Source organism: Chrysemys picta, chromosome 25 (assembly GCF_011386835.1).
Source record: "Chrysemys picta bellii isolate R12L10 chromosome 25, ASM1138683v2, whole genome shotgun sequence".
Lineage (NCBI taxonomy): Eukaryota > Metazoa > Chordata > Testudines > Emydidae > Chrysemys > Chrysemys picta.
In genome coordinates, this window is record NC_088815.1 from 5602764 (window position 1) to 5672687 (window position 69924).

The window sequence follows — 69924 nt, forward strand, 5'->3', positions numbered from 1 at the left end:
CCCGGGCCCCTCCAGCACATCCCGGGTGACGGGGCCACTGAGCGCACCGGCAGGGGCTGACCCGCCCCAGTCCGGTCCTGAGCCCCTCCAGCGCGTCCCGGGCGACGGGGCCACTGAGCGCACCGGCAGGGGCTGACCCACCCCAGTCCGGCCCCCGGCCCCTCCAGCGCATCCCGGGCGACGGGGCCACTGAGCGCACCCGCAGGGGCTGACCCGCCCCAGTCCGGGCCCTGGGCCCCTCCAGCGCATCCCGGGCAACAGGGCCACTGAGCGCACCAGCAGGGGCTGACCCGCCCCAGTCTGGCCCCGGGCCCCTCCAGCGCATCCTGGGTGACGGGGCCACTGAGCGCACCGGCAGGGGCTGACCCACCCAGTGCAGGGGGGGGAGGGCGATGGATGACTGTGATACGGGCAGGCTTGAGTAAAAAGGGACCCCCAGTGCACCCCACATGGACTGTGCCCCCGCCCTGCTAGGGACACACGGGCAGCCTTGCCCGGCGGGGCAGGGAGTCAGATCATTTCTCATGCCAGGCCCCAAACCCAATGCTCCCCCCTCTCCCCTGAGCTCAGCCCTACCAGTGGGTGAGAGGCTGGTGCCCAACACCCCAGCGCCAGGTCTCTGGTGCTCCCCCCCACAGCCCACATCAGGCCATCCTGAGGGGTGGAGGGTGGGCAGTGAGCCCCCATTGGCTGGCACCGCCGCCATAAGCAAAGGGGCCAGGGATGCGCAGAGGGGCCAGGCCGGGCGGAGTCACCGATTGTCCCTGTTTCGCCCACAGCCCAATGTGAAGAGAGTTCGGTCACAGCTTCCCTGGCGCGGCAGCTAACTGCTCCTGGGAGCGGGGGCTGCAGACAGGCGGGGGGGGGGACGACGGGTGATCCCAGAGAGCCGGGTGGGTCAATTTCAGAACCACCCCCCCCCCCCCCCCCACACACACACACATCAGGTTCCTTCTCCTCCCCCGGGCGCGGGGTTAACTCAGCAGCCCTCGGCCTAGCAATCGGGGCTGCTGCAGCTGGAAAAGGCTGGGCCAGACCTTAGGGCCTGGGTCACTCTCTAGTTGCAGTTGTTTTGACCAGTCTCGGGGCTTGGGGCTTCCAGCCCACCCCTCAGGAGGAGCGTGAATGGGTGCTCCTGGGTGTGTGCGTACATGGCTGTGGGTGTGAGTACACGGCTATGGGAGGGGGCACGTGTGTGGGGGACGTGGGCTCTTATATTTATGGCTGGGAGTGCAGGTGGGTGTGTACTCCCGTGTGTGCAAATGTAAGCGTGCACACGGGTGAGTGTGAACACAGGGAGGTATACGTATGAGTGAGTGCACGTGGGGAGTAGGCACACGGCGGGGGGCAGGTGTGACCCTGTGGTGGGGGGGAATGCAGGTGTGTGCAGTGGATGTCACTCCAGTAGTCTCGTCCCCTGCACACGTCCCTCCCCCACATGCTGCCCCAGACAGAGGAAGGCCCCTCCCCTCCTGCCACCCGCAGCCCTGCCGGGACTCAGAGCCACCAGACAGAGCCAGGCGTCAGGGCACCTGGGGCACAAGGCTTTCACTGGCTGCTAGTGTGGCTTGTCTCCCTCCCTTCCCCCGACTCTCCCAGCCCCACTCCTCTGCCCCGGGTCCCCTTTACAAGCTCCCCCTCCTGTAGGACTGGATGCGCCAGCCCCCAGCATGGCTGCCCAGATGTCAGTCCTGTTGCACTGACCCGCCCCCCTAGCCAGGCCAAGCTTGCTGGTCATCAGAGCTAGTAGGGGGAGCCTGGCGCTGCGGGGCACTGGCAGAGCTGGGGCGGGGGGAGACCCCAGGCCTAGGAGTGCAGATCAGGCCAGGGGCACCAGCAGAGCTGTGTGGCGAACGCTTGCAGAACACCAGCCTGACTAATCCCTCGTTCTCCCGAGTGCCACATTCATCCCACTATTTTTCTGTGCAGTCCTGGCTGCCTTTGGGGTTAAAACTCAGCCCTGGGGGTAGGGGGATGCACATGCAGGTCAGAATTGGGGGGTTGAGGCCTGGCCCGTCTTTGCTCCTCTTGCGCTGTTTCTCACCTGCAGGAATGCGGCCGGGGCCCCAGCTGCCCGAAAGGCCGGTGGCTGCTTCGCGCCAGCCCCGTGCCCAGCACTGGGGAGAAAACGCCAGCACAGCCTCCAAACCTCCCGCACGGCACGAACTCGCCCGGGGCAGAGATTCTGTTGGGGACTCTAAGAAATGGGGCGAAGGGGGGAGTCTAGGACATGTTCTAAACTGGGGTAATTTGCACCCCTCAGGCCAGTCTGCCCCCTCCCCACCCAGCCTCCGCTGGTCCCCATACGCTGCTCTGGGGGCCCAGAGGGGCCGTTATGGTGCAAGGCTCTGGAGGTGAATTCCCTAGCACGAGCCCAGCACAGAGCTGCCCTAAGCAGCCACACACTGCCTGCTTCACTAGCCCCAGCGCACATGGTGTCAGAGATTCTGCACTGCCCACCCTTCTGGGGAGAGGACAGGCTGGGGTGCTAGCTGGTTCATGTCCCTGCTTGGCTACACACTCGCTGGGGGACCTTTGCCTAACTCCCACTAAAATCAGCCTGAGACAGTCTCTTGGTGCCTCAGTTTCCCCTCCGTAACATGGGGATAAGAGCCCTGCCCTGCCTCCCAGGGGGGTTAGGATAAATACGTTAGCGATCGTGAGGGGCTCAGATACTGCGGGGAGGGGAGCCAGAAATAGGAGCACAGATCGCCAGAGATTTCGAGCAGCCCGGGGTGGCTCTGACTTAGCCGGGGGGCAGGTTCAGTCTCCAGTATCCGGAGGGCAACAGAAGTGGCATAAAGTTCCTGTGCCCCCTTGCCCTGGAAGCACAGCCCATAATGGAGCTGGCAAAGGAGGGGTGCCCCAGTCGCTTCCATCCACCTGAGGGGGGCATGATAGTGTGTGGGTGGGAGGGAGGGGCAAGGGTGGCTGCCCTGCTGGTGAACTCGTACTGTGCTCACAGGCCTGCAGTTGTGAGCTCGAGAGGAAGGGGGAAATCAGGCCTCTGGCACGACACATCACTATGCAAAGCATCATAAATCACCCCTTGTGCTGGGCTCTAAAACCACCCGCTCTGGGACCCCCCGAGGTGTAAAAAAGCCCCAGATGGGCACCTGGTGAGAAGTCTTGTAAAATTTTACATCTTAAATCTTTATTCTTCTTTTCCCTCCTTCCAGCGTGACGCGAGGGATCTGTCTGTAGATATCGGGAGTAAAGAAAGGGGGTGCCCCAAATACAGGGGGAGTCTTGCGGAAAGAGAAAACAGGACGGATGCCGGCGATCGGGGACAGTGCACGTCTCCTAGCCACGCTTGCCTGACCCCTTTCAGAGAGCAGGGGCTGCATGTCGGGGCCATTCCTTCCCAGCAGGGAGATCAAACGCCACTCGGTCCCCTCCATCCCTGCCCTCCCGGTCCTCACTGGTGTTAGATCTAAGAGAAGAGAGCCCTGCTTCTCCATTCTGATGCTACTGAACTGGGTAAGGCAGAAGGAGGATGTGGGGGGGTGTATCATGCAGTGATCAGATCCCAGATCGGAAAAGGCATGGGGCTCTGCAGGGATAATTAACCTCCCCAAATCTGTGGCCAGGCCAGGACTCCAAGACATCTCATTGCTAGTGTCAGAACTGCTGCATGATGGGAAAAGAACTAAGAGAACTCCCGAGCTGTTTGCAGTGGGATGGGAGGACAGAACCCACAGCAAGCTCCAGAGACGGATCGAAAGTGACCTCAGCACTCGGAGCAGGAGTCGGGAAGGTGGAGCCGGTCTTTTCCCCACTGCACGGGGACTCCATTAGCTGGGATCCACCCAGCATGTCCCGTCTGTAGTGTCTGGCTGGGAGGCGGAGGGTGGGCCGAGCCGGGAGCCCCGTGCCTGGAAACACAATGTACATTTGAGGACTGGCCACATCCCATCAGCTCGCCAATCTCAGTGTGGGCTGGAGCTGAGGCCACCCAAGTTTGTTACACCTCCATGGGGGCATCATGGCCTGATCCCTCCTCCGGGTCAGAGTCAGGGGTGGCGGCTGGGGCTCAGTTGCGTTGGCTGGCCAGCTCCTGGGAGATGAACTTCCGCAGGCGCTCGAGGTACTGGCTGTACAGTTCAATGTCATTGTGACCCGCCCCCTCCACCCACAAGGGCTCCACGGCCTTGGGGCAGCGCTCGTACAGCGCCAGGCCGTGCGAGAAGTCGATGACCTCGTCTTCGGTGCCGTGGATGATGAGGACGGGCGAAGTGATCTTGGACACCTTCTCGATGCTGCAGGGAGGAGAGAAGCAAACAACCCCCTGAGCAAACACTACCCTGCATCAAGCACCTCCTGCCACAAGGGGCGCCCCAGAACAGGCTGCAGCCCAGACCCCACCACTGAAATGCAGCCACCTCTGGGGTGGAGGAGGGGAAGCAACCAACTAGCTCACAGCCCGGTGCACAATCTGTTGGGGGTGGAGGACCTGAGGAATTACAATAAGGACTCGCAGCAAACCTCCGTCCTGCCCCCACAATTCTCAGCTAGACTGCAACCCCTCACAACAGGGGCTGGGTATCCTCTAACACCCCACAGACCAGTGTTACCCACAACAATGGAGTGCCAGGAGACCGGGGGCAGGGGCTCCACATGGACTGGCCATCAGGGTACGTCTTCACTGCCAAAGAGGCGTATTCTGAACTCAGGTTGAAACAGCACATGGTAGCTCAATATCCAGCGTAGGCTCCATCTGCATCTGCTCAGGCCAGTCCAAAGCCAAGCTGCCACGCCCTCACTCCTGTTTTCACCCGGTTCGCTAACCTGAGTTCAGAACGCACCTCTTCTGCAGCGAAGACGAACCCCAGGGACTCTGGCTCCGCCGTGCTCCGACTACACGTAAAAACAGGGGGCTTCTCCAAGCCAGCCCCGTCCACGGCCAGAAGAGACTGGTGTGGTCATCTGCTCCGACCTCCTGCACGCACGGGCCAGAGAATTTCCTCCAGTGCTTCTTGCAACGAGCTCAGAACTCAGGGAGCCTGAGCGCATCCTTTAGAAAGCGCCGACTGATCGCCAGTTAGAGATTCCAAGTGGTGGAGGATCCACCATGTCTCTTGGCGTAGTGCCCTAGGGATTTTCCTGTCGGTACATCCCTGTTCCTGGAGGGTTTTAAGAACAGGTTGGACAAAAACCTGTCTAGGTTTACTTAGTCCTGGCTCAGCGCTGGGGGCTGGACTAGACAACCTCCCCGGGTCCCTTCCAGCCCGACACTTCCATGATTCTGTGATCGACGTTGCCTGTAACTGACCGTATGTGTACACGGCTACTGAACACCCATGGCTGGCCTGGGTCAGCTGACTCGGGCTCGCAGGGCCAGCAATTTGCTGTAGATATTCCGGCTCCCAGCTGGAGCTCTGGGCCCCTCTCCCCTTTGCGGGGATTCAGAGCTCAGACTCCAGCCCGAACATCTACTCTGCAATTTTACAGACCCACAGCCTGAATCGGCGGACCAGGGCCAGTGTTTTCCTGCACTGTAGACGTACCCTAGAGGTCAGCAGGGCAAACCAGAGCCAGGTTGTCACTGTGATTACACGGGGCGCCGACCGGAACATAACAACCCATTCTGCTGATGCTGCGCAAAGCAGGAAAAACCTCCCGCGCCCACTTGGGCAACTAATGTCTGCAAGGCGGGTCGAGGGCCCCAGGCTGAGATGCCAATGCAAGCGGGGTGCTGTGGGTACAAAGCGGCGCTGTGCAGGCACCCCGGGATCTCACTGTTTTGGGAGACACGTGTCCACTTCTAGAGGAGAATCTACCTTCGGTCCCCAGGCTGGCTCTGGGGCCCCGCAGGCGTGGCAGCAGCACGAGAATGAGGGATTAAATCGGTGCCTCCCTGCCCCCTTCCAGGGGTGGCTGGATTTCCAGAGCTGCGGCTGGCAGCCAGAGGGGCACCAATTTTCAGACCCAGGCACTTTACCAGTTTGTCTGCATCCTGCCATCTGGCACCGACAGACATCCATGCACCCCGCGGAGACGGGGGATAATCAGATGTCCTTCCAAGGCAGCCACACAGAAAGCAGTCCCAAGGCTCACCTTTTACCCACAATCCCTTGTGCTGCCCCCCACCCCTCCACGGGCCGGGTGCAGTTGGAGCCCATGTGGACCCTGGGCCATTGTCCCCTGGCAGCCTGAGCTGAGCTCTCTCCCCAGCTGGGGGCGGGGGGACACTCACTTGGGGAAGGCGTCGAAGCAGTACGTCTTCTTAGTGTCGGGGAAGGCAACCCTCATGCCCGAGGTGAGGGGCGAGTGAAGCACCACGGCGGCGCACTCGTAGCGGGAGGCCAGGTCCACGGTGGGCACCGTGCCGATGCTCTGCCCGTACAGGATGATGTTCTCCGGGCTGATCCCGTACCTGGGCAGGAAGGGAATCCGGGGGGTTAATTCCCAGGTGCTGTCCAGCTGGGGGAGACGTTCTCCCTGCAGCCCCGAAGGGAGATCCCAACACAACAGGCTGATGGCGAACAAGGAACTGTCCCGCCCGGGCCAGGAGAAGGTCCGATAGGCCCGGCTCCTATGACTCCCTGAAATTGAGGGTCCCTGGGCAGAGGACACTAGGTGGTGGGATTCCCCCCAGCCCATCGGGGACCCCAGTACAGAGCAGAGCCCGAGCTGGCCGTCTCCCTGCAGGCCACCTGGGCAGAAGGCAGGTTAACCACCCCCAACCACAGAGACCGAGTGACCCCCCCACGCTCACATCGCCTTGTACCCCGGACTCCTGCGTCCCAGCCTGTTTCCATCCTTCCCAAGGAGGTGTTGCTGGGGGTCTCGGGGCTCCCCCCAAGAGCCGCAGCAGGGAGCTGAACCCTGCACAGCAGCGAAAACGCCGACTCAGGCTCGTGGCACTGATTTGCCTCCTGGCGGGGGGGAAAAGGGGCCAGCTCCCAACACACAGGGCCTGATCCCACTCCTCCTGGCCGCTGCCACGGAGCTCAGGGCACGAAGGGCAGGGCCCCCTTCTTCTAGCCTCTCCCTCCAGTGCTATCAAAGGAAACAAACACCCATCAGCGGGCCAACCTACACACACACACCGCACAGGTTGCCATGGTGACTGGCTTATCCCCTCTGGGTTTCGGGCCCCGCCCCTTTCACAGGTGGCTGGCTCCCCCCTCCACCCCCCAGATTCAATCGGACCAGCCTGAGGTGCCCCTTCCTCGGTCCTGGGCACGCTAAGATCCTCAGGGCTGGGCTGCCCTGGGCCCTGGCTCACTCCCAACAGTGGACATGACTGAGTCCCGTACACACCCTTTGCCCGTGCAGGCCTGTGGGGCTGATGTAGGGCAGGGAAAGCTGGGGGAGACGGAGGGGATGGCTGCTCCAGCTGGGGGCATGGGCCCAGGGAGCTGCTGAGGGCAGGGAGGGTGGGGGGAAGTGTTGGGGGCCGGAGCAGAGGCATCAGCAAGGCAGGGAGGGCCCTGGGCAGGAGGGCGGCCCAGCCAGGAGCCAGCAGAGGGACTGCAGGGTGCAGGAGAGGCAGGGGCCATTGATGGCTGGGACGAGCCATCAGGTCTGGGGTCTCCGTGTCTCACTGTCTCCCACCCAGGATCAATTTAAGCAAGGCATCAAGCAGGCCCGGGCCGGGGGCCGGCCCTGCAGGTGGAACTGCCCAGCACAGCCTCCCCGCTAGCCAACACCAGGCTGCCCAGCCCTCGCCCCCAGCAGACGGCTGCAGCAACCCGCCAGCCCCCTGGCCTGCTCCAAGCCGCGGGGATTCTCTGGATTACGAGCCCTGTAGGGCGAGGAGCGGTTACCTGCCTGGCTGTGACCTACTTCCGCACAGTGCCGAGGGCGGAGGCAGGGCCGCGCGCGGGACCCAGGCAGACGCTGAGCACTTAGCAACGTCAGCGGCTCCAGTGTACATTTCCCCGGGGCGTTCGGTGCTGGGGAAAGATGCCACGTTGGCAGCCGTGGGGATAGAGGCTTTTGTTTACCCACAGCCTGGGCAACAACCGGCCAAACTACCTCCCCCCACATCCCCTGCTCCAGAAGGACACACCTCTCCGGTTGGATCGCGGAGGCCCAGTCAGCACGGGGGGCTTGGTCTTTCCCCCCAGTCTGGAGCCTTCCCTCTGGGTGAAATACAACAGAATTGCCAGTTGGTTTTCTCGGCGTCAGTGCTCCCTGCCCTGGAGAGGGATACTGGTACCGAGGGACTGGCCAGCGAGCCCCCACTCAGGGCTGGAAGCCTTGACTGGGCCACAGACCAACCTACTAAAGTGTCATGTGCCAGGTTTCCGGTCATTTCTGCCCTGGGGCTGAGCTCGAACCCGGAGAGGGAAGCTGGCTCCTCGTGCCCAGCCCCACTCTGTGGCTTCTCTCTTTTAACAGAGCCCAGCCCATGTCCTGCCTTTACCCAAACCGGAAGGCTCCCCACGGCGCCGGGCGATGAGTCACCCCAGAGCAGAGCTGCTGGGCGGGCTGGGACTGTCTAGCGCCACCATATAAATCGCGGCCTCCGGCCTCTCCCTCCTGCTTCCCCCTCTGCAGAGACGCCGGTCCCTGCCTGTGAGTGCCCGGACGACGGGGCCGGCGGCTGTGACACCCCAGGCGCAGTGCAGGCTGCTCTCCGAACAGGCACTAGGCAGCCAGGAGGGACAGGCGGCCTCCTCCAAAGACCACAGGAGGAACCCGCCTCCCCGCTCAGTAGCAGGAGTGTGGCCGAGTGGTAGCGCAGCAGATTGGGACTCAGAAGAGCTGGGTTCTGTTCCTAGTGCTGCCACTGAAAGGCCATAGGCAAGTCCCTACCCCGTGCCTCAGTTTCCCTGCCTGCCCGTTGCCTAGCTAGGCTGTGAGCGCTTTGGGGCTGGGACTATCTCACTCTGTGTCTGTGCAGCACCTGGGACAATGGGCCCAGGTTTAGCTGGGCTTTAATACAACTAGTAATAAAGGGAACCTGTGTGGGGGGAGGGGAGTGTGGCATCCTCTAATGACGTGCAGAAAAGGTCTGAAGCTTTATTTGTTTCCTTGTGTGGTTTGTCGCATTGGGAACTCAGGCGTCCTGGTCCCAGTTAGACGCTGAGCAACAGCAGAGTCGACAGGGTTAGACACGGGCAGACCATGCCCAGGGGAGTTCTGGTCAAGGGACTTCCACACAGGCTGTTTATACCACTTCCCTTATCGCCTTATTTCCTGTAGGAGAAACGCTTCCTGGAAAGAAGATTCAGCGATCCTGCCCATCCAGTTCAAAGCTCCCGCTGCACATCTCAGAGTCACCCCAGGAGTCCTCCAGCTAAACCAGACCTGCCACCCCTGCCAGACACAAACCAAACCTTCCAGGCCCTCTTCCTACCGTATCAAAAAGGGCACAAACCTCCCCACTGCCCCATGCTGGGCACCTTCCAGAGCACCCTCTGAGACTCCCAGCCTCGCACCCGCCAGCCCCCCACATCTAATCCACACAGCCCCCCCTTGGTGCCAATGGGTGCGTGGCAGGAGAAAGCATCCGGACCCGTCCCTTCACACCGAGTCAGCAGGGCTCATGTATCAAGGTTGGTTCTCCAGGATGCTTCCTTCTGCCACCTGTCCCCCAGCATCCCGCCCACCTGCCCCTGCTCCCCACGCGCTCCCATGGCGAGCTGCCAGCCTGCACTGGGAGTGGGGCGGGAACGCCCTCCAGAGCCTGCTCATTAAACCGCCTGCAGGAGGCGCTGGGGAGACACAGGAGGTGCCTTGCCCTCCACCAGCTGAGCGCCACTCACACTGTCCTTCCAGCCACGGCCCAGCCGCAGCCCTGGTTGCTTGGGGGGGTGAGCTTTCCCCATGCCTGATGCTACCCCTGTCCCTGACCACACCCTGCCCAGGAAGGAGGAGGTCAGCCTCTGGGGCCCGGGCAGCCCTTGTCCTCCTCGCTGAGGCCAGTTAAAGCCACCATCTCCACTGGCCCTGCCCCCTGGGAGCTGAGCTGGGACCCACCAGCCCTGGACCACGGTCACACTGGCCACCCCAAGGGGAAGGCTCCGTCCCTACGGTTCCCCCGGAGCCTGCCCGCCCCCACTGCCCCATGCATTAGCTCAGCCCTGCCCCCACCCCACCAGCGGTCTCCCCTGCGAGCCCCTTCCGAGCGGCTGTCTCGCCCAGCGAGGTTTCCTGTTTTCCACAGCGCAGGCCACGGGGCTTTCCTGGCCCTCCCCGCCCCCATGGCACTCTCTGCAGTGACCTCGAGCTGGGCTGTCCGTATCTCATCGGGAGTGACGGGTTCCCAGCCACCTGAAATGCTGAGCCACCAAATTGCTGCCTTCTATGCCAGCTGGGCCTCCTCAGGGCGGGCGGCTGCCCTGGCGAGCAGCAGCCGTGGCTGGTTGATGTCCTGGATGTCCCCATGGCCACAGCTGCCATCTCGGCCAACACACCGGGGGCCAAACCGGGGACTTCCAGAGCTAAACGCGTGCCAGGGCTGCTACCGCTTGACCGAAGCTCCCGGCTGGGGCTGTAACAGACTCCGATCTAGAGCTGGGAGAGAAATGGAGTTTGGGGGTTGCTGGCTAGCTGTAAAACACCGGGAAAAAATCGTTGCGGGTCGCCCCAAACCCAAACCGGTCAGATGTTTTCAGCAACTCGCAAAGGCGAAAAAATCAGTCAAGACTTTTTGATTTTGAGCTTCGTCATCCTCCAGCCCCTCCCCCACCCCCGGTTTTTTGTTTTGTAAGTACAATTAAAACTCTTTCTCAATCGTAAAATGAAAAGATTCGGTTTCAAAAACGGCATCATAAACCATTGCTGCGTGTTCGGATTTTGGAGGGGGATTTAGACTTTTTTTTCTGACCAAAACAATTTGCCAAACTCAAGGTGATTTGCAAAATGTTTTGGTCAATCCGAAAATGCCTCTTTTGCTGAAAAAAGTTTTAGTGGAAACATTTCCCCGGCTCTCCTTGTTCCATCTGTGGCTTGGGCATGGAGAGGGCGCGTCACACACGCACTCCCAGGTGTCACTGCTTGAGCATCCAACCCCCCCGTAGCCTGGGTCGGGGGACACTGGGATGAGGAGAGCTCTCCTCACCCTGCATTGTCTGGCCACCACCTCAGACACTGGCTTTTCACGCTGGCTAACCTAGAGACCTGAGGGACGGGGCTCCTTGCTGGTGGAGGGGCAGAGCCAGGCGGCGGCCGCATGCTACAGCCAGCGTTGCTTTGCCAGATCCCCCGACAGTTTCATGTTGCAGGGTGGGAGGATGGAGCTTGGTGGGACTCCATAGAAACATGAGATCTCCCAGCAACACTGGACAGTTCATCCCAGCCGAGCGCTCCAGAGCTGGGAGTCAGGAGTCCCTGGGCGCCTCCCTTCACCTGGAACATGGCTCCCCATGCACATTCATCCACCCAAGCCTGGGTCCTCCCCGTTGAACAGATGGGGAAACCGAGGCACCACAAGCTGGAAGTGACATGATCCATTGAGTCGGTGGCAGAGACAGAAAGAGAACCCAGGAGTCTTAGCTCTCTGAGGTTTAAGCCACAAGGCTGTCTCTCCTCTGTAGATAGCTGAGAAATCTGCCCATCCCCCTCAAAATACTCCCCCGTTTTTAGCCCAACTCTCAGGCTTTGAAACTTGAACCTTTTTCCAGGCTCACAAAGGTGTGGTGGGTTCCCTCCTATCACCCCCATTATTTCGGTGACACGTCTGTGCTCCCTGGCTCCCTGCAGAGGGGCTCTGCGACCGCAGGGAAAGCTGCCCTCCGATACAGTGCACACGGCTGGAAACCCCAGAAATCTCACCCGACAGCTGCCCCAAAGGAGCGATCTGTCCCACCAGGTGACAGTCGTCCAGATCATAAATAACCCCTGGCCCTGCTCTAGCACGTGACCTTCCATCTGACGCGCAATAAGCAAAACCCCTCATCACATCTCCTACGAGGCAGGTCGGTATCGTTCTCCCTGTTTTACATAGGGGGAAACTGAGGCATGGAGGGGATACATGCCCAAAGTCACAGAGTGGGACTCTGTTCTCCAAAGGCCTATCCACTGGGCCATGGTGCCTCTCTCAACCCTAACCTGCAGCCCTCCCCCTCCCACGTGCTTCTGGCCCTGAGCTCCGCCCATGCCCCTCAAACCGGACCCACAGCTCCCATGCTATGCCAGCCCTGGGATCCCTCCCAGCTCTGCCAATGCCCCCCAGTCCTGACCTGCAGCCCCCTGCTATCTTGGCTGTGGGGGTCCTTCCTGTCCACAGCTCTGCTGATGCCCTCAATCCCAACCCATAGCCCCTGTTATGCCAGGCCTGGGGTCCCCAGGCACTGACTGCCTGAGCAGGACTCCGGGAAGGCCAGATCTTCCTGTATCCATTTCCCTTTACTCCCCCTCCCCAGCAGCCTTGGGCCTGTGGGCCACTGGGGAGGCTAGCCGGCCCCAGGAGGCGCTCACCTCGTTCTCAGGGCCTGCCAGGCCGCGTCGATGTCGGCGTAGAGATTCTTCTCCGAGGGCTTCCCCGTGCTCACGCCGTAGCCCGAGTAGTCGTAGGAGAAGATGTTGCAATTGATGCGGGTGCCCAGGCCGATGTAGAAGCTGCTCATCTGGCCCAGGTCCACAGCGTTGCCATGGGAGAAGAGCACTGTGAACCTGCCGGGGCAGAGCTGTGGGTTAATACACAGGGAGGGGCAGCCAGAGGCCCTGGGACATTGCTGGGCACCGCAGCCTCCCGCCAACTGTCCTGCCCCCCACAGGGACCCAGCACAGGGCTGGGGAGCCGCTTGGAGCACCTTGCTAGCCAAGGGCAGGGGGAGCCACAGGAGGGGGGATGGGGGAGGGGAGTTTTGGGGGGGGAAGAGGATGCAGGGGAGATCAGAGGGCATGGAGGAGCCGTGGGGGGGGGGCAAAGGAGCCCAGGGTGCAGGGGAGGCCCGGTGCCAATGTCATTCCAGAGGAGAACAGGATGGGAGGAGGCGGGAGATGGAAAGGTAACTCCAGCAGAACCGAACCCAACGCCCAGCTCCCCATCACCAGCCCCCTCCCCAACCCCCAGCTCAACACTGCCCCCCCCACTCAGCCTAACTGACATTCTCCTAGCCCCCCCCCCCCGCATGCTCCTAGTGGGAGGGGCAAGAGGCCAGAGGCTGCCCATGTCAGACGGCGCAGACCCAGTGAGGGCAGGGGGCTGGGCCCAGAGAGAGCAATGACCTTCCATTGAAATGAACAGCGACGTCTCACAAGCGGACGCTGCCCCCTTCCCCGCTCCGTTGTTACTGCCCCACGGGCAAGACACACCTGGTGTGGGCTCTGAAGGAAGACCTGCAGGCAGTGGTGCTCAGTGACTAGGTGGCCCTCTCCCCTTTGAGTTCACACTGGGCTGAAGCCATGGGGTGGGCTAAGAAGCACCACATTAGAGGGAGGGGAGTGGGTGACTCTTCCCACTGGTCGTTTGCAGTGTGGTTGTAGCCGTGTGGGTCCCGGGATACCAGAGAGACAAGGTGGGGGAGGAGGAAACAGCTTTTACTGGAACACTCCCACATCAGCGTCAACTTCCTGGACACCAGGATCAGCTTCCAGAATGGAACCCTACAGACAACCATATACAAGACACCCCAGGATCTCCCCACCTACCTTCACAGATCCAGTAACCACCCCAAACACGCCAAGAAATCTGTTCTCTACAGCCAGGCACTCAGACACCACAGAATATGCCTGAAGGGGAAACTCCGGGATACACACCTTAACACATTTAAACCCGCCTTCACCAAACTAGGATACACCACCAGAGAAGTAGATCGTATCATGGAATGGACCACCCAAAAACCCCAAGAGAACCTGCTTCAGGCCAGAAATAAAACCCCCTCCAACTGCACACCTCTAGTTTTTGCCTACCATCCCACACTGGAATCCATACGGGGTGTCATCAAACAACTATAACCCATACTCAATGGGGACCCCATCCTGAAAGAAATAATTCCTGAACCCTCATTTCTGACCTTCAACCCTTAACCTCTCCAAGCTGATCATCAGACGCAAGCTCCCCACAGACCAGGACACACCAGCGCAAAGCGGCCCCAGACCCTGCCAGAACAACAGATGCAAAATCTGCAGAGAGTTCTCCACCACTACAACGATCAACACCCCCACCCCAACGCACTTTTCCAGATCCACAGGTCCTACACATGCCTGTCACAGCACGTGGTGTACCTCATCCAGCGCTCGAAATGCCACAATAACAGCTGTGTGGGTGAAACCAGACAATCACTAAGCTCTCGAATGAACTCACACAGGGAAATGATAAAAGCCAAACACGCCCGATAACTCCGTGGGTGGACACTTTTCACAAAGCGATCACTCTATACCTGACCTGTCAGTCCTCGTCCTCAAAGGAAACCTGCACAATGCTTTCAAAAGACGAGCCTGGGAGCTTAAATTCATAACTTTGCTAGACACTAAAAATCACAAAGTGCAGAGACACTGGATTTATGGCTATTACAACAATCTGTAACCCACTAACCGCCTCTTTTTGTCTTATGACTGCGGAGGTGTTAACGGCCAACTCTGCTTTGAATGGCCCCTTACTTACAATATATGCTAATCAAACTGTTCCACCTTGCATTTTACTCGGAGGACCTTTCCCATACCTGAAGTTGGTCCAATAAGAAGCATTACCTTGCCCACCTTGTCTCTCTTTCCACTGGGGCAGAGCTAACCTCAGTTCCGTGCTTAGGAGCGTTGTGCTGCGGGGTGTGGGGGCCTTTCAGTGCCTTCGTAAGATGGGGGGCACTCCTCCCCCTTCGGCATGTTGTGAGCATCAAAGTTCGAATGCTGCTCAGAGCAAGGACGGGGGACGTGACTCGGCCTTACTCTGAGGGGAGAGCAGATCTTCAAAATGCACCAGGAAAAATCAGTTCCGAAGTAGTCCACAGCCCAGGGGAAGGGAGGAGCAGGGAGCCACAAGCTCCTTGGATCCCAGCAGCCAGAGAGAAGATCAGAGACCGAGCACCTGGCAGCCAGATGGGGCCGGCGTCTATGACGCCACCAAAATTGACAAGGCAGAGAGGCTTGGCCGGCGGCATCTGCAGCCGGACCAGGTGCTAACACACTTCGTCGGCTTAGAGGCAAAGAAATCCCCTGCAATCCCGGCCTGTCCTGGGTGCGCTAAACCCAGGAGCCTGCAAAGAAAGGTGGGGGCAGGTCTGTGCTTAGATCAGCTCTTTATGGCACTCCTGGTTCGGCTGGCACGTTTGGAGGCAGAAATCCTGCTCCCGGGCAGCCAGTTCCTCTTTGCTAACCCCGGTCCCCCCTCACCCTGCCTGCTCCACCGCCAGGTCCCAGCGCTGCCTGCAGGAGCACAGCCCCACAGGGCAGACGGGTGGCACCGGGGTCCCAGCGGACACCTCCCAAAGTCCGGGGCTTGTGGGCCTGGATGCGAGGTGGAACGAACCCTGACCAGAGCGGGTGTCTCCGACAGACGGCGGTGTGACCTCACGCCGGCCACGGAGAGTCTGAGCCGCCCATCGGTGCCAACCGTGCCGGGGATGGGACGGGAAGGGGGCCGGGCGGCAGGTGGCCTGGCTGGGAGTGCGGCCCCCAGGGCAGCATCCAACCCCAGACCTCTCCCACGGCTTCAAACCGTCAGAAATGGACGACGCGAAAACCTCCCACTTCTGCTTTGCTCACTTCTTCAATTCTTGTTCCCCTCCCCCTCCCCCCGCTGCTGTCTTGGTATGGTCCAGCTGCTCTGGCTGACCCTTGGTATGATCTGTCTGGTCTGTCTGACCATTGGTACAATCTGGCTGACCCCTGTACAGTCTGGCTGGTCCAGCTGAATCTCGGTAATGTCTGGCTGACCCTTGATATGGTACAGCTAACCCTTGTTACAGTCTGGATGGGGGACACTTGGTGTGATCTGGCTGAACCTTGATACGGTCTGGCTGGGTGACCCTTGGTGTGATCTGGTCTGGTTGACCCTTGGTACGGTCCAACTGACCCTTGGTACAGTCTGGCTGGGTGACCCTTGGTGTGATCTGGTCTGGTTGACTCTTGGTACGGTCTAGCTGACCCTTGGTACGGTCTGGCTGGGTGACCCTTGGTGTGATCTGGTCTGGTTGACTCTTGGTACAGTCCAGCTGACCCTTGGTACGGTCTGGCTGGGTGACCCTTGGTGTGATCTGGTCTGGTTGACCCTTGGTACAGTCCAGCTGACCCTTGGTACAGTCTGGCTGGGTGACCCTTGGTGTGATCTGGTCTGGTTGACTCTTGGTACAGTCCAGCTGACCCTTGGTACGGTCTGGCTGGGTGACCCTTGGTACGGTCTGGCTGGGTGATCCTTGGGGTGATCTGGTCTGGTTGACCCTTGGTACGGGGTCTGGCTGGGTGACCCTTGGTACGGTCTGGTCTGGGTGACCCTTGGTATGGTCTGGCTGGGTGACCCTTGGTACGGTCTGGCTGGGTGACCCTTGGTGTGATCTGGTCTGGTTGACTCTTGGTACAGTCCAGCTGACCCTTGGTACGGTCTTGCTGGGTGACCCTTGGTGTGATCTGGTCTGGTTGACCCTTGGTACAGTCCAGCTGACCCTTGGTACAGTCTGGCTGGGTGACCCTTGGTGTGATCTGGTCTGGTTGACTCTTGGTAAAGTCCAGCTGACCCTTGGTACGGTCTGGCTGGGTGACCCTTGGTACGGTCTGGCTGGGTGACCCTTGGTGTGATCTGGTCTGGGTGACCCTTGGTACGGTCTGGCTGGGTGACCCTTGGTACGGTCTGGCTGGGTGACCCTTGGATTCCAGGCTCTCTCACCCATGCCCCCTGCCCTGGTCCAGGCCTCACTCCCTATCACCTGGGTTGGTTCCCCACCCACCCCACGCCGGCAGCTTAGGCCGGCCCAGCCGAATTCAATGGTGCTCCAGGTGCCTCGGCCACGATGCCTCCTGCTCCTCTCAACGACAGCTGTGGGCAGCGTCCTCCGCTGGGCAGCCGGGAGAGCCCTTGACTTTCCCACAGCCAAAGTCAGGAGCTCCAGCTCGCCGCCCCGGCCCTGCAGACCCTGGCCAATCAGGCCAACGCCGATACACATCACCCCACATACACTGCACTTATCGCTGCCCTCTGCCCTCCTCACCTGCACTCTGGACCGAGCCCTGAGTTCAACTCCCAGCTTTGCCACTAGGCCTGACAGGAGTCCTTGGGCAAGTCACTTTCCCCTCTCTGTGCCTCAGTTTCCCCATCTGTAAAATGGGAAGAATGACACTGACCTCCTTTGTAAAGCGCTTTGAGATCTCCCGATGGAAAGTGCTATGTACAAACTAGAGATTATTAACCAATCTGCCCCAAAGTTTATTCATTCCTCTGGAGCAGCCATCCCAAAAATTATTCCACTGCTATACCCAATTTACCCTGGCCAGAGGCCCATGATGGGTAAACTTGGGCCTACACCAGTTTAAGTTTAAGGTCTGACTGCTGTTACGATTCATGAGTTGTACTACAGGAGCTCTATCAGGGCTCTGTCATACTAGGCACTGCGCAGACACATAGTAAGAGACAGCCCCTGTGCCAAAAAACTTGCAATCTAAACAGAGCGGCAGACAAACCATGGGAGGGGCAGGGACTTGCCCAAGGTCATCCACTGATCAGTGGCAGAGCCAGGAACACCCGGGTCCCCTGAGGCCCAATATAACGCTCTACCCACTAGGCAATGTTGCTTCAGCGGGTGTTTTATACTACTTGAAAACACAGTTCTCACTTCTCGCTTCAGAAGGGCCTAAGATCATGCACGTGAAAGCCACAAGCTGCTAATGCACAGACAAACTATGTGAGGTTATTTTGGGGCGTGAGGGAATGTGTGTGTGTGTGGCGGGGCGGGGGGAGGGTGTGACTGGCCCCTTCTGAGCCGTGCTGCAGTAAGACACAAGGACCAAGATTCAGGGGGGAACGGGGGAGGACGGGACACAGCATTTAAAGTCAGGTCCTAAAGCCTAAATGGGAAGCTCAGCTGTTTTTAGAAATCTTGGTCATGGTAGCAAAGGGCTTTTAATCTACACACACAGTAACTGGGCGGATTTAAGTCAATCGGTTTCTAAATCAATTTAGATCAAACAGCCCTATGGTGTGGACACTCTTAAATCATGTTCAGGAGGGCCTCCTCTTGGGAAAAGCTTCATTTGGTTTGTTACCAAAATCCGAATCTAGTTTAGCTAAAATCACTGTAGTTTCTGTGTGCAGAGCGGGCCTAGGGCGCCGGAATTTACAGGTGGAGGGATACCAAAAAATAAGTCCCATTCAAATGTCTACATCTATTTCTAGCATACAGTAGAACCTCAGAGTTACGAACAGACCAGTCAACCACACACCTCATTTGGAACTGGAAGTACGCGATCAGGCAGCCGCAGAGATCAAAAAAAAAAAAAGCAAATGCAGTACAGTACTGTGTTAAACGCAAACTACTAAAAAAATAAAGGGAACGCAGCATTTTTCTTCTGCATAGTAAAGTTTCAAAGCTGTATTAAGTCAATGTTCAGTTGTAAACTTTTGAAAGAACAACTGGAACGTTTTGCTCAATTACAAACATTTCAGAGTTCCGAACAACCTCTCTTCCTGAGGTGTTTGGAACTCTGAGGTTCTACTGTAGTTTCTCCTGTGACACGTGGTATACACAGGTTGCATGATAGTTGGGAACAGAGTGTAGGCTTTATTAGCACTCATCTGGATACTCTATATACCTTACTTGTGTAACGAGCTTTCCAAACTCAGGCTGAGAAAACCTTTCTAGTATCATCCGGCATTCTCTGCTGGCCCTGCTATACACTTACAATTTAGATCGACTTAGTCACGTCACTTGGGGGGGGGTGAAAAGTTCAGACCCGAGTGCCGTAGTTAAGCCAACCTAACCCCCAGCATAGATGAGGCTAGGGCAACTGAAGAAGTTACTCCCGTTGAGCTGTAACTGTAGTTCTTCAGGATGTGCGTCCGTAGGGGTGCTCCACTTCAGATGTGCATGCGCTTCTCGGGCCCTTGATCGGAGATTTTCCGATAGCAATGCCCGTTCGGCCCACGCATGCACCCTTAAACGCCTCCTACTGGACACCGAGGCTATATAGGGGTACGCCGGCAAACCGCCCTCCGTGTCTTTTCCACTCAAATGTCTACGCAGAGAACCGTCTGAAGCAGAGGGGAAGGAGAACAAGTAGGGGAGAACCCACAGGGACACACATCTCGAAGAACTGTAGTCACTGCACAAGGTGAGTAATCTCTTCTTCAAGTAGTATCCCTATGGGTGCTCCTCTTCGAGGGACTTCTGAGCAATTTCCCCACAGGCAGGAGGGAGCTTCAGAACTGAAAATAGTATTTCTGTACCCTGAGCCGCATCAGAACTGATGGCCTGTATCAAGGTGTAGTGCTTCGAAAATGTATTTACTGAAGCCCACGTGGTAGCCCTACATAACTCAGATATCGGATGTTCTTAAGCAATGCTGTGGATGGTTCTTGTGATTTGGTAGAATGTCCTATCACCCTTTGAGGATGATAAATGCTTGCGATCTCATAACAAGTGACAATACATCCAGCTATCCACTTCGACAATCTCCGAGCAGCAATCGCAGATCCCTTGGATATGTCCGCGGAGATGAACAGCCTGGGTGACCTTTGAAATCACTTGGTCCCATCCAAGTAGAAGGCCAGTGCTCTTCAAACATCCAGGGTATGAAAACAGAACTCCTACAGAGGTCTATGGCTCTAGGAAAACCAATGACATATGAATAGATTGGTTGAGGTGGAACTCTGAGAGAACCTTAGGTAAGAATTTAGGGCGTGGGCGTAAAGAAACCTTATTCTTGTAAAGAGGAGATCCGCCATCAAGGTGCCAATCTCCTCAACTCTACGGGCATTGTGATGGCTCCTAAAAAGGCTATCTTCATAGATAAATGGAGTAGAGAACAGGTTGCCATAAGTTCAAATGTTTCATAAAGTAACTGAGTACCAGACTGAGGTCCCGGGTTGGGGTCGGGTCTCTAGTCTGGGGATAGAGATTCCCCAAACCCATAAAAAATCTAGATACAAGATGAGCCAATATGGAAAATCCCTCTATATTTGGATGAAAGGCTGATATTGCAGCCAAATGGACCTTAACGGAGTTAACTGATAACCTCAATTTCTTCAAATCCCGCAGATAATCCAGGATTGCCTCCTGTCGGGGATCAGCAGCCACTACCACCAGGACTCGGAGAACACCCTTGGAGCCGAGGAGAGACCCAGGAGGACGCTAGGGCTCTGTCTCAGGCCAAGGTGCTAGAGAAGGAACTGAGGGCGGTTCACCCGCTTGTCCCTATAAGGCCTCGTTGTTTGGCAGGAGGAGGCACAGGGTGCACGCGTGACCCAAACGGACACTGCTAGCGGAAAAGTCTCCCACCAAGGAGGCACTTGAAGCAGAACAGTCACAGGGACTCTACTTGAAGAAGAATTTTTCCATCAACCTAGCTCTTGCCGCTCGGAGAGTTGGGTTAACTTCCATTGCTATAGGAAACATCTACACTACAATGCTACAGTGGCGCGGTGGCATAGACATGGCCTTAGTCTCATGCTGTTAACGCTGTCAAAGCCCTTCACAAACGCCCTTTCATTAAGTTTCATTACAAGCAGGAACTGTACACCGATTGGGACCTTTTCACCCTCCACTAAGAGGCACCTACCTCTGCAGTGGGAACACGGCAGCTGTTTAACCCTGCACTGGCACGCTATGTAATCGTTTAGGACAGGAAGCGTGGAATCCCCTGCAGGGAGGATTTGCCTCAGAAGAAGGTAACCACCTAAGCAAGGATTCAACCAGGACCAGGAGCCAGGCCTAACATGGACAGAAAGACCCACTTCCACCCATACAGCGTGAGGCAGCACTGCCTCCGAGGGCGGAGTGCCCCCCGCTGAGTCACTGACCTCTGGAGGTCTCCGATCCAAAGAGCGACCCAGTTTGAGAGACCCAATGCCCAAGGTGGCCCAGGCAACAGGCATCACACCACATGTCAGCCGTCAGGAACAAAGGCAGTGACACAGGAATCCCGAAGGCAGCTGCGAAGCTCCCGGCTGTGCAGAGAGCTTACGCAGCAGCTGCTGGTTCCCAAACTCAGCCATGCCCCTGCAAGCCCTAACCGCAGGCAGGATGAACAGCGGTCTCTAGGGCTGGGCACATACAACATGAGGCGGTCTCGGTGCTGCTCCCTTCCCCAGCTGTCACTGCCGGGTGCCGCCTCAAATGTTTAGAGGTTTAGGAGTGGGCCAGACAAGTCCCACTCCAGCCGACAGGGGGCAGCATGGAGCCTTGGATAAGATTGGCACAATTTTAGCCCCACGCAGCCTAGCAAAATGTACCAGCCCAGGCACAAAATCAACTGCACTCGGCACACCGGTGCCTCTAGATGCTCCACACATAATAAACACGCTCCAGAGAAAGGCGCTCAGATACCACGGTGATGGGTAAGGAATCAGAACCTAAATAGCACAGAATCATGGGGGGCAGATGGGGAACGAGTGATGATATTTCACTTGCCCATGACAAATAGTTGCTAGCCTGGGCACGTGGAAGGTAAGTTAAGTAGCTGAGACGCCCTCCATCTCGGGATTATTCTGCCCTGCAAGGCGAGTTGACAGCAAAGATCTAGGTCTCTACGTGTTAAGATGTTATTCACAGGGAACAAAGATATAATAATGGGCTCTTCAATCTACGATCCACTGGCTGGAAGTTGAAGCTAGACAAATTCAGACTGGAAATAAGGCGCACATTTTTAATGGTGGGCGTAATTAACAATTGGAACAATTTACCAAGAGTCATGGTGGATTCTCCATCACTGACTGTTTTCAAACCAAGATTGGAGGTTTTTTTTACAAGATCTGCTCTAGGAATTATTTTGGGGCAGTTCGTTATGCACGAGGTCAGACTAGATGATCCACAGTGGTCCCAACTGGCCTTGAATCTATGATCCCAAATCAAATAGAAGGGGCGAAGTAGGAAATATAAAAAATCATATTTGTGACTTTAAATCTCTTCTGTCTTTGTTTTTTTGTTTTTTATCCTATTTAGAAATAAAATCTCTAACATTTTAGACCCAAATTTGCCAAAGCAGCCCCTGATTCTGTTGGCTTCTATTATCACAACTTCAGACACCTAGGGAAGCCTAGTGATCAACCACTGGAGCAAGCTACCAGGTGGAAATCACTTCTAGATGTCTTCAAATCTAGACCCAATGCCCTTCTGCAAGATGCTTTAACGCAGGGGTTTTCAACTTTTTTTCAGTTGCAGGCCCCTAAAGTATTTCGAATGGAAGTGCAGACCCCCATCGTCTGCGGATCTCCAGGGGCCCGCGGACCCCAGGTTGAAAACCACTGCTTTAGCCAAACGCAAGTGATTTGGCTCAATACAGGGATAACTGGGTGCAATTCTCTGGCCTGGGATACACATGAGGTCAGACAAGATGTTCTAATGGTCCCTTCTGGCTTTAAACTCTATGAATCTAAATCCCGGCTCGATTGAAGTCAATGGCAAAACTCCCACTGGCTTCTGCAGGGCCAGGACATCAGCCCATGGGTGTCATTTTCAGAGATGGTGAGCAGCCGCGGAGCCCAATGACACCAGCTGGGGTCCTGGGTGCCCAGCACTCCCCAGCCGTCTCAGGCTGGGCTCCTGGAGATGGAAACCACCAGGTGGCCTGAGTCATGAGTTCTCATCCTGAGGGTCACATTATCGCTGCCTGCCCCATATTGCTAGGTGGGAGGGGAATCCTGGCTTCGTGGGGGCGGGACCCCGAGACAGAACAGGTTGGGAAGCACTGGCTGAAAGAAACATAGAGTGTGCGGTCAGCGGCACTGGAGAGCAACGGCCCCTCTGCGCAGTACAGCCATAGCCCGCCCCAGCCATGGGCCTGGACTGACTTGGGAAGGGACAGCACTGGGATCACAGCCCGGTCAGTCCTTGGCCTCACTGCTGCATGGTCGGCAAGGGGATCCAATGGTGGCTCTTCCATTGTGGACACCAACCTACCACTGGGCTGAGACCCACCCCCGCATATCCAGCGGATGGAGAGGTACTGAACAGACGCCTGCCCTGAGGAGAAGGCATCCCCAGCCCTTCGCCAGGGCTAGGGAAAGGCTGTGCGCTGTCTGTGGGGGGTGGGTGGACCTGGGGAGGGAAGGGAAGGGAAGGTTAATTGACACTGACATTCTATGGGGCTCATTGGTCTCCTTATATGCTCCCCGCTGCCAGCAGAGAGGATCTTCTCAATGCCCATCGCACCACAGCTCTGATCCCAGCACCTCCGAGGGACCCTGCTTTGGTTTCTCAAGGCCCGATCTGGGCACACCGAAGGCAGTGGGAAGGAGTGGGGCACCATGGAAGGGAGGGAGACATGACTGCTGGATTGGGGACACGTACTTTTGGGAGGAACCTTGAAACCTGAGCAGCCCATGGGCTGATGCCCTCTGTGGCAGCAGGGTGAGAACGGGGAGGAAGACACACCAGGGCAGATGCCTGAGCGTGTGGGGTCTCGCAAATCATGGCATGAGGGGCACAGAGGTCCGGGGGGAGGGGATGCGATTCCACTGGGACTCCTAGCTCAGGAGAGTGGCTGGGGTTCCAAGTGAGAGTCAGGGCCTAGAAACCCCGGACTCAGCTAACGAGACTAATGAGCCCAGCCCGCTAAGTGGGGCAGGGGAGTGGGGCTGAAGATCGGTTGGGGGCAGGGACAGAGAAAGGACCCAGCGCGTGTCCACAGTTCATAAATAAAGCTACCGCTCGCTCCGCCCCTCCCTGCCCCCAGCTCTGCCACCTGAACCAAGGTGCCAGCAAGCCGGAGCCCAGGCCCCTACACTCAGGTGAGGGAATACCGGCCAATCAGAGGTGGGCAACAAGGCCTCGCCTGGCAACCCATCCTTGGGAGCCTGGAATCGGCCCCCAGGGCCCCCATATGAGCTGTGAATGTCTCCGAAGAAGGGGCAGGGCCCCCACAGGCAGCCTGGACACCCGCAGCGCAGCACAACTCACCCATACGCCTGATGCAGCCTCGCCATTATTATTCAATAACCCTCTGCCCTGCGCCAGCAGCATCCATTGGCGGATCTCACAGCACTTCACAACTATCAGCTAATTAAGTGGCACAATCCCCACCCCAGGTATAGTGCCATTTCCCTCATTCTACAGATGGGGGAAACTGAGTCACAGAGCAGGGGAAGCAACTTGCTCACGGCCAGCAGCAGGGCTGGGGACGGAAGCCAGGAGTCCGGGTCAGCGGCAGGGCTGGGAAAGGAACCCAGGAGTCCAGTCGCAGGGCTGGAAACGGAAAACAGGATCCGTGCCCCAAGCTCTGTGCCTTTTCCCACCTCCCTCTCCTTCGATCTTTTTGTTTAATTCCATCCCCAATTCAAGCTATGAGCAAAACAGGTTTTGACAGCCAATCCCCAGTGAGCATTGGCCGGGGCGTCTCCAGATCTCTGTGACTGGGCATGTCGCTTGGGAAGGTGCCAGATTTGGCACCGGGCCGCTGCAGGTCAGGAAGTGGCGCCATGGTGGAGCTGCACTGGCACAGAATGGCACGCTGTCTACAAGGTGTCGCGGACAGAGGATCTGCGGGACGGGATCAGACGCTTGGTCCAACTGAGTCGGGAACCCTACCCCCAGCAGCAACCAACACCTGCGGTCGTGCCCTGCTCTGCAAAGAGGGCTCAGCTCCCAGCCCTGTCGGTAGCTTGCCACTCACCTGGCGCCAGGCACACACCGGATATACATGCAGCCGACCCGGTTCCCCCGGCCACTCTTGGTTGGAAACACCTCGATGGTGTCCAGCTCCCGCTGGGCATACTGGAAATCCGCCCGGTCCGTCAAATGCAGCTTCCATCGCCCCGCGGTGCCTCCTCTCAGGGAGCTGGTGCTGCCCACGGGCTCCGGCTCGGGGACGACGGCGTAAGTTGGCTCCGGGGGGAGGAAGGCCAGCTTGGCGGCTATCCGGCTGGGGCAAGGCGGGCAGCAGAAGAGGCAGCACAACTCACTCACCGACAGTCCGTTCATGGCGGCGGCGGCAGCACCGAGCGCGGAGTTCAGTTTATTTTTCAATTTAACAAACAAAATCAAAAGGTTTTTTTTTTAAAAATCAGCAGATCTGGCCTGGTAACAACCCGTCTCCTCAGCCTCCCCTCGCCACGGCGGCCGTCAGAACCAACGGGCCAGGCATCTCCTGCGCACCGCAGCGCCGGTCGAGGTAGGGTCAGCCACCCTCTTTCCGTCCACACCTGTCGGCAACGCCCTAGGACTGAAGGGGGTGGATAAGGGGTTCATGAGAAACGACATGCAGTGCAACATGGCAAAACCAGCATCCCAGCCCACGCTCTGAAAGCTACACAGCACACAACCGCACAATACACACCCCTCCCCAGAAAACACACAAAACACAACCGCACGATACACACCCTCCCCAGAAAACACACAAAACACAGCCGCACAATACACACCCCTCCCCAAAAAACACACAAAACACAACCAAACAATACACACCACTCCCCAGAAATCACACACAACACACCCTCTTCACTGAAAACACATAACACCCATCACCTCACCAAAAACACGTTTTACACCTACCCAATACAACCCGCTTGCTGGAAAATACACAATAGACACACACAAAATATACCACCCTCACTCCAAATCCCACAAAACACAACACATAATACACACTCACACAACAGCCTCCTCCCAAAAATCACATATTACACAGCCTTCCCCATAAAATACACACAGTACGCCCACACAACACATATTGGTCACCAAAACCCACATACCCTCACCGAAAACCACAAAAAAACACCCCCACGCAGTCCTCTGCTCATACATAATTCACCCACCCAACATACACCCGCCACCAAAACCCACACACAGCACAGCCACACAACACACCGAAAACCACACATACACTCATACTGACAACAACCACGTGCAGCCCATACCACTCACCTACCGAAGCCACACTCTGACCAACGCACGCTGATCACCAACACACACGGCACACCTCCTGCGCCTCAAACCCCACACACAACACAATACACAATGCCCACCATGGCCCTGATCCTGCAATCTGGTTGACAGATTCCCTGTCCCCACCCGCAAAGCTCAGAGGACGGGACATGGGGCTAGCATGTTGCGGGTGCTACCATCATCCCCACAGTAGTGTGGCACCACATCCACTCCAGAAATTACACAACGCCACACGCTCACAGCCAGGAGACAGAACTTAACACACACGCCAAAGTGGTTTCTGCAAGTTTGGGCAGAGCCTCCGGACTGAGGAATGTTAAACTAGCCCAGACCCTGAGGAATTCTACTCCAGCTGCTTCCGCAGGCGGGGAAAGAAGAGGAAAGGGTGGAGGGAAAGAGGCCCGTGAAATATAAGGCTTATATGGATTGGGCCTCTGATGTGACTTCCCCCTGCCTCCCAACACAAGCTGATGGGGGGCAGGAGGGAGACGGAAAATCATCTATTCAGCCCCTCCTCCCATGGCCCCCCCAAATAGGTCCCAGGATCAGCGGTTCACTTCCTTCCATTTCACTCTTCCCTCCTGCTGGGATATTTTTGCTTTGTGCAGCTCAGATCCTCCCCTCCCATTATATAAATGGTACTTTAGAGACATACAACATAGAGAAACACACCTGTCCACACTAGACATACGTGTCTGCCACACAGACATGACAGACGCACCATATACATGTGCCATTAGACACATGTGCTGCCGCATGACCCGTCCGCACGATACACACGCATTGCTTTATCAGACACGTGTATACAAACGCACCACGTATGACAGGCACACACTGTAGAGATGCACACACAAACACTAACGTATGCTTGTTTTTCACGGAAACATGCACGAGACAAAACCAGAATACATGATCACACCCCCGATCACCTGTATTACAGGCACACACACATGCGTACTATAGACACACGCAGGATAGAAACACACACGTTTACAGTACAGGCTCACGCCCACACCGGCTACACTACAGACATGCAGAATAGAAAAACTACACACACCCGTCTACACTACAGACACACATTTTTCTATACTACGGCTTGACGACACCCTGGCTGGGATGATTTAGTTGGGGTTGGTCCTGCTTTGAGCAGGGGGTGGGACTAGATGACCTCCTGAGGTCCCTTCCAACCTTGATAATCTATGATTCTATAGACAGTCACACACCTGTCTGTACTAGACTCGTGCAGCGTAAGACACACACTTATCTGCACCAGACACACACACTTCTCTATACTGCAGCCTGACACAGCACCATTACAGAGCTACACAACGCATGTAAGTATCTATGCTATGGACACACACTTATCTCCGTTCCCAGACGCACATGCACCCGGCATGATAACAGTATTTTAGGGGCAGAAGAAGGGAGCAGCCACCGGGGGAAACGACTGCTTAAAAGAAAACAAAACCAGCCCCCCTCTGCAAGGGTCTAACTCCAAACTTGAGGGGGGCAGCATTTGGATTTACACAAGTTGGCCCTTGCAGAAGCCAATGCCGGGAAAGGGACCTCCCCCCACCCCCACTGACCAATGCACCCCACACACAGCACGCGAGAAACCTGGGATATTCACCCCCACATTCTGCAGGCGCCTCGGGCTCTGCTGAGCAGGGCGAGTCCGGAGCTGGAGATATTGAAGGAGCCGAGGGAGGCAGACACCAGCAGCCGGGGGGGCAGAGGGAAAGAAGGGGGGAAATCAGTTGCTAATGGGACTGGGGGGGGGGAGAGGTGATCGCAGCTGGGGGAGGCGGTACGGGGGAGATTGAATCAGCTCCCAGATGGGCTGGGGGCTGCAGCGGGACAGGCTGGGGGCTGCAGGGGGATCGACAGCGGGACGGGCTGGGGGCTGCAGGGGATCGGGCTGGGGGCTGCAGGGGGATCGGCAGCGGGACGGGCTGGGGGCTGCAGGGGATCGGCAGCGGATCGGGCTGGGGGCTGCAGGGGATCGGGCTGGGGGCTGCAGGGGACCGGCAGCGGGACGGGCTGGGGGCTCCTAGGCAGGGCACCTCGGTCCTTTATCCGCTGCAATCTCCGGAGCGGGATCCGAGCCGGTACCGGGCCCCACTGCGACCCGGGCCGCTGCTGCCCGCTCCGAACCGGTACCGCGCTGAACAGCTGGAGCCGGGCGCGGCCTCCCGCATCCCCCCCGGGGGCCCCTCCAGGCTGGGCCCGGCGCGCCGCGCTGCTCCCGGTCGCTCCAGGCTCCTCGGCCGGTGCAGCCCGTGTCTCCTCCCCTCGCTCGGAGCGGCCAGGGGCGGATGTGACAGCAGCGCAGCCCGCACTGGAAGTGACGCCTCCTCCTGAGTCCTGTTCCCTGCAAAGCCCCCGGGGAAGGAGGAGCGGGAGCCTGGTGCAAAGGGAAGGGGGCTGCATGCTCCGCGGGCTGCAATGTGTGCACCGGGGGTGCAGGCTTCATCGCTCCGTGCATGTCGGATGCATAATTCATAAACTGCAGCAATCCCCCCCCCCCCGGGGTTGCATGGCGATGTCCATGCTTAATTGGATGAACTATTCACCCCACCCTTTGCAAGCCCGAGCTTGCTTCATTTGCGGCAGCGAACTCCCTGTGCCTGCTTCGTGCTTGGATTCCCCCGCCCAGTGACTCGGGAAGCTGTGCAAAATGGGGCGGCGAGGTCGTCACACTTCACATGCTATCTGTAGTGGCACGCTCCCCACTTCCTTATTTGCAGGGTGCGCACGAGCTTGGGGCTTCTTGCACAGGAACATGGGTGACAGAGGCTGGAGTTTCCGTCAAGCGGCATTAAAAACTCCTCGGATTAGCAAGAAGAGGCCACTCCACCGTTCAGGTGAGGTGACCTGGCCCATTCCGAGCACTCCAGCTGTATCCCCTGTGCCATGGCTGGCATGATCCAGCCACGGGTCCCTGCTGAACCAGGGATAAAACGACAACCCTGAGCAACTTCCCTGAGTTTTTCATCGGTGGATCTCAAAGCGCTTTACAGAATGGGAAACTGAGGCACCTGGGTGAGTGTCGGAGCCAGAGCTAGAATCCAGGTGGCAGTGTAGACAGGAGTCTGGGTTCTCTTCCTGGTTCTGCTGTGCGATCTTGGACTTCTCTTCTCTGCCTCCCCTGTATGTCGTGTATATTTCAGGGGTGAGCTCTTCGGGACAGGTACTGTCTCTTATTACCTGGATGTACAGCACCCTGCACAACCGGGCCTCTAAGCGCTACCTTAACACCAATAACAGCTCTCCCGGTCCAGTGTCCCATCTCATAACACGCCTGATCAATAACAGGTTCTACCTCTGGTGCTTAACTGGCCCCCGCGTTACCCTAATATTGGAGCACCTCACAGTCTTTAACATACGCCAGGCAGGGCAACAATCCCTGTTGAACCGATGGGGGGAGCTGAGACGCAGGGACACAACGTGACGTGTCCAAGGGCCGTGCAAAGAATCCGCGACCGAGCAGCAGTTTGACCCCTGATCTCCCACCTCCTAGGCTAGCGCCCTGCCCAGCCTTTGCCTCTCACGCAGGAGTGATCCACTTGTACTAAACGTGTCAACCTATTTTGGCGTTTTAATTGGCATGTTCCAACGAGGCTCTGCTGTGGCACAGCTCCAGTGGTCTTAGCATGATCCACGCGGGTGCCACATGGATGGCACAGCGGCAGCGGATGGCAAAGGTCCCATTATTTTAGCAGGGATGTTGGGTACTCTCAGCTCTGCACCTGGACGGCTGTTTTCAGAGCCGGGAATAACATAAAGCTCCCAAAGAGGAAGCCTCATTTGTAAAAGTAACAGAGCAGTATGGCTCCTGTCCATACACGAATCCCTCTGACCCAAGTGGAGTGGTGCTTTCAACCCAGGCTAGCTGGCCCCAGGGCCGGCTCCAGCATTTCTGCCGCCCCAAGCAACAACAACAACAACAACAAAAAGCCGCAATCGCGATCGGTGCGGCAACTGGAAAAAAAAAAAAAAGCCGCGATCGGCGGCAGCAGTTCAGCGGCAGGTCCTTCGCTCCTAGAGGGCGTGAGGGACCTGCCGCCCCTCTCCCTTGGCCGCCCCAAGCACCTGCTTGTTAAGCTGGTGCCTGGAGCCGGCCCTGGCTGGCCCAGTGGAGGGGATAGGCTAACATGTGGGTGCTGCTTTCACTAGAGCTGGTAACCCCACCCCATTGTGCAGTGAGGATGCAGGGTAAACCACCTGAGTGTGATAGTCCTCCAAGCACCTTCCCACAATTCCCCGTGTGCCCGAAAGACCAAGTTCTCCCTCAGTTCACTAGGAAAGAGTCATAGAGCAGCTCAGGCTATTGCCAGGGGATATAGCCCCACAAGTCCTAGCAGCACACACAGGCAAGTGGCCAGTACCAGCTGCTTCAGCGCGAGGTGCAAGAAACCCCTCAGTGGACATATATGGAATAATCTGCCCATGGGGGACATTACTTCCTGACCACTGCGGCCAACTAAGGCTCTGAAGCATGAAGGTGTATTTCTTATAATCTCCCATTGAATGGGATGGTGGCTGCTCTATTTTTTTTTTTAATGTTTTTTGTTCCTGAAACCCTGTTTTTCATCAAAGAAATTTCACCCACCTCTAGTCCACACCCATCCTGTTGGACCAGCCCACCAAGCCCCCTTCTGTCCTCCTGGCTCTTCACCCACTACCCTCCTGGCCCCAATCTGACTGCTCCTCAGCCTTAATCCTGACCTGATTCAACCCACCTCCCCACTGCTGGCCTGCTGAGGGAGCTGTCAGGGAGGGTGTCATGTCAGGAGGTGGGGCAGTGCCCCAACCCCCTTTTCCCAGCATAGCCCTCCCTAGTGGAAGCCCCAGGGAACAACCTCCCTCCGGGGTGGCATCCACCTGGAAATTAACCAGCCTCCCAGATGCTGCTGAGTGCTTGCAAAGGGCTTTGATGCTCCCAGATGAAAGGAGAGCTACAGGCCTGCAGAACTGGTTACTGTCCTTCTTCTCTAGGGCTGGCCCAGGCTTGCAAACCCCACACACCTGCTGGTCCCAGCTCAGTGACGTGTCTATACCCCTCTCTATTCACTCAGAGCCTCAACCTCGTTTATAAGCCTGAGTCTGATTTACCTCCGGTGACTAATTCAGTCTGGGTATAAAATGCACGTCAGTCTGCTCACAGGCCCCCTCCCTCCCCCGGCTGCCCCCCTGCCAGCTGCCCCCGTTACTAGCTGTGAGGGGCCACAAATCACGCCCGGAGCCAGCCCCATGACCAGTTGGGGTCAAATGACCGCACAGACTGGGCCGAAGAGCTCCTCTTCCCCATTAAGGTGGTGACAATAAGGGCGACGCCTGGCACTAGACAGCCAGTCTAAGCGAGGCAGATGTGTCACATCAGACGGGACCCATAGCCCCAGCTGACCCAGGGGGGATTAACTGGCCTGGCAACCCAGTCTGGAAACCGGCTCGCCTAGATGGAGCATGGAGCCAGCCAGACTTTGACAATAGGTTGGGATCTCCTGGCCTGGGGAAACACCCTCCGCAAACAGCAGAGGAGCCTTGGATCAATACAAACAAGGTGTCACCTTTCCATGGAGTCTCTCAGCCAAAGTGCTTGGTAAACATTTGTTAATGGAGTCTCACAACGTCCCCTGGGGAAGGTGAGTTGCATTGGGCTGGCTGGGACTTTACGAAACAGAGACGCTCCCTGATCTGTGTGGTTATTAAAGATCCCATGATGCTTTGCAGCAGGGTAGCAGTTGGTCCAAGGCTCAGATTTTGCAGTGTGTTGTCCACCGGCTGCCTCCTGGCAGGCACGCTCCGCCCTAGAGGGGGTGCATGGCGGTGGTGGGGGACGGGTGGTGTTACTCAGCGTGGCCACAGTCTTAAGGGCCTGAGCACCTTTTGCTCCCTGCTGTGAGCAGCACCGTACAGGATCGGGCCCGTGGAGCGAGCCGGTTCCGTCACATTCCTTCACTTCCCCCCAGGGCAGAGAGGCCAACTTTGGAGCACGGCAGAGGCACCTCAGCGTGGTGCACCTCACAGGCACCTCAGCGAGCTCTCCCCCACCTCCACCCAAGCCAGATGGGAGGCTGGGAATTCCTATCAGAGGCTGGGGGGTGAAGACAGGCTGAGAACCGGCCTCTGGTTCCCCCTTACTTGGCTGGCAGAGCACGCCCCCTCCTGGCAGAGCCGTGACTTAGAGTGGAGGGTAGGGCCATGCTAGTCAAAGCAGGTTCTGCCCCTTCTCCAGCCACGGTGCTACAAGGGCTTGCACCCCCTTACTGCTGCAAACTGTACCAAGCAGGGTCGGTGGAGAGAGGGGATAGGTAGGTCCCATCTTCCCCTCACGTATTGTTCCCCCGTGGCACAGCCCTTGCCGACACCCCAGCTGGCATCTCCCAGACATGTTCCTGGTCAGGCCCAGTGGTTGGCTGCCAGGAGAGCAGAAGGCAGAGCCCTCAGCGGAGGAGAACCTTGCACCGGCAAAGGGTGTGAGCAGGCGGTGAGTACGACACAGCAGGCCGGGGGGGGGGGGCTTCTGAGTCTAGTCTCTCTGCAGGCTGGGATCCCTCGCCTGCCCCGGAACAAGGACACAGCCCCGTCCCACAGGAGGAAGGAGCCCGAAGCTGTAAAACACCACCTGTGCTGACGGGGTTCGGGGAATGACGACGGCCCTTGGCCCTTCTCCAGCACCGTCCTTCCACGGCTCTCAGAGCGTTGCACCAACAGGAATGAATCAGCCCCAGGGCTGGGTCATAGCGATAGCCCCATTCAACACGGGGCCACCCAAGCCCGGGGGATGTGACTTATGTGAGGTAACCCCATGAGTCAATAGCAGAGCCAGGAACAGAACCCAGGAGTCCTGATGCCCGTGGCTTAAAGTGGTCCAAAAAAAGTCGGGGGGGGGGGGGGGGAGAGAGGAATCTTTGTCTACGGCAAGAGAAGTGACATTGCATCTGCCTGCCCCCCATCAGTTCTGCGCCCCCTGCACCTGCTGGGATTCCTCGCCCCCCCAGCCCTTCCCAGGTGGGTGCTGCAGGGAGAGGAGCCACCCAGTCCCCATTGCTCCCAGGAAGGGAGCGGGGAGCTGACTCACCCTGCGCTGATGGGCTCTTTAGCTCCCTCCTCTCCTGTGAGAACGGTGGGGGCTTGCGATCATACTGCCTGCCTCTGATTGGCTGCTCTACCCCAGGGGGTGGGGCATTGGGAAGGCAGCCAATCAGAGGGGGTTTTCCCGCAGGCCCAGCTGACATGTGCACCCCTCAGTGACCCAGCTCCAGTTGTAGAAACGTTATTTCCCATGGTCCTTGTGAGCTGGTGCCCTTGAAACCCTGCCAATGCCCCCGTCCTGTACATGAGCCACACAACTGCCCGCCCTGCGGTAACCAAAGCACCCTAACACACCCAGCCGAGGCTGCAGGGCCCCCTCAGCCGTTGGGCTCCGAAGGAAGAGCTGACACGTCTAAGTGCCATTAGTTGCGGTTATTGGGCTTCTCTGACCTAAGCTATTTATCTGGGCCAGGCTTTTCCAAGAGGAGGCCCTAAGTGATGCCTGTGGGAGCCACCAGCTCACTCAAAAACCTAGCCCCAAAGGTGGGTGCTGACCCCTTGGAAAGCTGGCCCTGGGCTCTGCCACAAAGACGAGACACCCAGCCTGTGTCAGATGACCCAGTCCTAATCCCTCTGCCAAGCTCCCGGCATCACAGATGGCAGGAGATCCCTTCCAGCTGGAGCTCAAGGGAAAGGTGACTTCCCCCGCCCCCCAGCTCTGATCCCATCCCCACAGGGGCTGGCTGGACCTGCCGCAAAGGAGTGAGGAATTGGCCTGGAGATCACATTGAGCCCAATCTATCTCAAGGCACTTTCTGGGCTAAGAATGAGCACAATAATAATAATGCCTAACATATATAGCGCTTTTAAGCCATAGATCTCAAAGCATTTTACCAAGGAAGTCAGTGTCGGATGGGGAAACGGAGGCAGAGCGGGGAAATTATTTGCCCACAGTCACCCAGGAGGCCAGGGGCAGAGCCAGGAATAAAACCCACTTTCCTCAGTCCCAGGTCAGGGCTTTATCCACTAGGCGACACTGTTTTGCAGTCCAGCTCCCAAGGCCAGTGCAGGATCATTCCCTGCAGTGTATCACCCCGGGGCATTTTTTAGTCTAGTTCGATTCGAAAGACTCAAGTCCTGGGGCTCCCACCACGTCCTCTGGGCCGACTCCACCCCCTCCCAGTCTGCACCAGGAGGAAATTTTTCCTGCTATCTCACCTACCTTTTCCTTTCATCCCATCATCTCTAATTATACGCCCTCCGAACACCCTAAAATCATTCCTCCCTCACATCCATCAGCACCTGGTTAGCCATCCCCCTTCAACCACACTGATTGAAACACGCTTTTGTCCTTTGTAGATGGTATCTAGCCAGGCTCCGAAAAATGGGTTAGGGTTACACCCCGGGGCTATCCAAGGAGGGGCAGCTCATTACCTGGATTTCTGCAGCCAGGAAAAGAAAAACAGGCTCCGAGACCTTCTAACTGATCACTCCCACTGCTGCTTTGGAGCAACAGTGTTAGGGTCTAGGAGAAAATCCCGGGCCCCAAACGGCTGGTGAATCTAGCAGAGAGGCAGAGCAAGGACTGATGGCTGGATCCTGAAGTCAGACGCATTCAGATTAGAAATCAGGCCCACGTTTGTCACCGTGAGGAACAAACTCCCAAGATTCTCCATGTCTTGCTCTCTTCAAGTCCCCGATCGGGAGAGACGCTTTGGCCAAACACAAGTTATTGGGCTCAAGGCAGGGCTAACTGGGTGACATGTAGACGGTCAGACTAGAAATACCTAGCACTTTTCACCCATAGATCTCAAAGCTCTTCACAGAGGAGTGTCATTATTCCCATTTTACAGATGGGGAAACTGAGGCACAGAGCGGCTAAGTGACTTGCCCAAGGTCACCCCACATGCCATTGGCAGAGCCAGGTATAGGATCAAAGCCTCAAGCCAGTGCACTAGCCCTTAGGTCACACTGCCTCTCCTTTGGCCTTACAATATCTATGACTGACACCTCTTCCCTTGTCTCCAGGTAAATTCATTTCCATTTCTCAGGAGCAGAAAACCAACCCCCTTCTAACCGTGCGTCTCCAGCTGAGACTCCTGCACCTGTGCCGGGTAAGCCTCTTGAAGGATTCGCAATCTCCACCCCCCTTGAGTCCTTCGCTCTTAGAATGAGCTTCTCTCCAGGCGAGGGCAGAATGAGAATTAACCCTGACAGGGGATTAGAGTCCGGGGAGGAGTAAAAATAAACAAGGGGGCTGGGGACAAAGAGAGGAGAGCGAGGGAGACAGGGAAACTGGCAGACAGGACTCCTGGGTTCCATTCCCAGCACTGGGAGGTAGTGGCTCGAGCAGGGAACCTGGGACTTGCTGTGAGCACGGGGCTCCTCATGTCTCCTTCCTGTGCATCAGTTTCCCCAACTTTAAAGACAGGGGGATGACAAGTGAGCTGCCTTTGTAGAGCCTCCGCTGAAATAAACCAGACAGCTGCCGAGGATTAATATATACTCACTGTGCATGGCTCTCAGTCATAGGCCCCAAATGCACCCCCACCCCCAGCCATCCTTGTCCCTTTCCACCATCGGTAGCTGAGGCATCAGCGTATCTTCAGCCCTGGGAGAACTAGGATGCAAAAAGGGTTTGTGACATGGCAGAGACCCAGAAAATTGGAGTGAACGGAGAGGTGAGGAGAGATTAAACAGGGGAGACCTGACGTCATCGTCTTCAGGCTCCCTCCCATAGGCCAAAAGGTGTTTTGAGGAGGGTGCAGGACCAGGAGGATCAATAGATGTCAGGTCCAGAAGGCACCATTTTGATCATCTAACACGGGCCAGAGAATTTCACCCTTTTGGGCTGCGTCCCGTCCAGGGATTTTCCTGCGCAGCCACTTCCGAATGCCGCAGGGAGGGTAGCACTGAGCATGCTCAGTGCAGACGGCCTGTCGGGCAATTTTAGCAGCAAGCGGTGCTGAGCAGAACGCGTACAGCGACTGGTGGGTTTGGACAGCTTGTAACTCAGCCGAATCCAAACGGATCATTACAGAGCCAACAGCAGCGCCTCCCTGACACCACACATCACCTCCTAGCGAATTTCAAAGTCCTGCTGCCGATCACCACGGTGCTAAAGCTCTTCCAACAGTGGCTGGAAAAATGTGTAGAATGGTAGATATTAGGCAGTCTTAGGACAAGGGCCACTACTACAAAGCAAGGACTCCTCCAATGTTCAGACTGGAAAATGGCAGGCAAGCGATGATCAGAGAAGATGCCAAAGCTGCTCCTCTCCTCCTGTTTCTGCTCTGGTTTAGCTCTTCCCCAGCTGCTCTCTGGGGCTAGCTAGTGATGCGGCCTTTCCATTGTTTCTTGGCATTGTTCCTGTTTGGCCTTCCCAAATCACATGCTATCCGGCCCACCCCAGGGACCTTCCCCATCCCTCTCCCAGCCAGCTCCACTGAGTGAGGGCCATGCATGGACACCAGGCCGAAGGTCAGGCTGAAGTCAATGGGCCGGAGCAGGGCAGAGGTCAGAACAACACGCAATCCAGACCTCTTATCACGGCCCCTAAATATGGGAGGATCCCCCTTGCTTTGGCTAAGGTAGGGGCATGCTGGCTCATTTCATCCCTGTGCCTGGCTCCTGGCCCTTCACAGTCAATTATCCTTGCCCCACCCCATAGCTAACCCCTTTTACAGTTGGAGAGGCTGAAGCAAGACAGGTTCACTGATTTGCCCACAGATCACATAGGGAGTCAGTGGCAGATGTGGGATGCAAGCAACCCAGACCCCAAGGCTCTCACCCCCACAGTATATAATGGGGTCGTTTTCAGACCCAGAAAGTACAAACACCGGGCCTGATCCCACAAGGTGCTAAGCACCCAAGAGTTCAGCACTTCCCAGGATCGAGCCCCTATCCTGTTACCTCTGGCATCCACTTTCCCTAGAGGATAAGATGAGGTGACTCTCTTAAGATTTGCTTAATTTGTAGACATTCGGGCCAGAAGGGACCATTACGACCCCCCAGTCCGATACCCTGCACAGCCAGGCCAGAGACCCTCACCCCGAGACTCATCAAATCCACAACCAGGAGCAGAGCTCGAGCATAAAGACACCTCTCTTGCTTTAGAATAGAATAGAATGTCAGGGTTGGAAGGGACCTCAGGAGGTATCTAATCCCACCCCCTGCTCAAAGCAGGGCTAATCCCCAGATAGATTTTTACCCCAGTTCCCTAAATGGCCCCCTCGAGGATTGAACTCACAACTCTGGGTTTAGCAGGCCAAAGCTCAAACCACTGAGAGCCTTACGAAGAAATAAATGGTCTCTCGGGAGTTAAATTAAAACATTGAGGTGATGGTTCAATATTTCATGAAGTCTTGTTAGGATCTTCTGATCATAGTTTTCAACTTTTTTAAAGGAGGAGAAACCCACAAGATGAAGTAACTCTCACATCTCACCGTGAAGGTACATGAACTGATCTGGGTCCAGGCAGCAGATAGACTAAACTAAAGAAGATTTAGAAATAAAGAGCCAACCATTAGAAGAGAAATCTCAGCAACCGCGGAAGCTCTGCATTGGTGGGATGCTGTAGCACGTGCCGGTTAGGGGAGGTGGCTGCTCATAGACTCGCCACCTGGAATTTGCATCTAGCTAAAATCAACTGCTGCCTTTCCCCTTTCAGTGGACGAGCTTCATAGGCCGGATTTTCAAGAGCGCTTGGGTTCTATTTCTGGTTTACCTAGAAGAGGGGAATCCTGCATCTTGGCAGGGGGTTAGACTAGATGACCCTTGTGGTCCCTTCTAACCCTATGATGCTAAGGCATCAAGGTTATGTCCCATTTAGCTAACACACTTGCTGGCCAGCCCTAACCTCAACAGGATTTTCCTGGTCAAGACAAACCCGTAGGCACCTAAGGGGATGTCTACACGGGAGTCGGAGGTGTAATTGCAGCACGTGTAGACATACCCGAGCGAGCTTTGATCTAGCTTGCTCAGGGACCGGTAGTAGTGAAGCCACGGCAGCATGGGCTGGCTGTCAGAGTACATCCTAGGGTCCTGGGAGGGCTCATAGAGCCTGTCCTAAAGCCTGTGCTAGCCCAGCTAGAGTGGGTATGTTCACACTTTGAATGCAGGGTAGACACACCTGAAATGCAACAGCCAGAATTACTCAACTTCTCAGCACCCACTGAGAACAATGGAGACTTGCCTCCACAACCGCACGCACTGAAACCCTGGGGGCTGGGTTCCTCTGAAAAGCTGGCCCGTACCGCATGGGGGCACACCCCTTGGGAGAGCCTCTTTTCACCTTACCAGCTCCTCCATCACTGGGAAATTCCTCTTTTTGTCTTGCCTGTGAAAGCCATCAGCGACAGTGCGTGTTCAGGAACGCGTGGGCCTGACCTTTAGCTGGCATGAATTGGTGTCACTCCACTGACTTCCACCAGCCAAGGACGTGGCCCCGCAGCCCCTGCCGACGCTCCAGCCGGAGTTTGCTTAGTTTTCGGCATGTCCAGAAGCAGAGATTCACATTCGCAGGCTAAGGCACAAAAATAAAACGTGGCCAGTATCCTGAGATCGCTGGAGCTAAGGCCACCGAGGCCACCTCCCTGGAATGCCTTTTAGCTGTGGGATCACAGAGGCTGAATTGTAATTTGCCTTGACTGCACATGATTCGCTAATGCCGGGCATTTGGAGCCGGGTTATCAGCTTTAGTGACAGGACACAGGAGCCATTGAGCAGTGTTGGTCTGGACAGCTCCAGGTAGTAGCTCTAGGAACAACAGCACTCTGACACTCCTCTTCCTTTGCTTTCCCCGAGCACGCTCCCTGGCAGCGAACATCTCCCCAGGTACAGGTGTGAGTGAGGCCCTGGACATAGACCCAGCTCCAGAAGCTCCCAGGTTGTTGACCAGACACACCAAGGCCCAGATCCTCAAAGGTACTGGGGCTTCTAACTCCCAGATTTCCATGGAAGTCGGGTGCCTAAATGCCTTTGAGGATCTGGGCCAAACTCCCACAGGAACCATACACACTTGCGTCCAAGGGCAGGATTCGGCCCTCACCCCTTTTCATCCACGCGAAGTGATTGCCACCGACCCCTTCCTCCCCTGGGACCCAGCCATTGCTCGCACATCCCCCATGGAGCTGTGGGGGACCGGTTATGGCAGCCTCTCTGTGATGGCCACGCTGGCAGCTGAGGAGCAGCGGATGGATCTCAGGCTCTGGCAGCTGTATACGGTGGAGCTCCAGCCTGCCCAGTGCCCTGGGGAGCAGAGGAACACAAGCTGCGCCTTGGGTTGTCACGCACCATACTTCCAATGGCTTCCGCCAGGCACCAAGGATGAGCACCTCCAAGCACCATCCCCGCAAAGCAGCATGCAGGCTGCAGCACTACAGTGATGGCACTCGTCTGGCAAGGCCTTGGTTAGGGTTGGGCAGGACAATTCGGGGAGGATGGGAACGAGAGTTTCACTAACCCCCTGTAGCTGTGTTCTTGGGCTCCAGATGCCTCTCGGGGTGCGTCTGCACCACAATCACCGGGTGTGACTGCAGCATGGGCAGACACACCCGAGCTCACTTTCGTCCAGCGCGCTCGGGTTCCCCAGGAGGGGACGGGACAGCAACTCAGGCACTTTAAAAGACGGCTATCGAGGCACGACTCATCATGCCCCACTCAGTGGCAGCAAAGCCCCTTTGACTTGAGGTGCTGCTTTACTGCAGCCACTGCTTGTGACGAGTCAGACCTGGAGATCAGCTGAAAGAGATTCTTAAAGCAGGACCGTGATAGGGCCTGATTCTGAGCTCACTTACGTCAGTCTAATGCAGCTGGGCCCCCCCCCACCCCTTGCACCTTGTCCCTCCATTTACATCAGTGCAAAGTGGGTGCGTAAAACACGTAAGAATGGCCATACAGGGTCAGACCAATGGTTCATCTAGCCCAGGATCCTGTCTTCCGACAGTGGCCAATGCCAGGTGCCCCAGGGGGAATGAACAGAAATTCACAGGCAATTCAGAACGCCACCGTTTTAACCGTCACTTTACACAGCTCTAAATGACCCAAGGAACAAGGCAAAGAATCAGGCCCGCTGATTCCAATGGAGCGACCCCTGATTTATGTTGGGGCGAGGGAGATAAGAAACAGGTGCAATGCGTTTTGGGGAAAAGCCCACCCAGCCGCTCATCATAATACCCGGCTCTTCTACGGTGCTTGTCATCTGGAGATCTCAAAGCGCGCTGCCAACGACGACTGGAGATGAACAATACGGCGGCGCCCTTTGTCACGCAGCTATTCCTGGGGTAGTCAGCAGTTCACCCACAAAACATCACCTCAAATGGCGGGTGGCCAGAGAGCTCCCAAGCCACAGCAACACAAAGAGCAGCTGACACCATCCAAGCAAACTAGAATATATTATTATTTACATATCTGGTATCAGACTTTCTAGGAAGAAGACCGAGAATAGAGGAAGTGGGGGAGAAACAGAGGGCTGGTTTATCACTGCTTGGGCTTCCATCCACAATGAACTGCCCCTCCCCCGGTAAAGAATTCCCAGGTTTAACGTGAATGCTACTGACAGTGTGTGATCGGAGAACGGTTCCAGGGCTCCCATGCTGGGACCAAGGCAGCCAGGGTGCAGCAGGCCCTATTCACCAATAAAAATCTCTCTCCAGAAGAAAGTGGGGTTTCTGCTAGACTCAAGCTGAGCGTGGGCACCAGGATGCGTACGATGGGAGGAAGAAACCGCTAGCGTTCACCCTCCTGGTTTGAATTAAACACAAGACCAAACGAGCCCACTTAGGCTAACAAAAGGATGGCGCAGAAGGAAACCAACCCCCAAGACTGGTTATATGGCCCCAAACTGCTGGAGACCAGATGCTGGTCTCAGAAGCCCCCGTGTATATCCAGAATGACTCCAGCGGAGATAGTCCAGCTTTCTGCACGGACGAGAACATTTACAGCCTGGCTCTGATTCATTGCCGTGTTACCTTGGCACGTACCTAGAGCACCTCTGCCGAAACCAAATCAAGACTTGGAATTTAACACGAAGTCAGCCATGCTACTTGGGATTGGTGCTCCAGGCCGGATCCTCGGCTGGTGTGAACCAGCCAGTTCACACCAGCCGAGGAGCTAGCCCTGCGTGTCTGCGCTGAAGTCAATGGAGCTACTCCGGATTTGCAGAGCGGATCAGATTCACCAATGCGTTACTCCAGTTTTATGCACTAGCTCCATGCAGATCAATGGAGTTACTCCAGTGTAAAACTGGAGAGGCCGGGACTAGCGAATCAGGCTCTGTCTCCACTGTAGTTACTCTGGATTTACTGAGCCCAGAATTTAGCCCTTGAATTCTTTCCCCTTGGTACCTTCTGCAGGGAATGCTGCTAGGACAAGGAGGGGAGAGACTGATTTGGCTGGATCCAGGTAGAAAAATTAAACATCTTTATCCTCAGCTGGTGTGAATGGGCCAGGCCGCGTGGATTTCAGGATTGCTTTACAGCAGCTCAGGTCTGGCCCAGTGAATTGAACTGCTCTTTGCACTTTTACTATGAAGTCGATGTTTAAGGAAACAGTTTATCACGTGGGCTAGTTTAAAAGCGGGGGCAGAGGCATTTTAGTTGCTTCGTTCTCCGGGGGCTCATTTCACTTCCTTTGCTTCTAGGATTCGTGGCTTGTGCAGTTTGTTGGGTCCTGTAAACAGCCCAGAAACGAGCCACCTGCTAACGCTCCCATCCGAGAGCTCCCCTCGGAGCAGCAGTGGCAGCCTGATTCCTGGGCTGCTAGCTGCTGCGTGGCCCGGGTGAAATTCACCCCTCTGCAGAGAGCCAGCCCAGCGTCTATGTACCGAGTCCTGCTCAGCACAGGAACGGAAGTGGGATTTCAGTGGTGCAGGGGTGTGGGGCTGGCGCGCCGCACAGGAGTGGATTTCACACCCGCCCCGAATCCTCTTTTCAAATCTAATGGAGGGCCAGACCCTGTGAGTTTCCAACATTCCTCTCCCTCCACGAATCCAGGATCAGCACCTCAATCTGGGTCCCAGAGGTGCCCAAATTCAGCCCCTTTGAGCCACACCCGGGAACTGGGGGGACCTGGATGGCTCAGCATGGTAGAAGTTCCTTAGCGGGCAGATTCAGCTGCTATAAGGCAATGGAGCGGCCCTGATTCACAACAGCTGAGGATCCGCCCCTGCCGCTGCACCCTGGGGAACAAGCAGTGAGCTGGGAGAGGTCGACGGCTCAGTGTGATTTCCCACCAGATCCACCCACTCGAGAGAGGCTCACTGAATATCAGCGAGGCCTGGAGGGAGGACAGAGCTCTCTGAGATTTGCATGCGTGCAGCAAAGGGAGGAGGAGGAGGATTGCTGGTCTGAGTTTTGCGCACAACCCTGATAAGAGAGAATCACACAATAAGGCAGAAGGTAAAGAGTGGGAGGGGTGGAAGGGGGTTATTGGCGCGTGGGCTTCGGCGGGGCTACAATCGGCCTTGCTCGGTAAGCAGCCAACAACTGCACATGGGCGAGTCTGAAGCACGAGGCTAGCGCCGGACGTCCCGCCGGAGCGTTGAAAGCAGCCCCCGCAGCGGAGCCCAGCATCCCACAAAGCCTGGGGAAGGGCAAGAGGCATTTGCGGGTCTTTCCTCAACGTTCCTGGCTCACGGGCGTAACGCTCACGTCTGGCTGCAGCGTCCGCGAGCCACGAGCTCCTTATGCTGCACCAGCCGCCGCCGCTTCACGATTCTGTCGCGACACCAACCGCTGCTTAAGGGGAAGGGGGAACACTCAGAGCTGTAACGGGCCAGAATCCTTGTTCTGCGTCTGAACCCAAACGGGAGCCTCAGGGGGAGAGGAGATGACGTTTGCTGCTGAGCGTCCAGAGCGAGGTGCTGCAGTGACTCACCGATGCTCACAACAGGCTCCCGTTTGCAAAGGGGGGGGCGGGGGGGCCTGTCGACAGAACGGGAGGGCTGCTGAACTCCTCCATGCCGAGTAAGCTGTATACGCAGCCCTGCTGGAAGACAAGTCCAAACTCTTAACGGGGGAGGGGGAGGGCAGGCGGGGTAGGTGCGGATCCCTTTTTCTGGTTGAAAACGGGTTAAAAACAGGTCAACTGAGTGACGGGTAGAGGAAAAGAAGTGGGGGGGAAGGAGCCACAGGGTTGCTGAGTCTCCTCACCTCTTGGCAGGATCCCAGACACCTTGGGGGGGAGGGAACGGGACCGGGAGTGGGAGGAGCGCCACGCCACAAGGCTCAAGTACTCAATGCTCAGCTTCCTTCACAACTTCTGGATCTTCTCTGCCACAATAATGGGGTTCTCCTTGCGGATCTTCTCGGCCGCCTCCGCCTTGTAGTCGTACGGGCAGCTGTGCATGTCAGAGTACCGGTGGATGGCACAGAACAGGTTCCCGCAGCGGCAGTCGAAACCTGGATAGGTGAATTCCAGAGAGACAAAGCAGAGTTAATCATGAACTATCCGGATGGGGAGGTGACACACACAGGGCGAGAGGGTTGGCTCTTAGCACACACCGACGCCCCATTTATGCCTAAAAAAGGTCCGATTAGGCACTAACTGCCTGCGAGTGCCCCCGGTGATCCAGGGGGGCTCAGCTGCTGCCACGGAGCAGTCCAGTGGCTCGGCCATCACTTCATTTGATTTCCTGTGACTGGGCCAGCTGTTCCCAACGGTGGGAAAAGAGTTTTTTAACAGGGCCTACTGCCCCTGCGCTCCCACATTCACTGGAGATGAGGAGGGCTGGTGAACCAATCAGAAGCCAAGGTTGGAGGTCACAGCATGTCAACAGGCTTCCAATAAAGATCAGGCTTCCTGTTCTCAAATTTCTGCTGACCAGGAGTCAGCTCTTTTGTGCCCTGACGGCAGGAGGAGTGGCTCAAAATCCAACATGCCATGTTGGATTTACAGCACAACCCATTCATCAAAGGGCAAGCCGACAGCAGCAGCACTGGAAGTGTTTGAATAACCAAAGATAATGGCCTATGGGAAAATGACCCTGTTTTGGACACCAGCTTGCTGAAGTTGTGGTTGAGGATGTGCTGTATTTTGATGGATCTCGCTGGATACTCAGTAACAGCCTGGTTGCTACTTGGACATTTTAGGTTTGCTTTATCCACAGAACCGTGTGAGCTACAACCCAGTCCCAATCTGATCATTGGTCCCCTTGAAAACTTTCCAGAGAACTGGGTTTTATGGCTAATATCTCTGGTGCCTTTGGATGGAGTCAACTACACACGTGAACTACTCAGCTACCGAAGTCTGTCGTTTAATCATTTAGCTTCGCTCTTAGACAATGTTTTTCAAAGGTGTTTTAACCAGTACCATTATCCCAGTGTCCTAGATTGGGGAATCCAGGCACAGAGCAGGGAAATAATCTACTCCGGTTCAGCAGCCGAGCAAAACCCCGGTCTCCTAACTTGAGTTCAGCACTTTAACCACCGGACAATGCTGCAGCCTGAAGCGACATGCTATGGAACAATTTCCAAGACGTTGGTGTGATGTATGAATTTATCCCTATCTGAGAATCCAAGGACACGGGTACTGACTGTACTGACTTGCCTTATCCGAATACACAGAATTCCTGTGAGGTACCCACTATTATTATTTATTCCCATAAGAAGGGGTGCGGGGTGTTCGACTTTTTAAACATGCTGGGTAAGAAAGCAGCTTCCCTTCCAGGAGGGCATCCTGCTGCCTACAGATCTGGAGAGCCTGCACAAAGAGTATATTTTCCCTCCTCTGTGCAAGTGGACTAGCTAATAACATTTCTATGATAGCGCCCAAAGGCTGCAAATCGAGATCAGGGCTTCGTTGTGCCAGGCACTGCACAAACACCTCGGGCTTATCTCGCGCGTGGGACCTTAATGCCGGTTAAAGCAAAGGCTCGTGTGTAAATTTCATGTTGCTAATCACAATCTATAACTAGGTTAAAGAGGAGAGCGCTCTGCTCAAACAGTGTGACCTCCGCAGCTCTGGGGTTAACTTTTTCCAGGGAAAGATTAGATGGTGGAGTAATGTGAGGGGAGTACTGCTTTTGGTAAGGAAATGCAGCCAAGTTCATTGCTTAGTGAATTTTCTTGCCTGGAACATCTTACAGGGCCGGATTAATGCTGCTTACCTAGAACAACCCCGTTACTTTTTCACCATTCAGCCCCCCAGGCTCATAACGAATAGCCTGATCTTGCTTTCATTGAACAGTCCGAGTCCAATTGATTTTCAGAGGCAGGCAGGGGGCTGGGGGGATTTTCAAGTGCTCATTCCTGGCCTACCTTTGCCCCTGTTACTCTCAGTGGGGATTTGGCCACTGACTTCAATAGAGCTAGGCCGGCACCGAGTGCTTTTGAAAAGCCCAGCCTAGAGCATCAGTTCCATGTTATGCTGATCATGGTTATTACAGTAGTGGCTAAGGACCAACCAAAAAGGGAGCCTCATTGGGCCAGGCACTGTAGAAACCCAGAGTAGCAGACAGTCCCTGGGGTACGTTGGGAGTCACTGGTAGAGGGGACCCTAGTCTGAACAAAAGACTGACTGATTATACCACGGCTGAAGAGTAGAGGGACCAGCCAGCTGGCAAGTCAAGAGCCCTCTTTCCAAGGAACGGCTGTATATTTAAGTGACGGGAGTGCTAGGGAACGGTGCAGGACTGACAGCCCTGGAGAATGAAGAACAAGCCCTCCCTTTCCCTGCCCCTCTGACAGTGACTCCCAACAGTGAGACTTCCCTGTCTCACTGGACCTCAGATTCCTAGACTTTACGGCCAGAAGGGACCATCGTGATCATCTAGTCTGACCTCCTGCACATCGCAGGCTGCAGAACCTCACCCACCCACTCCTGGCTGAGTTACTGACATCCTCAAATCATGGTTTAAAGGCTTCAAGTTACAGAGAATCTACTGTTTAAACCTCCAAGTGACCCGTGCCCCACGCTACAGAAGAAGGCGAAACCCCCCCCAGGGTTTCTGCCAAACTGACCTGGGGGAAAATTCCTTCCTGACTCCAAATATGGCGATCAGTTACTGCTAGACCCTGAGCATGTGGCAAGCCCCAGCCGCCAGAGACACCTGAGCAAGGATTCTCTGCAGTAACTCAGAGCCCTCGCCACCTAGTGTCCCATCACCTGCCGCTGGAGAGATTTGCTGCTAGCAGTCGCAGATCGGCTACACGCCATTGTAAGCAGTTTCATCATATCATCCCCTTCAGAAATTTAGCAAGCTCAGTCTTGAAGCCAGTTAGAATCATAGAATCTCAGGGTTGGAAGGGACCTCAGGAGGTCATCTCGTCCAACCCCCTGCTCAAAGCAGGACCAATCCCCAGACAGATTTTTACCCCAGTTCCCTAAATGGCCCCCTCAAGGATTGAACTCACAACCCTGGGTTTTGCCCCACCATTCCCCTGTGCCCAGGCCTTATCTGTCGTGAGCCTCATGCGGCTTGTGGATGTGGCTAAGATTTCCTCAGTGGCCTCTCAGCATTAGGGAGAAAGTACAAAGGGCTTAAAAAAGTCCACAAACATCCACGCCTCCTTCTCTGGCAAGCCAGGGATCTAGCGCATCACTTTAGTTTTCCACTGAATAAACAGACCAAGATTGTCAGGAGTGACGAGAGTTTTTAGCTACCTCTATTTCTGAGGGGCCAACTTGCGAGATCTTAAAAGGGCCTGATTTTCAGAGGGTGGGTATGAGGCCCTTTCTGAAGATCAGGCCCTTTTAAGAGATCTCAAACTGGGTACCCAGCTACCGAGGCCCCCAGAATCACCAGCTGTCTTCCGAATTCCGCAGAAAGTCAGCTCCATTGCCTTTGCTTCTGCACGAAGCTTTGCCGAGCAGCAGCAGCGCGAAACTGAGAGGTGCTGTTCAGTTTGCTATTGGAATGCTCAGAGCAGCAAGGAAACAGACAAGAGTTGTGTCACTTGCACTCTGCCACGGCTTGGGAAAGCTAGGGCTACGGGTTCGGTCTTGTTCAAACGACAGCGTCCCACCGACCAATTCGCCCACATTTCTCAGGATACCAACACATCCCTTGGAAATTTCAGCTCCAAACACTGACCCACCCCAGCTCTCCTTATCTTGTGAAATCAGAGAGGATCACAGAACCAGGGGATATGGATGTATGCTTATGAAACCCTACAATAACACCTGAAAACAGATACCACCTCAGGGATTTAAAAATCTGCTTTCCCTAAAGCAGGCAGGTGCCGTTCTTGGCCACAGGCCGCTTTCCCCATTATGTCTTACCAGTTAGCCCGATCTTCTTCCGGCAAGTAAAACAGCGATTCTTTTTCTGTTTGGGTTTTTCTGAAGTCTTCTCCCCCTCAGCAGAGTTCTGGGATATTTCAAGGAGGGTCTCTGGAACAAAGAGAGGAGGGGAGAGTTTCTTTACCTCCCTTCCACACCAGGGAACATTTCTATGTATTGTTTTTGTTACACTAGCACCTAGAAGCCCTAATGGAGATTGGGACCCCACTGTGCTAGGAGCTGTACATATGTACAGCGAGAGAAAATACCTGCACCAAAGAGCTTACCATCTAGACAACACAGAAAGGGGAGAGAGATTATCTCCATTTTACAGGCGGAGTATCGAGGCAAAGAGATCACATGACTTGTCTGAGATCCAGATCTCCCGAGTCCCAGGTCAGGGCTTTAGCATAGCTAAATAAATAATGAACCTTCACACTTCCATAGCATGTTTCATCTGTAGGTCTCACAATGCTTTACACACAAAAGTAAGCCCCACTATCCCTACTCTACTGGTGGGAACCCTGAGGCTCTAAGGGCCAGGTTTTCAGAGGTATTTCGGTGCCTCGTTGGATTTCCAAAAGCACCTAAGCAGGCTGGCACCTGTCTCCCGTTGAGATCCATGGGAATTTGGCGCTAACCAGCCTAGGCACTTTGGAAACTCCCACTAGGCACCTATCTGCATCTTTAGGTGCCTAAACACCTTAGAAAGTCTAGCCCGAGAAGACGAAGGCTATGTCTACACCGTAGCCAGGGGTGTGATCTGTGGCTTGTGCAGACGTACCCCCGCTAGCTTTAACCTCGTTAGCTCGCTGAAAACAGCCAGGAGGATGCAGTGGCGTGAACTTCAGTGCAGGCAGCACAAGCAAGTACACACCCCATAGGGTAAGGAGGATTTGTGCAGCCCACACTGCCACATCCTCACGGCTGTTTTTAGCAAGCTAGCTAAAGTGCAGATAGTGCAGGTATGTCTACATGAACGGCAAATCACACCCCCGCTGCAGTGCAGACCTACCTTCAGCAGTGACTTGCTGATGATCATGCCGTGAGTCAGTGGCCAGGAATAGAAGCCAGGTCTCTCAAGTCCCTGCCCAGTGCCTTTTCCACCAGCCTAGGCTACCTCTGGCTTTGCGCCACTTGCCAGAAACCACCACCACCCTCACCCTACTTCTCGCCCTGTGCTGGTAAGAAAAGGACTCCTGTCACCATACTTGAGCCAATGGTTGAATCCGGCAGCAGGATCCGTTTCCTTTAATGACCATCAACACTCCTTTTGAAAAAAAAGGAGTTTGTACAGGACCAAAGGGGTGGTGTGTGTGGAAGTAGAGAAAGAACTGACGGGGATTTGAAGGAAATTCAAATCCACGTAGTTCCCTTATATAAGCAAGAGTTAGGCTAGCTGTAACCCTAATAATGCGAAATTTGTAGAAGCAAGAATTGTGTAAGGCAAGTGGGGAAGAACTGTATAAGAAGTTGTTGCAACCTTGTGTTAAATAAGTATAAAATGTAGACTGTAGTCTAAATAGAGGTGAAAAAAATAAGATATCAGGATAACCTATGTATAAACAAAATGCAGCTGTTACCCATTATTGTATTAACAAAGGTATAAATGCTTGCTGTAATTGTTTACCTGGAAAGAGACCTGTTTTGCTCTCTCCCTCCATGCAATTGCTAGAGAAAATAAAGTATCTAACTTGCTGCACCCAACCTAAAAGTAAGAACTCTGTTTTTCTCTGACATGGGGTTAAATAACCGTGGCTTCGGACTGGAGGAGGGCATCTCCATGGCAGCGTGTGGCGCCGTTATGGCTCCAAACCACCTGTAACGGATCAACCAGAAGCCGCTCCCTACTTAGCACTGACACTTGCACTTCTCCACTCTACAAACATCTCTGTGAGGCATGCGGGTATTAACGTGGCCATTTCACAGCTTGGTAAAGTGAGGAACGCAACAGCTCAGGGACTCGCCTGTGGTCACAGAGCAAGTCACCAGTATAGCCAGAAATAGAACCCCGGAGTCCTATTTCCTCGTCCTCTGCCATTAACCTCACTGGATTGATCGCCACTCATCCCGCGAGAGAGATGGCATGGAACAGCAGCATGCAGCCGCCTAGATGGGCACACCGGGCAGGGGGTTGCTTCCAGGTGTTCTGACATTTAAAAAGACAGAAATCATGGAAGATTATCTGCCCGCCAGGTATTTGAAGGTTGGTGGCTAGTCAGTTCTCAGCCCACAGAGTGATCTATTAGGCTTCATCCTCAGGCAATGAGGAAACAGCCTTTCCAACCCTTTCCCCTAAATCTTAGCTATAGATCATAGCTTCCCTGTGTTCCTGGCTAGTATTCTATTTGCTGCTTAAAACTGGATTGTCGTTTATACTCGAGCCAAGTCTTAATCAGCTGACTACCTGATGAGGAAGATGCTGAGGAGGTTTCGTCTGTGCTAATGTATCCGACTGTCTCGCTGCTGGTTTCCTCTCTGGATATGCTCATGGCCGTCATCTGATGGGTCACAGGAGTCTGAGTGCTGGGAGCATTCACAACAACAAACAAACCACAGAGCAAACAGAAATATTTTCCTCGGATGAGCAGTTATGTGAGAGGCATCTTCAGCCCATAAAATTAACTTCATTACATTCACAGAAAGCGCAGCGGCACGGTAGGTCAATCATTTAACTTCTCTTCTCTGGAGACTTGGGTTCATGTTTCTCTTAGGACTCAAATGGAATGAATTTGTGATGATCTCAGCCTCCCTCCTCCATCCCAAAGCAATGGACATGAGTCACAGTCCATAGAGAGAGCTCCAGAACTGTGGGGAGGAATAGCTCAGTGGTTTGAGCATTGGCCTGCTAAACCCAGGGTTGTGAGTTCAATCCTTGAGAGGGCCACTTAGGGATCTGGGGCAAAATCAGTACTTGGTCCTGCTAGTGAAGGCAGGGGGCTGGACTCAATGACCTTTCAGGGTCCCTTCCAGTTCTATGAGATAGGTACATCTCCATATATTATTATTATAACAGATACTGGTGAGGACTGTATGGCTCTGGCAGAGCTGAGTGAGAAGAGCAGGGGGCGTGGGAGTTATGAAGCAGCTGGGACCAACTGGGATTTGAATACAGCGGCTGTTTTGGATTCTGGCTAGGGGTACACAGGCAGAGCTGTGTGCGTAGAAACTTGCGTGGTATTTCTATTTACTACAACTTAGTATTCTAGGTCAGAAATCCACCTGATTTTTCTCCCTCAGAGTCTAAGCCCTGGATTTTTTCCCTTCCATTTATTAAAGTCTGTTTCAAACACATCTGTACCATTGGTTTTGAATGTAATACTATCTGGAGCCTTTGAAAGCTATGAGCAGAATTCAACCCAGGGTTAAGAGCACTGGGCCGTCAATGGAATTAGAGTGGGGATGGATTTGATCCGGTGGCTTTTTTATTCCAGCTAGAAAAGAGGCAAGGCCAGTTTCTCTCTTTCATCAACAGCCCCTTCCAAATGAGAAGCTGGGTTGGCCGCCCCTGCAGTCAGCTGCTGAAGTGAACACGCCCAGGCACTCAGCTCCCTCAATCAAGTTCAGGACAGGACTCTGCTGAACTTTACAGCAATGAACTGGAGAAAACAGGTTTGATTCTCCTATGTCTCATTCCAGCCCTCTGGGGGTTTTCTAGAATGTCCATCACCCTCGTATCCAGGTGCTGCACCGGTAAATTAGCTATACATAGGGAAGTCTACTGTGGACTTCCCGAAGTATTTTGTTCTTCTCGTTCACAGCATTTTTACACCAATATAGTTCCACTGACTTCAATGGAATTACTCTTTACGCCAGCCTGAGAGGGGAATCAGGCCCCGTGGCTTGTCTGTACAGACAGGATGCTCCTCTGAAATGAAGCAGGTGGAGAGGAAAAGGATCAAACAGGATTGACCTCAGCAACGCTCCAAGCAGCAGCTGCATGGCGGTGGAAGGTCACTCACAGGTGTATGCCCTTTCATACCAGGCCCCATATGTCAGCTAGTCACTTTTGGTGGACTAGAAGTTTAGAGGCTGGCCCTAGTGTCTGAGAAGTGAACACTGAGTCAGTGACCTCTTTAGACCCAGACTGTTTTACAAAAGCTAATCAGCTGCAAGGCAGAGAATAAAAGCCTCTCTCCTGGCCCCACAGCTATTGCTGGTAGATCCGCATAGAGTTTCTTGCCCCTACCTGGTTTTCACATCTTCAGGCGTCAGGTCTCCGTCTGTGCTCTGCCCTGGGATGGAATCTGAAGCCGCAGGGCTGTTGCTGGCATTTGCTGCTAAGACAAAACCCCACATTGTCAGTGAACTCTCAGAAATATCAGCAAGCGCCACAGGCGTTAACCAATAGCCAAAGGGACAGCAGGCAAGGCTCAGGAATGAATTCCTGATTCACTTGGTGTCCTTCAGACCCAGGATCACAAAACCCTTCTCACTAACTCAAGCGGTTTTTGCCACAAGAGCCAAAGGGATCATCCACGGAGGTTTTGGCTGCTCCTCGGGCTTTGATGGACGATGAGGAGAACCTACCCACAAAGGCTCAGAGCGCCAATCACCCTCAACTCCCATTGGCTTCAATGGAAGGCTGCTCAGCTCCCCACAGGATCAGGCTTCTTTGAGAGTCCCCCTTTCAGTTTCTTGGTACTGAGAAACCAAACTGTCTTGAGGTGGAGAATGGGGCAGACGTGCCCTTTGAAAGGGCCCTTAAAGGGACACTGCAGGCGCCTACGTTATCTAGAACCCAACTGTCATTTTGCCACTGCTTAAAGCCGAAGGACCAGATTCTCAGCTGCTGTAAACCAGCGTCGTTCCACTGGCTACAACAGAAAAACACCGATTGACACTGGCTGAGGATCTAAACCAAACTCTTTAGTGAATTCTCTAATCCTCCTCAAGGAACAACCACCTCCTTAGTGTACCATCCCCCGCGGTGAAATCAAGTACAGCATTGCTATGCCGGGGATAAAAATTATACAAGGGATTCATCAGGCATCTCTCACGTTGCCATCTAAGTACCTGTACGCTCAGTGTCTGCACAGACCCACAGCAGGGGTGAATCCTGCTAATGATGGGAAGAGCAGAGTTTGTCTTCACAGCTGTCTCTCTGTTCAGTCACATGTCTAATGTGTTTAGTAGCAAGGATCGGATCCTTCATTTCACTGCTCTGGCTTGTCAGCACTATTGAGATGAGAAAACTAGACAACCCGGGTGGCCAATTTCATCCCTGCTGCCATTTCAAGGACTTAGAATCATAGAATATCAGGGTTGGAAGGGACCTCAAGAGGTCATCTAGTCCAACCCCCTGCTCAAAGCAGGACCAATCCCCAACTAAATCATCCCAGCCAAACTTCAATGGGTTTGCACCGGGGATGTCTCTGGTGGTAACTGGGGAGCTCAGACAGCACCTGAACAGCATGGAGTCTCACTGTCAGGACGTGCGACGTACTGGTGTGATGAGTGGGAGCCATGTCTAACCAACAACTTGTATCAGGGTGGATACAACTAAGGTAGTGCAGGGATTGTGGGATCCTGGCTTTATGCCGAGGCAGGGACCTCTCAGATCGGCTGAGAGGCAGCACTACATTCATCATTTACACACCCAGACATCCAATCAATGGACTTTCCTCTACCTGGGGGGCTTATCCGGCCACTGCTCTGTTGCCTCTGTAGATACTCTTTATAGCAAACTGAGCACATCCCATTGGTTCGGGGACTGCCGTAGAATCCACAGCCTGTGGTACACAGCATAGGCACCTGTGTTTGATTAGTCTCCTGGGCCATTGTCTCGCCTCCAACTACAAAGCAGGAACAAGAGAGACAGAGCAGTTACATATCCGCGGGACATTTCCTTGTATACCATGGCTGACCAGGAAGGAGATGCACAAAGGACCCCAAGAGAGGTGTGATCTTGTGCAATTTTACTCTCCTAAGCGGTTACGCTCATGCACAAGTGTTTGCTAGATCGGAGCCCTTGCCAACCCTGCAACCCATATTCACAAGTGGCCTAGTCCTGCATCACTAAAGTCAAAAGAAGCAGGATTATAAGTAGTCCCTCCGCACACAAGTAGGCCTACAACAGTCACGGGATACCTGCATGAGTAAGAACTACTTGTGTGAGTAAGGGCTGCACGATCAGGTCCCAAATATCAATCAAAAATTTCCGTACGTGTGTTAGTAGCAGCTCCCTCGATCACCAAATCAAAGCATTTAAATGGACCATACTCAGGTGAATTAGTTACATTTTGCACTTTTACAGCTTTCATTTATAGCAAGTTTTCCTTTCTGGTTCTCAGGCACTAGCCCAAGGCTGTGATATCTAACCTAGAAAAGATTGAAAGAGAATGTTTAAATCCAAACAAGTATCTGTGTTCTCTGATCAACTGCTTTGAACCCTGATGGGAGTGGGCTATGAATGTAAATAAGCGAGAATTCCTATTATTACTAGGTTTTGTAAAACCCTTAACACACGCAATTTTAGGCCAGTCTTGTGTTGTTTTTAAAACTCAGCCTCAAACTATTTTCACACCTGTGCATTCTCACTTTCGATTGTGCTGCATTATTTATGTTCCCAAACTGCACTGAATTATTTTAAGCAAAAACCTTAAGCAACAACTCCTGGTAGTAAAAAGCACCGAGATGGAAAGAGACGAGAAACACACGACACAGCCTATAGCACAGATTATAAATTCTTCCCATTGCGTGGGCGAGATGCTGCGTCTGTTATGCTGTTGTAAATCCGTAGACCCTGAGCTCAGGGTCGTTATTCTAGGTTTACACTGGTTAAAGGGCAGCTCAGAATCTGGCCCCAAGCTACTCACGGTACAACAAAATAATTCTGATCCAGTGGAAGCAAAACTTTTAAAAACTGCAACAGGAAATTCCACTCCGCCCTTGCCAAAGCTTTCAGAGAGATGGGCAGCAACTCTCTCCAAGCCCACAGATGTCCCTCCGTATGAAGAGTGCATGTTAGAACTCTGTAGGTTTAGGGGTGAAGAGGTGGATCAGCTGGTGGGAGGGGAGCAGAGCCAGTGCTGTCCTTAGCAAGCATGTGGCATTTCTTCAACACGCCCCCACAGGAGTTACTGCTGCTTCATTCAGCTTGATGGAAAGATCCCAGCGGCCCTGAAAGAGCCATGTGCCTGCAAAACCTTGCCCTGGAGGGAACAATGCGTTGGGAACAAGGAACATTTCCCCTCCTGTGAGGTTTTCCGTAGGAGGGGAATGATTCAGCTCTTACTAGCTGACTCCTCTTTGTCCGTAGATGGGTGATTAGAGTTTCTTTAATATTACCCTGCAGCTTTCCTTAACACAGCACTGATTGGCATTCCCCATGCCCTGCAGGCTACGCTTCCCATTAAACTCTACGTTCAGTTAAACCTCCACACTTGACTATCTAGATGTTGCCCCGTGGATGAGATTAACTCAACTCACGCTGGGAATACTGTAGCAAAGCCCTGGAATGTGAGAGGACCTGGATGTAACAACAATCCTTTTCACCCTCATTTTTGAAAGTGGCCTCTAATTTTGGGCGCCCCGACAGCAGCCGCCCCTTTTGAATCTAAAATCCTTTTGTCCAACGGTACTTGGGGGAATTACACAGAAGTGACAATGAAAACAGTACAATACTCATGCTATGAAAGCCGATCAAATGCAAAAAAATAAAGTAGCAGGATCCAAATGGAGGGTCCTACTGAGGAGCCAAATGTGATCAAAGCAGGAAACAGCACCGCAACGGAAGTATGTTCCCAAGCAGAGAGTGCTGGCATGGATTTGGAGAGGGGAGCAGGTCTAATCCTCTCCCCTCTTTGCCATCATGCCCCATCTTGTCCTGAGCCAGCAGCTTTGTGCAAAGAGACACATGGAGCCCTGGGGAGGCTCTCGTGCTGAGGAAGGGGTTGGTACACCAAAAACATCACTCCCCAGCAGGGGTCAGGGTCCAGTCATCAGAATGAACCTGGCCCACTGCCCAGTTTGCTGGTGCTTCTCTCCCATGCTGCTTCCTGGATTAAACCTCCCCCCACTCAAAGAACTGGACCCTTTCTCAGCTTCCAGTGCCCAGCCTTTAGAGGAAGTCACCTTAGCTCAAGAACTGCTCCAGCTGTTGCTTCCCGTCTGGGGCGGACGTCACCCCCACCACGAGCTGCCTTCTGGCAGGGAGAACAGGGCAACAAAATCCAACCTAAAAATAAGGGATGAAAGTTAATGTTACAAAACACATACACCAAAGGGGCTCACTAGTAAAAGCCCTTCCACGGATAAAAAGAGCAGCGTGTGGGGGCATGCGTGTAGGGCAGGCGGACAGCGGAGATCAGTACTTTAATCTGCGGATCCAGAGTTTATTCCCCACAGGCTACTCACATGGCTCTGAGTCTATGATGCCTTTGTAGAGCTCTGGGGCACATAGTGCATTTTGTTCTGGGTTGTGTAACGCTCAGTGTACATTTATGGGGCTATAGAAACGCTTGGTGGCGATGGGGGCGTGGAGGTATCAACACAGTGCTCAGCAAACAGAAGAGGAATTGATGGGGGCGGGGGGGGTTGTACTTTTTAAAGCCAATCCAGCACTGGGGAGGTTAAAATGGCCCCATTTAAAGGAGCTGATTAACAACGTCAGTTTATTTGCAAGTATCAGAGCGGTAGCCGTGTTAGTCTGGATCTGTAAAAAGCAAAAAAAAAAAAGAGTCCTGTGGCACCTTATAGACTAACAGACGTATTGGAGCATAAGCTTTCGTGGGTGAATACCCACTTTGTTTATTGCCCCTCAAACTTTTGGGGAGAGACGTGTGGCCCAGTGGTAAAGACAAAGCAACAGGGAGTCAGCACTAGAGAGTTCTAGTCATGGATGTGGGAGTAAAGCATGGCCTTGTAATTAAAGCAGCAGGGAGGGGGAGCCAGGCCTTTTATTACTAGTGGAGGGGGAGTGGAAGCTAGTGGTTAAGGCAGGGGGCTGGGTACCAGGACTCTAGGGTCCTATCCCTGGCTCTGGGAGAGCGTGTGGTCAATCCAGGCTGGGGGCACCACTGGGGGGTCATTACTCTGCCCTTCAGGTCCCTGCCCAGCCCCCCGGCCACAGCCTCACCCTGGGCCGTCTGCAAAACAATGCACCTGGCAACCTCCCTGCCCCCTAACTGACAGCCTCCTCCACCAATCGCGCCGCTAGCCTCAACCCACAGCCGCCCCCCGCCCCATGGCAGTCATCGCCCGCCCGCCGATGGGCGGGAGGAAATCGCTCCGCTCGCCCCGCACCCGAGGGCGGCCTTGTTGCAAATAGAGCCCGAGGCTTTGCGGCCTGCACTGGTTTTGTAGCCACGCTCCGGCTCAGGGCTGGAGAAGGGCCACGCAGCTTAGTGGGGGGCGGTCATCCGGCCCTAATTCCAGCCCCCGCCTTGGGGCCTCCCCGGGACTAGGGGCTTCAGGCACCTGCCCCCATTGCCCCCGGCCTAGGGGCTTCAGGGACCCCTCCCCGCCTAGCACCGCCCCCCCGGCTCCATGACCGCCGCGGGCCTAGGGTAGTCGGGCCCCCCGGCCCCACCGCCGCTCTGGGGCGCCCCCCAGCCCCGCGCCCCCTCCCTGCCTGTGACCCCTCGCCTCGGCTCCATGACCCCCGGGCCTAGGGGCTTCAGGCGCCTCCTGCCCCACGTCGCCCTGCGACCCCCCCCCCCCCCCCCCGGCCTAGGGGCTTCAGGCGCCGCCCCGCATTGCCCCAGGCCCTGCGACCGGCCCCCTGGTGCCCTCCCCGGCCCCAGGCGCGTCCCCGGCCCCCCGATCCCCCCGGGCCCGGCCGCGCTCACTCACCCGCCGCCGCCAGCCGGACCCAGACGCCGAGCGGGAGCGGCCCGGCCCAGGGGCGGCTGCTCCGTCCAGACACGTGCGGGCGGGCGGGGAGGGGGCCTGACCCCGGCACAGGCGGTCACGCAGGGGCGGCTGCCGGCCAGCTCAGGCCCACGCCGGGGAAGGCGGGCTGGGGGCGGCCGGGAAACATGGCGATTGGCAGAAAGCAGCCCCGAACCGCCCCGGCTCCCTCCCCCGCCATGGGGGAGGGGGATATGAGACCCCCCCCCCCCGCCATGGGGGAGAGAGAGCTGATACACCCCCAGCCATGGGGGAGAGCGAGCTGATACCCCCCCCCCGCCATGGTGGAGGGGGATCTGACACACACACATCCCAGCCATGGGGGAGAGAGAGAGCTGATACACCCCCCAGCCATGGGGGAGAGAGAGCTGATACACCCCCCCCCCCGCCATGGGGGAGTAGGATCTGTGACCCCTGCCATGGGGGAGGGGGATATGAGACCCCCCCCCCCCCAGCCATGGGGGAGAGAGTGCTGATACACTCCCCAGCCATGGGGGAGAGAGAGCTGATGGTGTACCAGCAATGGGGGAGGGGGATATGAGACCCCCCAAGCCATGGGGGAGAGGGGGATCTGCGACCCCTGCCATGGGGGGGATATGCGACCCCTGCCATGGGGGGGGGAGGGAGATATGAGACACCCCCCCCAGGCATAGGGGAGGGGGACCTGAGACCCTTACAGCCATGAGGGAGGGGAATCTGCTCCCCCCCACTGCCGTAGGGGAGAGGGATATGAGATCCCCCAGCCATAGGGTAGGGGGATATGTGACCTCTGCCATGGGGGGGTATGCAACCCCTCCCTTGGGGGGGGAGGGAGATATGAGATCCTCCCAGCCATGGGGGAGGGGGATCTGCTACCACCCCCCCCCCCCCGCCATAGGGGAGAGGGATGTGAGATCCCCCAGCCATGGGGGAGGGGGAATCTGCTACCCCCCCTCCCCACCATAGGGGAAAGGGATGTGAGATCCCACAAGCCATGGGGGATCTGCTACTCCCAGCTATAGGGAAGGGGGCTGAGATCTGATACCCTCCTTCCGGCTATGGACGCGTCGGACTGGGAACAGATACCTTTCCTGCTCCCTTCCCCTGCTGTAGGTGGAGGACTGGGATCTGATATCCTCCCCCCTCCCGCACCCTCATCAGAGATGGGGGAAGGCAGGGATCTGATACCTGCATTCCCAGGCAGATATTGGGACGGGGGCTGGGATTTGATTCCTTCCCCCCGCACACACTCGCCAGATATGGCATGGCCTAGGATCTGATACCTCCACCCAGCCACAAAGAGCCTGATACCCCTGCCAAGCGGGGGCAGGAGTGGAGGGAAAGCTGCAGTGAGAATGCAGGTGTGGTTAGCTCACCAGCACAGTCAAAAACACAGGCCCTGAAATAGCGAAGACCCCCCAGCCATGGATTTGGATGGGATTTAATCATATGCTTTGGTGGGTTGCTGAGTTGGGGGCATAGTGAATGGGGGCTCTGCAGGAGAGTTGGGTTATTTGCCACACCTCTTTCAAAGGTAAAAAAAGCTTCCCAGCTCCTACAGTGAGCCAGAGAGGGGATTTGCCAGCTGTTTGGGATGGGAAGTTGCAGGAGAGGGTCTAGTCAAATTCCATGCTAGAGAATTTCATCTTTCTTAAAACAAACAAACAAAAGGAAGTATTTTTTCATACAAAGCACAGTCAACCCGTGGAACTCCTTGCCAGAGGATGTTGTGAAGGCCAAGACTATAACAGAGTTCAAAAAAGAACTAGATGAATTCATGGAGGATAGGTCCATCAATGGGTATTAGCCAGGAGGGGCAGGGATGGTGCCCCTAGCCTCTGTTTGCCAGAAGCTGGGAATGGGCGACAGGGAATGGATCACTTGATGATTACCTGTTCTGTTCATTCCCTCTGGGGCACCTGGCACTGGCCCCTGTCGGAAGACAGGATACTGGGCTAGATGGACCTTTGGCCTGACCCAATATGGGTCTTATGTTCTTAAACAAGAACACCTTAGGAAACTCCATCCAGAAAACTATGCTAAGAGAATATTAAAGAAGTAACTTTAAGCTCCCAGAAGCCAGGAACTGACAAAGGTAAAATTACCTGTGAAACCTAAGCCCTGCCCCTTGTACATATGTATTACGATACAGTCTTGAATTACATGATCATGTATTGATTCTCAGTACAAGATGATACCAGATCATTTCTCCTACAGCCGTCAATACACACGTGTAGCATCTGATATTTCTTTTCATTCTCTTATACTTACGTTCACTTTGTTATTGTGATTGCCTAGACTTTTTATAGGCTAGATTCTCTTCTCTCACAGGTATGTATTTTAATACTTCAGTCAACTGGGTTTCCTAGGTACTTCATAAAAACATAAGACCCCAGTGCGCTAGGCGCTGTACAAACACAGAATAAAGACTCCCCGCTCCAAAGCGCTGATAATCTGTTTGCATGGCATAGGGTCTCACTCACCCCAGCATAAATCTGTTATTTTCATCTTACTTCCATCCTGAATTTGTCAGGTTTCAATATCCAGCCATTGAATCTCATTATTAGGGTATGTCTACACCACGGGATTAATCCGAATTTACAGAATTCGAATTTTGGAAACAGATTGTATAAAGTCGAATGTATGCGGCCACACTAAGCACATTAATTCGGTGGTGTGCGTCCATGTACCGGGGCTAGCGTCGATTTCTGGAGCGTTGCACTGTGGGTAGTTATCCCATAGCTATCCCATAGTTCCCGCAGTCTCCCTCGCCCATTGGAATTCTGGGTTGAGATCCCAGTGCCTGATGGGGCAAAAAACATTGTCACAGATGGTTCTGGGTACAGCCTCACCCCTCCCTCCATGACAGCAACGGCAGACAACCACTTTGTGCCTTTTTTCCTGGGTGAACACTGCAAACTCCATACCACGGCAAGCATGGAGCCCGCTCAGCTCAAGACAGCAGTCATGAACATTGTAAACACCTCACACATTCTCGTGCAGTTTATGCTGAACCAGGACCAGAAAAACAAGGTGAGGAGGAGGCGGCAACGGCAGCGCAGCGACAAGAGTGATGAGGACATGGACATGGACACAGAATTCTCTCAAACCGCGGGCCCCGGTGCTTTGGAGATCATGTTGTTAATGGGGCAGGTTCTATCCGTGGAACGCCGATTCTGAGTCCGAGAAACAAGCACAGACTGGTGGGACCGCATAGTGTTGCAGGTGTGGGACGATTCCCAGTGGCTGTGAAACTTTTGCATGTGTAAGGGCACTTTCATGGAACTTTGTGACTTGCTTTCCCCTGCCCTGAAGCGCCAGAATACCAAGATGAGAGCAGCCCTCACAGTTGAGAAGCGAGTGGCGATAGCCCTGTGGAAGCTTGCAACGCCAGACAGCTACCCGGTCAGTCGGGAATCAATTTGGAGTGGGCAAATCTACTGTGGAGGCTGCTGTGATCCAAGTAGCCAAAGCAATCACTGAGCTGCTGCTACGAAAGGTAGTGACTCTGGGAAATGTGCAGGTCATAGTGGATGACTTTGCTGCAATGGGATTCCCTAACTGTGGTGGGGCGATAGATGGAACCCATATCCCTATCTTGGCACCGGAGCACGAGGGTACCCAGTACATAAACCGCAAGGGGTACTTTTCAATGGTGCTGCAAGCACTGGTGGATCACAAGGGACGTTTCACCAACATCAACATGGGCTGGCCGGGAAGGGTTCATGACGCTCGCGTCTTCAGGAACACTACTCTGTTTAAACGGCTGCAGCAAGGGACTTACTTCCCAGACCAGAAAATAACAGTTGGGGATGTTGAAATGCCAATAGTTAACCTTGGGGACCCAGCCTACCCCTTAATGCCATGGCTTATGAAGCCATACAAGGCAGCCTGGACAGGAGTCAGGAGCTGTTCAACTACAGGCTGAGCAAGTGCAGAATGGTGGTAGAATGTGCATTTGGACGTTTAAAAGGTCGCTGGTGATCGTTATTGACTCGGTCAGACCTCAGCCAAACCAATATCCCCATTGTTATTTCTGCTTGCTGTGTGCTCCACAATCTCTGTGAAAGTAAGGGGGAGACCTTTATGGTGGGGTGCAAGGCTGAGGCAAATCGTCTGGCTGCTGATTACGCGCAGCCAGACACCAGGGCGATTAGAAGAGCACACCAGGAAGCGCTGCGCATCAGAGAAGCTTTGAAAACCAGTTTCATGACTGGCCAGGCTACAGTGTGAAATTTCTGTTTGTTTCTCCTTGATGAAAACCCGCCCCCTTTATTGACTCATTCTCTGTAAGGAACCCATCCTCCCCCCTCGATCACATTGCTTTCAAAGGAAATAAAGTCACTGTTGTTTAAAAATCATTTATTCTTTATTAATTGATTATAAAAAGAGGGAGAGAACCCGGGTGGGGTTTGGGAGGAGGATCGGCGGGAAGGAAAAGGCCACTAAAAAAAGGTTAAAAAATGACAGCCTTTTGCTTGGGCTGTCCACTGGGGTGGAATGGGAGGGTGCACGGAGCCTCCCCCCCACGTTCTTACACATCTGGGTGAGGAGGCTATGGAACATGGTGTGTGTGGGGGGGGTTATACAGGGGCTGTAGCGCCAGTCTGTGATCCTGCTGCCGTTCCTGAAGCTCCACCAGACGCCGGAGCATGTCTGTTTGCTCACTCAGCAGCCCCAGCGTTGCATCCTGCCTCCTCTGATCTTCCTGCCGCCACCTCTCATCTCGAGCATCTCTCCTCTCCTCACGTTGGTCCCTTCTGTCCTCACGTTGGTCCCTCATGTCCTCACGTTCACTGGCATCTTTCCTATACTTTGAAACCATGTCCTTCCACTCATTCAGATGAGCTCTTTCATTGAGGGTGGATTCCATGATTTCCAAGAACATCACGTCTCGTATTCTCTTTTTCCAACGCCTTATCTGAGATAGCCTTCAGGACGGAGGAGGGAGGCTTGAAAAATTTGCAGCTGCTGGAGGGAGGGGAAAAAAGGAGAGAATTTTTTAAAAAGATACATTTTACAGAACAATGCTTATACTCTTTTACGGTGACCAACACTATTCACATTACATAGCACATGTGATTTCTGTGCAAGGTCGCATTTTGCCTCTTAATATTGAGTGCCTGTGGCTTTGCTGCTAGAGATCACAGACGCAGGTCCGGGCAACAGAATTCGGCTTGCATGCGGCCATGGTAAGCCATTGTCTTTCGGCTTCTGCGCCCTCCTTTCCCACATACCAAGCAAAGCCCGTTGAGTGCTGCGGTTTTCCTGTTAACCTTCAGCAGCAGAAAACAAACTAACCCCCGCTCATCCAATTCTCTGGATGATGATCACTTTATCCCTCCCCCCACCACGTGGGTGGTATCAGGGAAGATCCCTGCAGGAACCAAACTAACACACACACCCCCGCCATGAATTCTCTGGGATGATCGCTTTACCCCTCCCCCCACCGCGTGGCTGGTATCAGGGAAGATCCCTGCTAGCCAAACGCAAAAAGCTCAGGGCCAATCCCCCCCGCGCTTGGCTAACTGCAGGGAAGGATTTCTTTTCAGCCACAGGCAAACAGCCCAGTAGGAAAGGCCATCTCTGTCCCCTTAATTAAATTCCCGTATTTCAACCAGGTTACCATGAGCGATATCACTCTCCTGAGGATTACACAGCGAGATAAAGAACGGATGTTGCTTGAATGCCAGCAAACACCGGGACCATACGCTGCCAGGCTTTGTCATGCAATGATACCAGATTACTTGCTACTAGCATGGCGTGGTCAAGTGTCCTACCATGAAGGACGGAATAAGGCTCCACTGCCCAGAAACCTTGTGGAAAGGCTTTTGGAGTACCTCCAGGAGAGCTTCATGGAGATGTCCCTGGAGGATTTCCGCTCCATCCCCAGACACGTTAACAGACTTTTCCAGTAGCTGTACTGGCCGTGAATGCATCCCAAGTCCTCAGGGCAAAGTAATCATTAAAAAACGCTTGCTTTTAAAACAAGATTTATATTTTAAAAGGTACACTCACCTGAAGTCCCTTCCATTGGGTCATGGTCTTGGATACTGGCTTGGGAGGGTACTTCAGTCAGGCTGAGAAAAAGATCCTGGCAGTTGGGGAGAACGGAGTGCTGTGTGCTCTCCGCAAGCTCGTCCTCCTCCTCCTCCTCCTCCTCTTCCCCGTCCGCAGAATCCTCAGGTGTGGCTGGTGAGATTACCCCCGCCTCAGAATCCACGGTCAGAGGTGGGGTAGTGGTGGCGGCCCCCCCTAGAATTGTATGCAGCTCAGCGTAGAAGCGGCAGCTCTGACCCGGAGCGACCGTTTGCCTCCTTTGTTTTTTGATAGGCTTGTCTGAGCTCCTTGACTTTCACGCGGCACTGATATGAGTCCCTATTGTGGCCTCTCTCCATCATGCCCTTGGAGATTTTTTCAAAAGTTTTGGCATTTCGTCTTTTCGAACAAAGTTCTGCTAGCACTGAATCCTCTCCCCATATAGCGATCAGATCCAGTACCTCCCGTACGGTCCATGCTGGTGCTCTTTTTCGATTATTGGCCTGCATGGTTACCTGTGCTGATGAGCTCTCTGTGGTCACCTGTGCTCTCCACGCTGGGCAAACAGGAAATAAAATTCAAATGTTCGTGGGGCTTTTCCTGTCTACCTGGCCAGTGCATCCGAGTTCAGATTGCTGTCCAGAGCGGTCACAATGGTGCACTGTGGGATAGCTCCCGGAGGCCAATACCATCAAATTGCGGCCACACTAGCCCTAATTCGAAATGACAATATCGATTTTGGCACTACTCCCCTCGTCGGGGAGGAGTACAGAAATCGATTTTAAGAGCCCTTTATTTCGAAATAAATGGCTTCGTTGTGTGGACAGGTGCAGGGTTAATTCAATTTAACGCTGCTAAATTTGAATTAAACTCATAGTGTAGACCAGGCCTTAGTATTTGCCTGCTGGATGACAGTGTCCTCTGCTATCAGAAATCTTCTCCCTGACCATGATCAAGGCACTTTTCAGTTGTCTCTTTGATGAGCTCAACGGATTTAAAGCGCTTGAAGTCTCTCTCTGTAAGGCGGGTTCCAGACTGCAAATCATTCTTGTGCCTCTTCTCTGAACCCTCTTCAATTCTTTCACCCTTTCCGTAGGGGATGAGAGACAAGGTGGGACCATCTTTTATTGGACCATCTGCTGCTGGTGAGAGAGCCAAGCTCTCAAAGCTTACACAGGGTATGTTTAACCTGCAATTAAAAACCCACGGCTAGCCCGTTTCATCTGGCTCAGACTCATGGGGCTCTGGCTAAGGGGCTGTTTAACTGTGGTTTAGATGTTCGGACTTGGGCGGGAGCCTGGGCTCTAGGACCCTGTGAGGTGGGAGGATGCATTTGGGGATGAGGCAGTTAATTACTAAGCTAATTTATCTGAGAGCTCAGGTGGTCTGTTATATACCTGCAAATCTTCAGGCTTGCTCTGTCATGTTATACTTAATCCACCGTGCACCGTGTAAGAACGCTTTACTGTGTGCTTTTCATATCGATTACTTGAACGTATTCTTAGTCTGGTAGATGGAGTCTCACCGCTTCAAGACAGAACAACTGTATTTAAGGTTGTAAATGAAGATGTATGTTGTTAGCAGGGCTTTGGAGCGGAGCCCGGAGCTGGAGCGCAGAGCAGTGGAGCTGCAGGTCTTTGCCTGGAGCTGGAGCACAGCTCCAAAGCCCTGATTGTTAGAGTGCATTAGCTGAGAATGAATGTGTGATGATGGAAGGAGAGACTGCATTATAAGGAGCACTCGCATGCAGGAGGGGCAGAGTTAAGGTTACACGTATCATTCGTAGCTTTATGCCAGTGAATGGGAAACAAAAATCCCAACACTCGGTCCGTCTCTCAACGCTGTGTACAGCAAGCTAATGCTGTGATATTAGTGACAGTCATAAAGGCTCTGACGAATAGACGTTGGAAGGTAGGCTTGCAGTCTACCTGAAGTGACTCCACCATCCTTTGTGCGGTTGGTCATGGGTGCTTTGCCCTTTGCACCCAGCATTCATACTTTAGGGTTGAGGTTGCAGAATGATCTTATATTTGCTCTGAGACGTGCGGCCGCCAAGAGGGTTATGATCTTTGACAGCCAGCACTGACACCACAGTGGCAATGAAATACAAAGTAATGCTACCCCACGCTAACTGGCGCCTTCTAGTGGCTGGGAGAAGTTTCTGAGTGTGCTACAGCCTGTGAGCGGATGCGCTTGGTCCTTTGGCCCAGGCAGTGACCGCTCCTGCTGTCAGAGCTAGCGGACGCAGGTTCAATCCCTGCTTGACCTATCCAGAAGCCCTGTGTTATACAGCACAGTGGAACCATGCAGGGTTTTTCCTACTGGAGTAAATATGAGGGTACCGGTTGCCTGTCAGTGAGGGTGTTTGGTGCTATGAACAGGCTTCTGCTCCCAGGAGTCAATAGCCCTTTCTGATGTTGGTGGGTGAAACAAAGTTTGGTCTCATCTTACTCCCTAGTGGCTGTTTAGCCACAGTGTCCTGTGGCACCTTATAGACTAACAGACGTATTGGAGCATGAGCTTTCGTGGGTGAATACCCACTTCGTTGGATGCATGGGTACTCACCCACGAAAGCTCACGCTCCAATACGTCTGTTAGTCTATAAGGTGCCACAGGACTCTTTGCTGCTTTTACAGATCCAGACTAACACGGATACATGTTTAGCCACAGTTTAAGAGGCAGTGTAGTCTAGTACTGGACCAAAACTCAGGAGACCTGGGTTCTAGCCCCATCTCTGCTACTGAGCTGCTTTTTGGCCAGGGGCAAGTCACTTCACTTCTCCCGTCACCCTCCCACCCAAATCTGTATCATGTGGATTCAGGGCAGGGGACTGTCTCTCTTTCTATGTACACTGCTCAGCCAGTGGATGCTACTGTAGGGTCACTTGCGTGTTTAAACTAGTGTAAATAGTGACTCCATGATTTGAGGACTTCAGTAACTCGGCCAGAGGTCAGGGGTCTATTTCAGGAGTGGGTGAGGTTCTGTGACCTGCGATGTGCAGGAGGTCAGCCTAGATGATCACGATGGTCCCTTCTGACCGTTAAATCTATGAGCAGGACCGAGGCAAAGCTACACTGGGAGCCCAGTACTGGAATACCAACTGGGGCTGCAGATCAAAGCGGACTTGCATTGGCTGATTTCTGTGTTGCGAGGTCTTGGTTTTGGGAAGGGGGGACTTAAATTTGGACTATCGGGATAAATGTTCTTTCCTAGGTAGGTGAAATTGCTGGCGTATGTCTCTAGGACAGCAGTAATCATGACTGGTTCTGGGCCACTCGTCTGGTGCTCTGGAATAACTTGCCAGGAGACCAAATGGGCTACAGTGAATAAAGGTATTTCCAGGTATCTGTCCCGTGATTTCTGCTTGGGGCTGACTGACGACAGCTTGGCTACTATCAGAATTGGCGCTCTGCTCTCCTTAGCCTTTCTTCCACTGAAACTGCTTTAGGGCCTGACTCTGGAGGGCTGGCCCCTTGTGCCTCTCCGGAGACCTACTGGGCCCCCAAATGGATCCGATTGCAGGTGGGGGCTCTAGACGACACCGTCAATGCCTCCATTTATGGTTAGCAAGGCCTCACGTAAATGAGCTCCCAGCAGCCTTGGTTTTTAAACACAGCCTGGGCTCCTTGTGAAAGGAAAAACATCATCCTCACTGTAGCTGGCTTTGTGAGTTATTTCTCCTCGTCTGTTTCATCCTTGGCCTTTTTGCCCCAGGGCTTGAAAGGTCGGATATCTTTAGCGCTCAGCTCAGCTGGGCTGGTTAAAACCTTGCATCATGGAGCCGAGCAGCCGGAGATAGAGCCCAACCCAACCCAACCCCCCAGGTGCAAACATTTTGCAACTTTGACTCCGGGTCCAAATGTTGCGTCTTGGGCTCCCCTGTGATAGCAATGCAGAAGGGGGCACTCTAGCTATCCACTTCTCCAGATGCTGCTTCCTCTCCCCTCTGGCCAGCAGGTGGCAGCAGTGCGCCAGGGAAACCATAGGCCTCTCCATTCTCGCCCAGCTATGGGAAGGCAGCTAGCTCTCTGCCCGCTCTGGGTGCATTCATGCTGGCGCTGCAAAATGGAGCATGTCCCCGTGGTCGAAAGCGGATTCTGGGGAAAGTTCATGGAGCAGAGCTCTGTAGGCAGCCTGGCTCCGTAGCTGGGTTTGCTTTCGAGGGTTTGCACCGCTTCGGGTTGCAGAAGTGCCCAGGCGGGGATGGTGTGGGGGGTTGTTCTTGCTTTGAGGAGGGCAGTGCCAGATGGGAGCTGGGGCATCTCTTGGGGTTGTCCCTTTGCTGTTTATCAATGTTGATTAATGCACATTGGAAAACATAATCCCAACTATACATATAGACCCCATCATGTTAAATTAGCTGTTTTACCACTCAAGAGAGAGATCTTGGAGTCACTGTGGGTAGTTCTCTGAAAACATCCACTCAATGTGCAGCGACAGTCAAAAAAGCAAACAGAATGTTAGGAATCATTAAGAAAGGGATAGATAATCAGACAGAAAAGATCATGTTGCGTCTATATAAATCCAGGTACACCCACATCTTGAATACTGCGTGCAGATCTGGTCACCCCGTCTCAAAAAAGATATATTGGAATTGGAAAAGGTTGAGAAAAGGGCAACAAAAATGATTAGGGGTATGGAACGGCTGCTGTATGAGGAGAGATTAATAAGACTGGGACTTTTCAGCTTGGAAAAGAGATGACTAAGGGGGGATATGACAGAGGTCTATTAAATCATGACGGCTGTGGAGAAAGTACATAAGGAAGTGTTATTTACTCCTCATAACACAAGAACTAGGGGTCACCAAATGAAATTAATAGGCAGCATGTTTAAAACAAACGAAAGGAAGTATTTCTTCACACAACGCAGAGTCAACGTGTGAAACTCTTTGCCAGAGAATGTTGTGAAGCCCAAAACTATAACAGGGTTCAAAAAAGAAGTAGATAAGTTCTTGGAGGATAGGTCCATCAATGGCTATTAGCCAGGATGGGCAGGGATGGTGTCCCTAGACTCTGTTTGCCAGAAGCTGGGAATGGACGACAGGGGATGAATCACTTGATGATTCCCTGTTCTGTTCATTCCCTCTGGGGCACCTGGCACTGGACACTGTCTGCAGACAGGATACTGGGCTAGATGAATCTTTGGTCTAACCCAGTATGGCCGTTCTTATGGTGCAGATGCTGGTTCATGCTCCGTGAGGGTGAATTTCAGCCGGAGCCACAGGCCGCGAAAGGCACAATAATTCTTCTCCCCCAGCTCTGGTAGCTATACCCAGTCCTTGCTCCAAACACAGACCAGAAAAGGGAGGATTATTGCCCTGATTGTACAGACAGGAACTGGTGAACAGATCCCCTGTCCACTGAATTTAGGGGGCGTCTTTCCATTGATTTCCCTGGATCAGGCCCAGAGAGATTAAGTGACTTGCCAAAGTCACACAGGGAGTCTGTGGCACTGAAGCGAGATCTCTTGCGCCCAGCCCAGTGCCTTAACCACCAGAGTGAACACACGCTTGCTCCACTATGGACAACAAGCCTTTACAGGTCCCTGGAGACTGCATCTCTAGCTAGCCTGGACCCCAGGAAGGATAAGGAAGTCCCAGTATTGGCTAATGTGTATGTGCCTCCCTGCCCTCTACAGGAAGGGATCGGAACTGCTCAATCGCTTGTCATAGGCCCCATACTGCTAGCAAGAGATTTCCCTTTAGCTCTATTGGCGGGGAGTATGTCCTTGGAAAGGAGGATCAGAATTCTACCCTATGCTCTGGTTCAAACGGGAATTAATTCGGGGAAGTCCTGGGATCTGTGCGATGCCAGACGTCACACTAGATCATCACTCCTGGCCTTCCAATCTGTGCATGCTCAGTGCTGTGACGTTCTGGGCGGTCCTGACAGTGACAACCGTGAAGTCCTAGGTGACCTCAGATTCGTTACAAGGGGCGAGCGAGGAAAGATTTCCAGAGGCAGGGAGCTGTAAGGACATGAGAGAGGCTATTGGAGGGGCTGGGAATGGGAGAATGAAATAGGAGCTGTGGAGAAGTAACAGGCGCAGGGTTCCCACCTTCCCCATCCAAGGAAGTGTAGCAAGAGAGAGAAAGACCTTCACCCCACCCACCAGACACTGTAGCCTAAGGGAGGTTGCACAAAGCTCACGGCTGTAGTGTAGACACTTTCTGCAGTGACAGAAGGGATAGCGTAGTGGTTGTGTCTGATCAGACGCTGAATCTGGCTCAGTCCACTGGGGTGCTGATGTTACTCTTAAAGCATTTTGCTAGAAGCTGAGATTCCCTCCAGGACACTCTGTCCTAAATACCCAATGAGCCCAAACCTCTTGACAGGAAAGAAACCCATGTCCCCAGCCTCCAGCAAACAGCCCTCTGCATTTAGAATCCCAGCCTGCGGAAAAGTCCACTCCGGAAAGCCAGGGCCCAGGTGGCAGAAACAGAATGGTCTGGCAAGGCCCTGGCAGTCTTGGAAACTTGCCCGTTATTTGACGTTTTTCTTCAAGCCCCACCTGCTGGAGTCAGGTGATTGTGTGAGACTCTCCGCTTTGGTTTAATTTTTTTTTATATTTCTAGCCCGCCCCCCCGGTGGCAGAGCAAATCTTGAAACTGGCTCAGAAACCAGCAGGCAAATTAACAAGAACCCCACATTCACTATTTTAAAAACAAGGTCACAATGTTTAAAAGCAAGCTCAGGATTTTGGGGGCCTGACTCAGGATTTTGGAACACTCGGGGATCAAAGCTGCAGTGCTGTAATACCTAGAGCACAGGAGTACGAGTTGAGAGAGCCGGGTCCTGGTTCTGACCTGCTGTGTAGCCTTTTGCAGGTCACGGCCCGTGCCTCAGTTTCCCCTCACACCCTTTGTTTATTT

The 69924-nt window shown here is 54.4% G+C and overlaps 2 protein-coding genes and 1 long non-coding RNA gene across 6 annotated transcripts; all 3 read right to left on the reverse strand.

Annotated features, from left to right (window-relative positions):
- Positions 1 to 3129: 3129 nt before the first annotated feature.
- On the reverse strand, positions 3130 to 28679 carry ABHD17A (abhydrolase domain containing 17A, depalmitoylase). 3 transcript variants are annotated; one of them, XM_042841436.2, is made up of 5 exons: positions 27989 to 28679; positions 24655 to 25203; positions 12376 to 12570; positions 6197 to 6376; positions 3130 to 4259 (listed from the first exon to the last, which is right to left on the reverse strand). In XM_042841436.2, exons 2-5 carry the CDS (start codon positions 24960 to 24962, stop codon positions 4034 to 4036), a joined length of 909 nt encoding a protein of 302 aa, XP_042697370.1. In that variant the 5' UTR covers positions 24963 to 25203; positions 27989 to 28679; the 3' UTR covers positions 3130 to 4033. The 3 variants fall into 3 exon arrangements, with proteins under 3 accessions (XP_042697370.1, XP_005283894.1, XP_023963682.1); XM_005283837.5 differs by having other exon boundaries at positions 27556 to 28679; XM_024107914.3 differs by lacking the exon at positions 27989 to 28679 and adding an exon at positions 26052 to 26464.
- LOC135977432 (uncharacterized) lies at positions 8307 to 12369 on the reverse strand. The gene is made up of 2 exons (XR_010594924.1): positions 9564 to 12369; positions 8307 to 9533 (listed from the first exon to the last, which is right to left on the reverse strand). It is a non-coding gene; the product is annotated as an uncharacterized LOC135977432 (long non-coding RNA).
- Positions 28680 to 40340: 11661 nt separating the features above from the next.
- Positions 40341 to 57186, reverse strand: LOC101943256 (AN1-type zinc finger protein 5-like). 2 transcript variants are annotated; one of them, XM_024107915.3, is made up of 7 exons: positions 56979 to 57186; positions 55260 to 55362; positions 52814 to 52978; positions 51373 to 51463; positions 49591 to 49709; positions 47184 to 47294; positions 40341 to 43363 (listed from the first exon to the last, which is right to left on the reverse strand). In XM_024107915.3, exons 3-7 carry the CDS (start codon positions 52962 to 52964, stop codon positions 43215 to 43217), a joined length of 621 nt encoding a protein of 206 aa, XP_023963683.1. In that variant the 5' UTR covers positions 52965 to 52978; positions 55260 to 55362; positions 56979 to 57186; the 3' UTR covers positions 40341 to 43214. The 2 variants fall into 2 exon arrangements, with proteins under 2 accessions (XP_023963683.1, XP_008169544.1); XM_008171322.4 differs by having other exon boundaries at positions 51373 to 51460; positions 56979 to 57183.
- Positions 57187 to 69924: the final 12738 nt, after the last annotated feature.

Bases quoted from the DNA above. Each gene is read 5' to 3' on its own strand.
- LOC101943256 (XM_024107915.3), bottom strand. From the start codon at position 52,964: ATGGCCCAGGAGACTAATCAAACACAGGTGCCTATGCTGTGTACCACA. The intron at 49,710-51,372 runs GTAGGGGCAAGA...GAATGCTCCCAG, and splicing joins CCTGAAGATGTGAAAACCAG to CACTCAGACTCCTGTGACCC. The intron at 43,364-47,183 runs GTAAGACATAAT...TCACCTATCCAG, and splicing joins GAAGAAGATCGGGCTAACTG to GTTTCGACTGCCGCTGCGGG.
- ABHD17A (XM_042841436.2), bottom strand. From the start codon at position 24,962: ATGAACGGACTGTCGGTGAGTGAGTTGTGCTGCCTCTTCTGCTGCCCG. The intron at 12,571-24,654 runs GTGAGTGGCAAG...CTGCCCCGGCAG, and splicing joins CGGTGTGTGCCTGGCGCCAG to GTTCACAGTGCTCTTCTCCC. The intron at 6,377-12,375 runs GTGAGCGCCTCC...CTTCCTGCCCAG, and splicing joins TGGCAGGCCCTGAGAACGAG to GTACGGGATCAGCCCGGAGA.